Source organism: Silene latifolia, chromosome 5, assembly GCF_048544455.1.
Source record: "Silene latifolia isolate original U9 population chromosome 5, ASM4854445v1, whole genome shotgun sequence".
In the NCBI taxonomy this organism is placed as follows: domain Eukaryota; kingdom Viridiplantae; phylum Streptophyta; class Magnoliopsida; order Caryophyllales; family Caryophyllaceae; genus Silene; species Silene latifolia.
Window position 1 is genome coordinate 43,509,573 of NC_133530.1, and position 72,089 is coordinate 43,581,661.

Consider the following 72,089-nt stretch of genomic DNA (forward strand, 5'->3'; position numbering starts at 1 on the left):
AAAATGTTAGCTGCATCTATCCCCAATGAGTTCAGGCAAGTCTGCATGTGTAAGGGATTTGGAACAACCCTGACCGGACCTGCTCTACAATGGTACATCAACCTGCCAACTGGGAGCATCCATTCTTTTGCCAATCTGATCAACAACTTCAACCAGCAGTTTGCAAGCAGCAAGGAGTTGGAGAAGCGGTCCAGTGATTTTTACAGGATTACACAGAAGCCAAAGGAGACTCTCAGGGTATTCCTCGCCAGGTTCAACAAGGAGAAAGTATCTATTCCCAGGTGTGACATTGGAACAGGAGTGGAGGCATTAAGGCAGGGGTTACTACCTCACTGTGACCTATACAATGAACTCACTAAGTATCCCTGCCATACCTTCGAAGATGTTCAGGCTAAGACCCTTGCATATATCAGGCTGGAAGAAGACAAAAGTTACAAAGTCGGATCATCCAGTGGACCAAAGGACTATGAAAAGAGCAATAGGAAGAGCAACAAAGGAAACAATTACAGACCTACTCCGTATTCCAGGCCAGACCATTCAGAAGTCAACCTGGCACATGAGTATCAAGGTAAGGCTAAAGTTTTCCCGCCTATTTCTGAACATAAATTCAGTGTTGATATTGTAGGATTGATCCAAAGGCTTGACAACATGGGATCAGTAGTCAGATGGCCTAGGAAGGTGGAAAATCCCAACCCTAGGAGAGACAACTCCAAGTGGTGCGAATTCCACATGGACATTGGACATACAACGGACGATTGCATCACCCTGAGAAAAGAAGTGGCCTACTTGTTGAAATCCGGATATCTAAAGGACCTGATCAGGACGAAAGGCAGAAATGCAGACCAGAGCAAAGAGAACCAGGAGCATAAATAGGACCGCAACCTTCCTCCATCACCCCCAATCTATGAATTAAAATTCATATCCGGTGGATCGAAATTTGTGGCTTTGACGGTTCATCAAAGAAAAAGATAGCCAGGAGGCCAAGGACTACATCACCTTGCAAACCGGATCATGTCCCGACAATCACTTTCAGTGATTGTGACATGGTAGGGATTCTTGATGTTCATCATGATGGCCTGGTAATTTCTATGCAGATTGGAATCGCTACAGTAAGGAGGATCCTAGTAGATGGAGGCAGCTCGGTGAACCTGATCATGCTTGACGTACTAAAAGCCATGAATATTGGTGAATATCAAATCACCAAGAAATCCAGTATTTTGGTAGGGTTCAGTGGAGAAACAAAAAGCACATTAGGAGAAATTCATCTTCCAACTTATGTCGAAGGAATCTCATCCTATGAGAAATTTGGAGTCCTGGATTGCTTGTCGTCCTACAATGCAATCTTGGGCAGGCCCTGGATCTATAATGTTAAAGCCGTACCATCAACCTACCATCAATGTATCAAGGTACCAGCGGATTGGGGCATAGCCACAATCAAAGGAGAACACAAGACAGCCCAAGAATGCTATACAGCGGCCCTGAAGCCTTCCAAGGCAGGTAAGTCTCTTGCATAGCAATTACCGTACCCTGTCAGGAGCACTTATGTGGCACCATCTAGGATGGAAACAGATCAGGTAATCCTAGACCCTGAGTACCCTGACAGGTATGTTCTAGTAGGGTCTGACGCCCCAGACTGTGTCAGGCCAGAACTGGTAAAATTCCTTAAGAATAAATCATCTTGGTTTGCTTGGTCCCATTTTGATATGACTGGAATTAGTGCTAATATAATTACACATAAACTTAACATTGATCAATCTTTTAAGCCTGTGTAACAGAAAAGACGAAAATTTGCACCTGAAAGAAATGCAATAATCAACGAGGAAGTGAAAAAACTTCTGGATATGGGAATGATCAGGGAAGTAATGTACCATGAATGGTTAGCTAACGTGGTTGTGGTGCAGAAAAAGAATGGTAAATGGAGAGTTTGTGTAGATTACACTGACCTGAACAAAGCTTGCCCTAAGGATCTGTTTCCCCTGCCATATAATGATGCCATGGTAGATGCCACAGCAGGGCATGAGATGCTAACATTCATGGATGCCTCCAGTGGATTCAATCAAATAAAAATGCACCCTGCTGACCAGGAGAGTACTGCATTTAGGCATATACTATTACACAACCATGCCTTTCGGCCTGAAGAATGCAGGGGCAACGTACCAGCGCCTGGTCAACATGATGTTTAAGGATCAAATAGGTGATATCCTGGAAGTATATATAGACGATATGGTAGTAAAATCTAAAAATGCTGAAGATCATGTGAAGCATTTGGAAATAGCATTCCAAATATTGGAAAAATACAACTTGAAAATCAACCCTGCAAAGTGCCACTTCGCAGTCTCTGCAGGTAAGTTCCTTGGTTACATGGTGACAAAAATAGGCGTAGAGGCCAGTCCAGAACAGATAAAAGCTATCCTGGAATTTCAGTCACCTAAGTCTGTCAAGAATATTCAGAAATTGACAGGCCGGGTAGCTGCCTTGAACCGGTTCATATCAAGATCCTCTGAAAGGTGTAAAATATTTTACAACCTGCTCAGAAAAAATAAACATTTCCATTGGATGGATGAGCATGAAGAAGCCTTTCAAGACTTAAAATCATACATATGATCTCCACCTTTACTGGCTAAACCAGAGAAAGGAGAACCCCCTGTCAGTATACCTATCTGTCACTGACACGGCAGTAAGTGCAGTCCTGGTAAAGGAACAAGAAGGCCAGCAACATCCTGTCTATTATGTAAGTAAAAGCCTGCTAGATGCTGAAATGAGGTATGGATTACTTGAAAAATATGTTTTAGCTTTAATTATGTCATATGCTAAATTGCGTCCTTATTTTGAGTGTCACACCATCATAGTCAGGACCAACTCACCCATAAAATCTGTCATACGCAAGCCTGAATTGTCAGGTAGGATGGCCAAGTGGTCGATTCGGCTCATTTCAGACATATGATTTTACCTTTGAACCCGTGACAGCGATTACATCACGAGACCTTAGCGGATTTTGTGGGTCGATTTCACCCTAACCTAGAACCCGACTGAAAAAAGAAGTTAACCAATTAGAAAATAAAACCTCATACCAAGAATGGACTTTGTTCATAGATGGGGCATCCAATGCCGAGAGGGACGGGGTTAGGGTTAGTACTAAAATCACCACAAGGAGACATGATAGCTCAGCCGTAAGTGTGAGTTCAAAGCTACCAATAATGAAGCGAGAATATGAAGCCCCGATAGCGACCCTAAAGGTATGTCTAGGCATCGGCGTTCAGAACTTAAAAGTAAAAACAGAGTCACTTTTAATTGCTAATCAAATAAAGGTAATTTACACGACAAAGGATGCAAAAATGATTTCATATTTAGAGTATGCAAAAACCCTTACCGCTAAATTTGCTTTATTTGACATAGATCAAATACCAAGAGACACGAATACCCAGTGATGCTTTAGCTTGACCTAGGTTCAAATTTTACCCCTGAGTTTTTCGACAAAATACCAATTGTTCATTTATTAGAGTCAACTATCGGAAAACGAACAAGTCAACAACCTGTCAATCAAGATAATAATTCTTGGACCAAACCTTATTATGATTGGTTCCTCCAAGGAATATTACCTCAGGGAAGGCATGAAGCAAGGGATTTTAAAATCAGAGCTTCAACCTATTCTATTATCAATAACACTTTATTTAAGAGATCGCAGGCTGGACCATATTTGAGATGCTTAGAGCCTGATGAATCTAAACAAGTACTCCAAGAAATACACGATGGACATTATGGCAACCATAAAGGAGGAAAGAGCCTAGCAAGTAAAATACTCAGGACAGGCTATTACTGGCCTATATTGAGGGCTGACTTCTTGGAATACTGTTCAAAATGTTAAGCCTACCAAATCCATGCACCAATAATACATCAGCCGTCTGAACTTCTTCACTCAATTTCTGCACCCTGGCCATTTATGAAATGGGGCATGGATATTGTAGGGAAACTGCCCGTAGCTCCAAGACAGAAAGTATTCATGTTGGCTATGAGTCTAGAGATGGCAACGGATCCTGGACCCTATCCAGATCCGCGGATCTGGACCCTGATGGATAGGAACATGGATCCTAATTTTTCGGACCCCGTAGATATGGGTTGGATATGGATCCACTTATTTGAAAATGGATCTGGATATGGATCTGGAAAATTTGGATCCGCCGGATATGGGTCGGATATGGATCCAATGTTGATGTGGCGGATATGGATCTGGATCCTATCGAACCCTACCCAGATCCGGTCCATTGTCATCCCTACTAACACTACACAAACATAGTACACAAGTTGTAAGTTAGAGATGGCAACGGATCCTGGACCCTATCCAGATCCGCGGATCCGGACCCTGATAGGTAGGATGTGGATCCTAATTTTTCGGACCCCGTAGATATGGTTGGATATGGATCCACTTATTTGAAAATGGATCTGGATATGGATCTGGATCTGGAAAATTTGGATCCACCGGATATGGGTCGGATATGGATCCAACGTTGGTGTGGCGGATATGGATCTGGATCCTATTGGACCCTACCCAGATCCGGTCCATTGCCATCCCTAGCTATGACTGACTATTTCTCCAAATGGATCGAGGCTGATTCTTTCAGGCGGGTAACTGAAAAGGAGGTGATATCTTTCATCAGAACGAATATTATTTGCAGATATGGTGTCCCATCAGAGATAGTGTGTGATAACGGGACCCAATTTGTGGGGAAAAAGACTAAAGCATTCTGCCAAGAGTGGAATATCAACCTGGTCACATCCACCCCCGGATATCCAAAAGCTAATGCCAGGCTGAATCTAGCAACAAAGTAGTTATAAGCTGCTTAAAGAAGAAACTGAAGAGAAGACGAGGCAGATGGGCTGAAGAACTTCCATTAGTGCTATAGGCAGACAGGACAACTCAAAAGACATCAGCAGGCCAAACACCCTATTCTTTGGTGTATGGCTGTGAAGCTGTCATCCCTGCAGAAGTTTGGGTGCCAACATCAAGATATAGCCTGAACAATGTCGAAGCAAACAGCAGCCTGATGCAAGATAACCTAGTCCTGACGGAAGAACTAAGAGACGCTGCTAAAATCAGGATGGCGTCATAACAACAAGCAGTAGCCAGAACTTACAACAAAAATGTCAGGATTAGAATCTTCAGGGAAGGAGACCTTGTCCTACTAAAAGTTTTTCCAAATAAAAAAGAAAAATCAGCAGACAAGCTAGCCCCTACGTGGGAAGGCCCTTACTTAATTGACTCAATCGTCAGACAAGGAGCATACAGGCTCCAAACATTAGAAGGAGAAATGATCCCAAGATCTTGGAATGTAACACATTTAAAATTATTCCATATATAAACTCTATGTCAGACCTAAATCAAGTAAAAACTATATCCTTACTATCAGTGTTTCAACCTCACGTGCTATTTGAAAAATTACGTGTCCTATGTGCAATCCATGTCTATATATGCAACTAACCCAATCTCTCTTATTTTACTTAAATCCTGAACAATTATACATGATAAACGTTTATATGCATAAATATTCAGGGTTGAGGCCTACTCTACTGTACATTAGACCTCTTATTTACATATTTTTAAAATCTTTTGCACTTCACTGTGCCTAACGAAGTTGGTAACCATCACCGGATACGGTAAATAACAGGACCAATCAGGCATGAAATAATTGCCTGACCTGACAGATTTGCTGCACACATCTACAAGCGGCTGGACGCAGCAAAACGGTGCAATGGTGTTTTATCCCGACCATCAGTCTAAATGCCCTCTTGACAGGCCGAATACCAAGCCCTCTATTCAGGCAGGGGACATAAGCCCTCCGGACAGGCCAGTTTTCCCACCCCTTCAACCACTATGGCAGAAACTATATGTGGCTGAATGACTTACGATGGCTTTAATCGCAAGACAGGATAACAGGTTCAAAAAAATTTAAGAGATTGACAGGACTGGAGAAACAAGGTTCACAGGTTTAAAGAAAATCAAAAGCAACAAAGCATCAGCAAATAAGTAAAATGGGCCAAGAAAGGCCACTACCGTCATATTAATAAAGCCCTTACCCCCTGGGGCAAAGGCGCCAAAATAATTGTCAAGGCCAGGAATAACCTCCCTAACCTACCAAAAACAAGAAGATAAAGATTGTTTTTCCAGGGATATCCCCCCTGGATGGGCCAATACCATCAAAGAAAATATAAAATTACTGCTCCCCTTTGGAGACAGCAACAACACTTCCACTTTTAGCTTGATGATGTGACCATAATTAGCGCATATTTAGCCCCCGAATTAGCCTTGTTCCCATGCTTTTTAGTGCATATTTGGGTCATTTATTGTCTTTAGTTCTTTGTTTTGCATATTCTTTGAGATTTTGATCCCTTGGTAGGAAAGGAGTGCAAATCTTGCATTTTCATGGCAAAACGAGACTAAATTGATCGAATTCAATGACCAAGCATCATGGAGAGACAAGATTAGAAGGCCTTTGTACATATTATAGTAGATGGGCAAATGACGAGAAAGGATCCTTGAGTCCCCAAGGAAATTCCCAAGGATTTTATGAAGAAAAGGGAAGAAAAGAAGAAGAAATATTGCTGAGCTACAATCCGAGCGGATTGTCTTGAATCCGTCCGTCCCCAGCACGAGAATCCGTGCGTCTTCTGCCAAAGACGCCCGGGTTAGCAGCCACGGAGAATCCGCCGGATTCCCGAAGACGCCCCGTCTTCCCCTTCCGAGAATCCGCCCGTCCCGACTCCAATACGCACGGATTCCAAAGATCAAAGAAATTTTGTCTTCTCCAAGCTACAAAGAAAGAAGCCCTTCCTTCGAAAAATACCGGCTCCTCCCTGCTCAATCTAAAAAGTGTAATTACTAGTTTAGCCCTTAGTTAACCCTAATGCATCCACCTAATTTCCACTATAAATACCCCATTAGTCTAATTAGAAGAGTATGTTCTTCTTATCAATTATTAGTGTAGTTAATATCAATCAAATCTCTCTTTAGTTTTGTAATAAACAATTAATCAAGTTTTAATACAAGTTTTATTTCCTTAATCTCTCTTTTGTTCATCCTTTATTTTGGGTAATTGAAGATTATTTGGGTTATTATTGGGAGATTGACAACCTCTCAATCAAGCATCAAGTACTTCTTTTATTCTTTGCTTTATTATTGGAATCATTAGTAGGTATAATTCTCTTAATCCCTTTTTAATTATTGTTAATTACTTTCATTTATTCATCATGTTTCATTTTGTTGGTATGATTGACAACCTTGCTAGCATGATCAACATGATAATGAGTGAGTAGTCACCTAGCTAGGGTTAATGGGTAATTAGGGGAAACCAACATGGGGAATGATTCATGCTTAAATTAATATGCTTTCATGGTTTATTTGCTTGCTTGTTTTGATCTCAACTCATGCACATGTTATGTTTGATGAAATGTGAGCCTATGAATCCTTGCATTTTTTTACCCATCACCTATCTTTTCAATGAGACTTGTAAGACATAAACCAACTCGAGTCTCATTAGACCATGCATGTTGTTGAGTAGGGAAGATTAAGTCGACTTGTAGGTGTTGTACAATCTAATCGATTCGGCTCCGGGACCCAAACTTTCCTAGGATTGTAAGATATAACCCAACTCAATCCATCATAACAATAATTGCTTGCTTATAATTTGAGAACATGTTTGTATGATCAATTCCCATGATTCCCCTATGACCCCATGACACCCTAGTGCTTTTTATCAATTGTTTACACCCCTTTTAATTCATCTTGCTTATTTTGTTTCATTGCTATTTTAGTTTAGTGACCTTCTACATCAACCCAAATTGTGACACCCCTAAGACACCACTAGTTTCAATAGAAATCTCATCTCAATTCCCGTCCCTTGGGATCCGACCTTTACTTGCCTCTTTACTAATTGTAGAGGTGTTTGTGAAGCTATAAATTGTGTTTTGATTGGACGTGACCCAACGACATCATACCATATCATCACGACCACATCACTTGATCATCCTCAGCATCAACATCCTGCTCCCCTGGATAGTCGACCTCCTGTTCATTGCCCATATTATGCAGGTCAGGATACTTAAAAGCAGCAAAGGCCATCTCAACTTCAAGGTTCCAGTTTTCCCTGGCCTCCACAGGCTCCGACATAGCAGCCACCTTCCCCTTAATATAGAAATACAGAGAAGCGTCATCAAGCTTGAACTTCAAGTCATCCCTCTCCAGGGTAAGCTCCTCATTCCTATCCAATGCCTCCTGCAGAAGCTGCTTACTCGAGCTAGACTCAGCCTTAGCAGCATCCCTCTCAGCCTGCACCTTCGCCAAATTAGCAGCCCCTGTAGCCAGATCAGCTCGAGCAAAATCCAGTTCAGACTTCAGCTTATCATAATCAGATCTCATAAGATCAATCCTGGCCACCAAAGAAGTAGCCTGATAAGCATTATGGAGACAAGCTGCAGCACCCTGAATAGAAACAGGAAAAATAATAATAAAAACCTCTAAATAAAAGATATATACATATTACAAAAAATAATAATAAAAAATGTTATATCTCTCTCACAGCAGCCAAGACACCTGCCAAAAGGCTGACAGCATGATCTACTGAAGCAACCGCATGAGTAGCAGTCTCAATAGGATCAAGGGTGAGCATAACATCTGATTTGGAAGTGGCATAATCACTAATTTTTACCCTGACAGCCTCCAAATTATCCACCCTGACTCGCACTTCTCTGACTGGGGCAGACAGATCAACTTCCTCCACTTTCCTCTTCTGGGTTGCTGAACTTGTTTTAGCAGGGGCAACAGGAGCAGCAGAAACCTTGGAAGTGGCAGGAAACTCAGTTAAATCAACGACAGGCCCAGTATCGCCACCTCCCTGGGAACTCTCCTCCTTGACCTTGGCTAGCATGGCAGAAAGGTCGGCCATACCAAATCTGGCAGGGCGAGTGGATGATCTAGTGGCTATAACACGAGACACTATATTAGCAATAAAGAGATACTATCATGAAAAAGCCAAAATAGAAAGAAAAGCAAAACCAAAACCAAAAAGAGAACAAAATAGACTTACTGCCTGAAGTAGAAGCACTGGCAACTTTTGAAGGTTTTGGCACTCTAGTAGCACCTTCAGTCTTCAGGCAACGAGGAAGATGACCAGCCCCACAACAGAGAGGCCAAGTCCTCTCCAATTGAGGAATTCCAAGGAAAGAAGAAATACTTGCAGTGGGATACTCAATTTCATTTGACCAATCATCAACTACGAACAAAAAGAGGTAAAAATTATTTAAACCTATTTATTTTCTTTAAAACTAACAAATAAACATGCAGGATAAAAGGAAAATACAGGGTACTCACCACCAACACATGCATCATAGTTCAAGTACGCCAGATCAGGACCCACAGAGTTGGTCCTGATGAACATGTACCCAGCAGCCCAATTCTTGTCATGTCCGCTATCCAGATTGCTGAGAAGAGGAGTAGTAGAAGGCCTGACCTTGAAAGTAATACGGCCAAGACTGTTGGTCTTGACAGCATAACAAGCCTTCAAGTCCTTCAAGGAGAAGGAAATATTGTGTTTTTTTGCAGAGATGTTCAACGGAGTAGACTACCTTCCACACCATAGGCATCAGTTGATAGGAAGGCACACCAATTTCTTTGATAACATCCACCATAAGTGGAGAGAAAAGAAGCTTGTAACCAGCCCTGAAGGCCCGGTCATAGATACAGAACCAGCCAGGACATGCCTAGTCAGCCCTGACAGGAGAATTTTCAGGGATCCAGACTTCGGAATCAACAGGAATGATTCCCTTATCCTTCAGGACTTTTTCAAATTCGGGTTTCAGACGGTTTGGAAGAGACTGATCATCTTTTAAAGCTTTTGTGGGTTTAAACTCGAATTCTCTATGAAAAATTGAAATCATTTCAAGAGGGGGATCAATTGATTTTTCAACCGCAAGAGGTTGAGCAGTAGAAGACGCTGGTAAATTTTCAGAAGTGGTTTCTTCAGGATTTGGAACGAATGGAGTTCCAGGAGACATTACTCCCCTGGAAGATTTCTTTTTTGCAACCATTTTTTGAAGGCTTGTTGAAGGTGTATTGATGATTGAAAAAATCTGGAAATTAAAAGAACTTGGAGATGAAGATTATTAGAAAAGAATGATCGGATTTTGGTGGAGTTCAATTCAATGAAGTAAAGAGTATTTATACTTTGTAAATCTAGGGTTTTCAACCGCAACTTGCAGAGTAATTATTGAAAAAATTGCAGTAATTGCAACACGCGTTAACAAACCGCCAGTTAGCCATTACAGGATCCAATCAGTCATAATCCAGCCGTTGTAAGCAGTTTTCCAAAGTTAGAAGTTATCTCCTTATTTCTGGCCTGACCCAGCGAAGATAAGGGACAATTGTTAGGCTTGGAAATCCGCAAATACTTCAGGATGACATTCTACCCTGGCCTGACTATCAGGGTGTCAGGACGTCAAGCCACCAAGTTACAAGAAGACAGGCGCCAGCCGTGGAGAGGACAACGGTCAAAATATAAGGATGATATTTGACCAATTCAATGATTATATTGTTACTAATATTCAGGTAATAATTAGAGCATTAATGGAGAAGATTTAGCAATAAAGGACAGCAATTAAGGGAGAAATAATGAGCATTAAACCGGGCAATTAAGGCGGAATATTCAGCATTAAGTACGGGATTATGCAGCCGTTCAGCATGACTATATAAGAAGCACTTAGAGATCATTTGAAAGACACAACACAATACTCTAGCAATACTCCCATACAATATTCAAGCTATATTATAGTCATATGTGCAAAATACTCAATATTATAGTGAAATCCTCTCTTGGCTTGGTGCCTGTGGTTTTTTCCCATTTAAGGGTTTTCCACGTACAAATTCCTTGTCTCATCATTGTTTATTTACCTTACTTTACTTTTCTAGTTTCGTACCCTGCCCTACATACTCACGGATACGTTTGAGCTAGTTAACCATGCCTAGACCTACACTCATCTGATTTCGCCTTGCGCAAAATCCATACAAAACATATATACATATGGGTCAAATTTGGGTAATGTCAAGGAATTATATTGGTTAACATGAGACAAGGTTTGCATTATGATTCGTAAGTAATGTCAATATGGAATTATATATATCGGTTTGTGGGACAGGAAAGTTGTTTGATGGTGAACTTCGGGGACGAAGTTCCTTTTAAGAAGGGAAGAGTAATGTCGCGTAGAAAATGACGTAATTGTAACAATTTTATAGTATTTTCATGACATGTTAAAGTATTTAACATGGTTATTTGGGTAATCTTGTAATGGTTATTGTGCAATCAAGTAGTAGGTTGTAATTGTTGAATAGAATGGCATGTTATTGTACCTTATTTCCAATTAAGTGTTCACTATGTTGTCATGAGAATTGGATGAGAGTAGCAATAGTAGAGTCGTTGTTAGTAGAATTGTGTTGTGTGGTTAAAGTAGTAGAGTGGAATGAATAATGTGTTGTTGTGAATCAGTAGTAGGACCGTTGTTTTGAGTATTTGTAATTGACAATTGTTGGCAAGTAATTGATGAAGGAATATTCTGATAGTTGCGTTGGTTTACACTTGAGTAATATTATGTAGTAAGTACAAGTGATAGTCGAGTTAGTCGTTCTTGTGGACAATGTGTGTTCGGTGATTCAAAAGGAAGTTGGTGATTCGCTGGGAGTCGTGATGTGTATTATGTGCTAAGGTAGGTGATGACGATGTTTGATGAACATACATAGGGGGGATGGTATTCTTAAACGATAGTGTTGACCTGTGTCGGGTAAACGGTGGTGTTGACCTGGATCTCTTTGTCTCATGTCATGGGGAGGATGAGTCGAACTTCGGGGACGAAGTTCTTTTTAAGGGGGAAGACTATAATACCCATCCTTTTAGGGACCCGTGGACCGACGTTGACCGACCTTAGACACCTATCGTGACCTTCGAAAACCCCAAGAGTGATGACTTGTGACGTGGTAAGCTTTGGTTTCTGTGGTACTCGATCTAGCTGAGGCTACTCGATCGAGTAGCTTGGCAGCTCGATCGAGTAGGGGTCACTCGATCGAGTAAGTTAGTTACTCGATCGAGTAACGAGGTTGCAGCGGGGAATTATAAATCGATAAACGTGAAACCCCAAATCATTTCCTCACTTCTTCTTCCTAAACCTAGATGTCGTCACCTTCCTTCTCCTTCACCATAATCCTTTCTCTTGAGGCCCTTGAGGATGCTTACACCATGGGGATGTGATGCTTGAGTCGGGTAGCGGTCTTGACGTCGGATTACTATGTATAGGTATGCTATTGTCATCATTCATCGTTGTCATTGTTTTCAGTTAGGTTAGTAGGGATAGTGATAGATGGTTGTACTGTTGGTATAGGTGATTTGCTTGGTTGATTGGTATCGTTTGGTTGGACGCGGGATCGCTGCGGTTCGCTAAAGGTAGGTTCGCCTACTCAGTACTGTTGATTTTCTAGAGAGTATGTTTATGTTGTTTGGTTGGTTTAGTGTCAGAATTCATGATTGATTGTGGTAGTTGGTTGGACTTGCGTTGTTTTGATAATCGTTGTTGTTATACAGCTGATTGTGATTATTTGTCTATGGTTCTCGAGGTGCACCCTCGGCTGAGTGGAGTCACTTGCGGGAGTGGCTTCACGCCCTTGATCCGCCTTCTGTGGAACCCGCTATAGAAGGGATGTGCACATTAATGGACATGGGTTTATCGCTCGGAAAAATGAGCGGGGCTTAGGTGGGAACGGCTGCGGTCCCCCCCACTGGCAGGACTGGTCCGGTGGACAGTCAGTGATGGTGGTTGTTTGGAGGAGATGTGGGGTGTGTGTTGTTGTATCTGTATTGTGTCTGTTTTGTATGTTCATTACTTGATTCATCGAACTTGTGTGGTTTTGTTTTGTTGTTTGTTTTTATTTGTCCGTCGTAATCCACTATGGTGAGCAAATCGGTCTTAGCGAGGTTGTCGTTTGGATCATAGTGGGTGCTTGGAGGGACGATTCTATCACGAGTCACGACAGAAGTAGTTCACATAGTAGATAGTGGTTTTGAGTTGTATCTTTTCGTATTGTTTGTTGTTAGTAATCACTTGTAATATAACTTAATTGTTCTTTTATCGACATTTGATTATTACTGTCCTCGGGCAACCGAGATGATAACGCCCTTATATGCTAGGGAAAGTCTTGTTAAGGCTCCGTGGTATATGGGGGTGTTACAAAAATCTCGCCGGAAAATCAATATACCACCAATATCTCATCAATAATTCACTGTCAATAGAAATTTCTCACAAGAGAAAAAACTCAAATTTGATACATTTCTTGTACAAGAATACAATTTTACATACACTGATGCACATTATATATATTTGCACGTATACTTATACTTTTTTGCACCTTAGTAAAACTACCTTCGTTGCTGCTATGGTCATCCATCCATCCTACTTTTCTACTATACTGAGTATACTCTAGTAAAGTTTTATTGTGAAGTTCCATGTCTAAATATTCTCCTTAAGCTAAATCTATGGTTTTTCATATTTTTCAAATTATTAGTGGAGAGTCCTACATATGAACGTGAATTCATAAACTCGTATGTACAATACGGAGAATATAGTTAGGATTATTTAAAGCTGGTAAACCAAATCAACCAAGCAAATTAATTTCATTTTGACTTGGGATGCTATATTAAACAATCGATTAATCGGTAAGATGTTTATGAATTACATAATTTTGAGTTAAGTGTCTCAATCATTACAAAGCAGTGATGGTATTTAATAGCAATTTACCGATTCAACATGGACAAACTGCAATATATGGACTTTCCGGCGATATTTTCACCGGAAAAAAATGTGGGGTTTAATTTCACTTAAGAAGAGAGTTAAAGGGGTAAATTGCTACAAAGTAAAGTTAAGGGGTTTAATTTCACTATCAAGCAAAGTTAAGGGGGTTATCTACCACTTTTCCGTGTTATATAGTGCTTTGTTTTTTTAAATTTTTTTTACTAATAAATGACTTGGTGATGTGGATGTGGGTTGTGTAAATAATTGAAAATTTTGATGTGGCATAAGGATAGATGATTATTTTTTATTTTTATTATTATATATAAATACCTTTATATATTTTCTTATATTTTTTAGGTGTTAAATAACTACTATTAAATTATTTATTGTGCTAAATTAATTAAGGTACACTAATAATCTTACAAAGTTAATATGTTAATGAGTGTGAGGATCACAAAAAAAACCCTAGAGAGTGATAGCCATGCACGCATAGAAAGTACGTGCCGCCATTGATTTCTGTTCCCATGGCCAGAAAATCAAATCTGCAGAGACAACATGAGATGACAATGAGAGGGAGGAGTATCCCTGCCACGACTAATGTGGAGAGTTTGGAGGAAACAAGTGAGGAAAGCTCGGAACCAATAAACCCTAGTAATATACAAACTGGTCCTAATGTTGAAGATGAGGGGAAGACAAGGAGTATTCATGACGTTGTCGGTATACCAGAATTGGTAGTGGAGACGGATAATGAGACTGAAGAAGAAGACATATGTGAAAGTGAGAATGAGGAAGAGAATGAAACTGAAGAACATGGGAGTGATAGCCAGGAGGAAGTTCCAGAAATAGAGACTGTAGAGATGTTGCAAATTGAACAGGATGATGTTGCAGAGGAGATTGAATATTGGAATCAGGCCGTAATATGCTTTATCTTAGGGGCCAATCCGCCGTGGGAGGTAATTGAGGGCTTCATAAGACGAATATGGACAAAGTTTAACATTGACAAAATATCATTCATACCTAATGGAGTGTTCCTGGTTCGGTTTAAGACGATGGAAATGAAAGAAAAGGTCCTCGCTTCTGGACACTATCTTTTTGACAATAAGGCTATGATTGTTAAGGCATGGGAGAGGGACTTGGAGATGAAAAAAGAAGATGTGAAATGTGTGCCTGGGTGGATTAGACTGCACAATTTTCCTCTGACGTTTTGGGAAAAGGGTTTACCTAAAATCACAGGCATTGTGGGCAAATATGTCAAGAGTGATACAAAGAATCGAGGAGAGAACCATATTAGGATTTGCAAGAGTGATGGTGGAACTGGTTGTGGACCAGAAGCTGCCATCCAAAATATCTTTTAAAGATAAAAGATGGGCAGTGATACAAGTTGAGGTTGAATATGAATGGAAGCCAGTAAAATGCAAGAAGTGTCAAGGGATGTGGCATGAAAAAGAGCAATGTAGGAGAAGCATAAATATGATGGAGAAGGCTATTGTCAAGCAAGTCTGGAGACCAGTCGTGCACATTGATAAGACTAAGAACACAATTCAAGCAGAATAAGTGGTCCAAATCAAATCTGTGCCCTCACCAACGAGAGTGCTACATACACCAGTCAAGAGGCTAGTTCTACTGAGTAGGGGAGGTAGGTCACAACAAGTAGCAAAGGATGGATACAGCAGGGAATCTTTTGGAGCACACTCTTATAAGGAGATACTCAATTCCCCTGGGATAGCAGATGCTGTGGAATATGGTAATGATAATCCATCTAAATTATCTTATAGATAGTTTAGGATTTTGGAATGTGAGAGGTATGAATAGAGTAGGAAAACAAAAAGCTATTAATTTCTTCTTACAAAATAAAGGTGTTGGGTTAATTGGTTTATTAGAAGCAAAAATAAAGTGTACAGTTTTTCATAAGGTTGTTAACAGCTTCAATAATTGGTGTATTTCTACTAATAGTGGATATCATAATGGGGGGAGAATGTGGATCCTATGGCAGCCTAAGTCTTTTAGGGTTCATTTACTGGAATACAATGCTCAATTTATTCACATGAAGGTTGAATCTTTGGTGAGTAGGGATACCTTTTTCCTGACTATGGTGTATGCATTCAATGGTGTGAATGATAGAGTCCCTCTATGGGGGCATCTGAGAAGAATAACAGGGACTATTGTAGGACCATGGGCCATAGCAGAAGATTTTAACTGTGTCTTATTTGCAACTGAGAGAGTTGGGGCCAATGTTCCCTCCACTGAGATGGAACCTTTCAGGGATTGTGTAGTAGACTGTGGTGTACTGGATATTGCTGCAACTGGATCCTTGTTCACTTGGAAAAACAAACAGAAGCCTGAGGAGAGGATATATAGCAGATTGGATAGAGTTCTGGTCAACAAAGCCTGGTGTGATCATCTACCTGACTTGTATGCTCATTTCCTTCCCGAGGGGATGTATGACCATACTCCATGCATAGTGAGCAGCTCTAAGCAGATTCAGGGGAAACGTAGCTTCAAGTATTTTAACATGTGGGGAGGTTCTAAAGATTTTGTACCCATTATGAGAAGCAATTGGCAAGTTAGTGTGTCTGGGACCCCTATGTTCAAACTGGTGAAAAAATTGAAACTTCTGAAACCTACCCTAAGACAACTGAATAGGGAGAAGTATAGTGATATTGAAAATACAACTAATGTCAAGCAGAAACAGGTGGAGGAACTCCTGACAGGCTAATCGTATACCTACCAAAAATAACCAACTGGTCTCTAACTAATATAGCTAGGGAAGTCGGGATCGTATCCACAGGGAGGCAAGATATCTATTAAAGGTCTGTCTATTAGGTCACAAAACGAGGGTTTGATTATTGATTTCTAAACTAATAAAAGATTAAGGGAAAGAGGAATTAAACAAGAGCAATAAAGATAGAAAATACGATAAAGATGATCAAATAAGAGAAAGCATGCCAGGATTTCGGTTCACCATGGTAGTCTATCGACTCAGCTGCAAATAGCCTAGACAATCTACTGTGAGAAGGATACAGGTTATCGGTCCGTTTCGTATTCACAAATAAATAGATGTGGTCGTTGGTCACGGTCGAATCAAAACACAATTTATAGCTTAACAAGCAACTCTACAATTAGTAAACAGGCAAGTAAAGGTCGGATCCCAAGGGACGGGAGTTGAAATGAGATTTCTATTGTAACTAGTGGTGTCTAAGGGGTGTCACGAATTGGGTTGATGTAGAAGGTTACTAAACTAGAATAACAATGAAAATAAACAAGCAAGATGAATTAAAGGGGTGTAAACAATTGATTAAAGGCACTAGGGTGTCATGGGATCATAGGGGAATCATGGGATATGATCATACAAACATGTTCTCAAATTATAAGCAAGCAATTATTGTTGTGATGGATTGAGTTGGGTTATATCTTACAATCCTAGGAAAGTTTGGGTCCCGGAGCCGAATCGATTAGATTGTACAACACCTACAAGTCGACTTAATCTTCCCTACTCAACAACATGCATGGTCTAATGAGACTCGAGTTGGGTTATGTCTTACAAGTCTCATTGAAAAGATAGGAGATGATAGTAAATGCAAGGATTCATAGGCTTAGCATTTCATCAAATATAACATGTGCATGAGTTGAGATCAAAACAAGCAAGCAAATAAGATATGGAAGCATATTAATTTAAGCATGAATCATTCCCCATGTTGGTTTCCCTAATCACCCATTAACCCTAGCTAAGAGACTACTCACTCATTATCATGTTGATCATGCTAGCAAGGTTGTCAATCATACCAACAATATGAAACATGATGAATAAATGAAAGTAATTAACAATAATTAAAAAGGGATTAAGAGATTATACCTACTAATGATTCCAATAATAAAGCAAGAATAATAGAAGTACTTGAATGCTAGATTGAGAGGTTGTCAATCTCCCAATAATAACCCAAATAATCTTCAATTACCCAAAATAAAGGATGAACAAAAGAGAGATTAAAGAACTAAAACTTGGATTAAAACTTGATTAATACTTGATTACAATATTGAAGAGAGATTTGATTGATATTAACTACACTAATTATTGATAAGAAGAACATGCTCCTCTAATTAGACTAATGGGGTATTTATAGTGAAAATTAGGGAGGATGCATTAGGGTTAACTAAGGGCTAAACTAGTAATTACACTTTTTAAGTTGAGCAAGGAGAAGCCGGTATTTTTGGAGAGAAGGGCTTCTCTTTTCGTAGCTTGAAGAAGACAACCCGCGCTGTGAAGGAATCCGGGCGGATTAAGGTCGGGACGGCCGGATTTGGTCGGTGGAATCCGAGCGGATTCTGGGGAATCCGGGCGGATTGCTGAGGGGGAATCCGAGCGGATTCCAGCTGGGACGCTCGGATTGTGCAAGGGCAGGACGGGCGGATTGTTGACAATCCGCTCGGATTGTCGATCGTGGTAACTCCTTCTTTTCTTCCTTTTCTTCATAAATTCCTTGGGGATTTCCTTGGGGACTCAAGGATCTTTTCTCAACATTGCTCTTCTACTATGATATGTACAAAGGCCTTCTAATCTTGTCCCTCCTTGATGCTTGGTCATTGAATTTGATCAATTTAGTCTTGTTTTGCCACGAAAATGCAAGATTCTTACTCCTTTCCTACCAAGGGATCAAAATCTCAAAGAATATGCAAAACAAAGAACTAAAGATAAGAAATGACCCAAATAAGCACTAAAAAGCATGGAAACAAGGGTAATTCGGGGGCTAAATATGCGCCAATTATGGTCACATCAATATCCCCAAACCGAACCTTTGCTCGTCCCGAGTAAAGAGGTGACAAAGACTAGGACCAATACTAACCTATCCTAATAATATAGCCGATATGAGACAATTAGCGGGTCTCACTCCGCCCCTTCAACTCACAACAAGACAACCATGAGGTAGGATGCCTTCTTGCAAGGCAAGGTGGGTCTTGCCAAAATGGCGACACATCCAAACATTAAGCACACAAAAACACGTAATGGATGCATCTACAAAAAGAATAGCCACTCCCTCATCAAGTGGCGGAAATTATCTACAAGGGAAGCAATTCAAGGGTACACAATCCTTCATAGATGCAATTTGTTCAAACTACTAGGCCTAGAAGGATACCAATAAATCACCTCCAAGTTGTGTCAAGCTAGGGTACCTTTGTCCTCAATCGTTAAATGCTTTTGTCAAGAGTAGGCTCCCTATGGTGTTAGAAACACTGGAGGATCGCGGAATTCCCCTTCTTGCCTAGACAAGAAGAAGGGTCGTCCCCTCTCTACCATGCACAAAAATGGATATGATGGATAAAGGGATCAATAGATGTTTGAGTTTCATTTTGGGAGTTTGCTTTTGTTTTTGTTTTTCCCCCCAATTTCTTGTGGCATTTGACATTTGAGAACACTTTCTTTGCCATTTCTTTTTTGATTTTTGGCATTTCAATACTTGACAACTTTTTGCATTTCTTTTTGAATATTTTCAAAGTCACCCCAATTAGTAACGAGGGTGCCTTGTATTTGAAGCTTAGGAGTCTATTTTTGCTCCTCTTTTCTTTTGATGCATTTTTGCAAACTTTCTTTCACTTTTCATTTCATTGAACTCAAATTGATTTCTTTTTGTGCCCATTCCCTTTGATGACAAAAATGTGGTAGAACATGGATGATGGATGGATGGATGCATGGTTTTAAGGGTCACCTTGGAATAAACGGTAGCCAAGGAGTTATCACACCACAAGGTACTCTTGACTCGGCCTTAAACCATGGGTCAAAGGATACTAGCATGACACATCCTAGGGTGTTTTACAAGTATTCTAACAAGCAAAGTCTTAAGAATAAAAAGCATCTACTAGGGCCTATATACACTTGTCAAGCTTCCTAAGTAGACGGTTTCGCAAAATTTTTCTAACATGCAACTACATGCCATGATGCAACTAACATATAAACATCCTAATGCATATGATTCTACCAACTAATATGACATATAATCTAAGTGCAAGTCCTAAGTTCACATTGTTATACCGCATCAATCAAAATAAAGCCACATAGTCATTAACATAAAGAGGAAAAAGGAGATTGGAAAGATCATACCATGCGGTCTTCAATATCCTCATGTCTCGGATGTGGCGTAGTCAATCAATGTGAACAAGGATAAAACAAACACAATATATACAAGACAATATATACAAAGGAAATGAACTTGTTTTTGGGTTTTCAATTTTTTTCAATTTCAATTTTTATGATTTTTGAAATTTTTCAATTTTTATGGGTTTTTGAATAAGAGTTAAATGTTAGAATTCCCATCCCCACACTAATATGGGCATTGTCCTCAATGGCCAAAATGATGGAAATTATGCAAAGATGATGCATGATTTCTATACTAAATGCAATTCTATACTAAGCTATACTACATGATGCATGGTTTTTGTTATGACGGAGAGGATAATTTAGATTACCTCCCGTTGTGTATGCATTAACTTCCCCAAACCGAGTGAGACACTATTGCTAATGTTCAAGGATGGGTATAGTTCATGCGCACACTATGCTATGCATGAAACTAGTTTGTCATTTTGGATTTTACAAATGGGAACAATAAGAACACCTCAATGGTACCGAGGTGTGAGTCCTTTGATGTTGCTAGGACTAAACCAACAATGATCAAAATGAAATAAAATACAAAGAGATATAGACAAACCATGGGAGTGTAGGAGTCTCCAAGGCTTGCTAGTCTTCCATCATGCTATCATCATCATCTTCACCATTTCTTTCTTCTTCCATTGCTTCTTCCTCAATATTATCATCAACTTCTTCATCATTTCCAACAACCTCATTATCTCCCACCACGTCCCTAGATGCACCCGGAAATAAGACTTCTCTATCCGCCCAACTAGGCAAAGGACAAGATGGATCAAGGAGTCCTTGCCTAGCTAGATGTAGGAGGGGTGGATATTGAGCCAAATACGCATTTTTCCGATCTTCATGGGCTTGCTTGTGCATTGCTTGCATGAGAAGAGTCACATAATCTTTCCCAATTTCAATTCCTTCCGGCTTAAACTCTTCATACTCAAAGGGGTAAGGTGGTATGATAATGGAAGAGGAGGGGGTTTCAAGATCACCCTTTTGTTGTTGAATGATATACTCGGCTTCTTCGGAAAGGGGAAGTAGGTAATTGGTCCGGTGGACGCTTAGGCGACAAATCTTTGAGGGCAAGGTAAACGATCTAGCTTCACTAGTTAGCCATCCATATTTAGTGTCAAGGGGGTTATAGGCAACCCACTTGAACTTGTGAATCATAATGTGCATATCAATAAGATGGCCACCTTCCTTTGCTTTGTACTTCTTATCCTTATTGAAATTAGGATCAAAGTGCTTAGCTAGGACCGTGACTAGCCCGCCATTGACAATAACGGTCGTGCCCTTCTTCCCATTATCAACATTAAGCCATCTATCAACCAATAGCCTCAAAGAATTGTAAGGCTTGGTGTGAATTCTTCCGATATTCAAAGCCGATTCAAGGAGAATAAAATCGAGTCTTGTGAAATGATTGGTGTCTTTCCTAGCAATTATGGTATTTCCCACCACCTTGTGCCATACTCTTATGCCCGGATGATGGACCAAAAGAGCACGACACGCATGAAAATCCTCAAATTTCTTCCCGGAGATTGCCTCCCAAAGAGGTTCGGGGTCATACTTTCCATAACTCTTGAAATAACTTTCCTCATCACTAAGACCCAAAATTTCACCCAATTCCTTAAAGGTAATGCGTCTACTAACATTAGCTAGACGAAACTCGATATTTTCCCTATTCTCAACTTTGGTGACTTTCAAGGAACTTAAAAATTCCAAGACAAGGGAGGGGTATGTCAATTCCTTTGTTTCAAACAATTTCTCCAACCCCATGGCTTTGAAAAAGGCTTTTGTTTGTTCAAGAACACCCAATTTTTCCAAGGCATCTTTACATATGAATTTGGTGGATTGAATAGACTTCATAGCAAACTTGACAAAGGTATTTCTATGGGTATCGGAAATAAAAGTTACCTCCGGATAATGCAAAAGTTGATTAATTACCGGAGTAGAGGATGTTGATGGTCCCATAGAAGGTTGTTGTTGTTGTTGTTGCACTTCCAAGTTTGGTGTTGCCACCACCATAGCCAAAGCTTTCTTTGTTTGAAGAGCCTTTTGCCTTTGTGAGAGTGCCTTAGCCTTTGGTGCCTTTGTTGCCTTTGTTGCACCCTTAGTCCTTGCCATTGATGAGCTTAACCAAGAAAAGAATGAAAAATCTTCAATTTGTAGGATGCCCAAATCGATTTTAAGGTGAAAGGCTTTGCCTTTATTAAAACAAAAATCGACTCAAAGGTTGAAGATTTTGTTCTTGGTTTTGATTTTTGTTGAAGATGGAGTGATTAATTTGTTGTTGGAAGGGTGGTTTGATTTGTTTTTGTTGAATGTTGTTGAGGGTTTTTGTTTTTATGATGGAGAGGATGAGGGTTTTGATGTTGTGGGTAGTGTTTATGAGTGAATGAATGAAGGTGGGAGGGGTTATAAAGAGGCCGAAATTTCAAAACTGCAGGGGCAATCCGTGCGGATTAGGCACAATCCGTGCGGATTCTGCTTCTTCAATATTTGCAAAAGCTCGCCTAAAGACGGGCGGATTTGGTACAATCCGCTCGGATTTGCTGAACACGGGACGGGCGGATTTCTTCAAAGACGGACGGATTTCAGTCCAGAGATTTTTGCTTGTTTTCTTCAGCTGCAAAGACGGGCGTCTTTTTTACAGGACGGACGGATTCTTCAAGACGGACGGATTTTTGGGAATCCGCTCGGATTCTTTAACAGTCAGGAAAATTTCAAATTTCAGTTCAGTTCAGGACGGGCGTCTTTTCTGCAGGACGCTCGGATTGCATAAGACGGGCGGATTTCTGGAAATCCGCTCGGATTCTTCCCCTATGTACACGGATTCTGTTCCACCCGTGCACATCGCATTCCCTTTTTCATTCTTCCATTCTTTCTTTCAAGGCTTGTGTTCTTCATTGTGGGGGCACTACGAAGGCATGGATAGCCTATGCAATTGCCATCCCCACACTAAGGTAAAGCACTACACATTAATTGAAGTCGTTAGTCCCTCCCTCACTTCTCTCTTACATGACAATTATTTTGATCAAAGTAAATAAAAATCCAAAAATGACAAAAATGCAATACAAGAATTGAAATGTAAGTTAGGGAGTTAGAAATATTTACAAGTGGTGGTTTAGGGAGGACTCCACCAAACTCTCATTCTTGATGAGATGTCAAGGGGGCATGTTCAAGGTGTTGTTGATGTTGCTCAACACCTTGAAAAAGTAATCAAAAGCTTGTTCATTATTATGGTAGAGGTCCTCAATAGACCGTGGCCCTTGTTGTTGATCATGATCGATGGCATGCCCAATGTAGGGATTAAAAATCCCTTCAAACTCGTCGTCCCAAAGACCACAAACTTCATTGAGTTGATCATTGAAAATCTCTTGCTTAGATGGAGACAACTCTCCCAATTTCTTCTCTTGGCCAATGAGGCCATCCTCTTCTTCCTTGGTTGATTTTGATGAGCTTTGCAAGCTCTCCTTGTCACAATTCACTTGCTCTTTGAATGGAGTATCTTCAATTTTCTTCCTCCATTGGAGTTCCGATTTCTTCCTTTCATCTTTTCGGCTATAATGATCAATCATGAAACATGGCTCATGCAAACGAGGAGCTCTCATGGTCTTGTCAAGATTAAAGGTTATGCTTTCATCTCCCACTTCTAGAGTGAGCTCTCCATGTTTCACATCAATCACCGCACCCGCGGTGTGTAGGAAAGGTCTTCCTAGGATGATTGGAATGTTGGAATCTTCCTCCATATCAACAATGACAAAGTCCACCGGGATGAAAAACTTCCCAATTCGCACGGGGACATCTTCCCATATCCCTAATGGTGTCTTCATCGATCTATCGGCCATTTGAAGTGTGATGTTGGTGCATTTAAGCTCTCCCATTCCCAACCTTTTACTTACCGAGTACGGCATGACACTCACACTAGCCCCTAGATCACATAAGGCTTTGTTGATTGTCGTGTCGCCAATGGTACACGGTATTGAGAAGCTTCCCGGATCCTTTAACTTTGGAGGTGAACTCCCTTGATGTATTGCACTACTCACCTTAGTGAAGGCGATAGTCTCAAGTTTCCGGATCGACTTCTTCTTTGTGAGGATATCTTTCATGTATTTTGCATAGGCCGGAACGTGGTTGATTAACTCCGTGAAAGGAATTGAGACTTCTAAATTCTTCACAATTTTCATGAACTTTCCAAGTTGATCATCAAATTTGGGTTTGGCTTGACGACTTGGAAAAGGAAGTCTAATCACAATGGGCTCCTTCTCTTTGGCCTTGTCTTCATTTTTCTTTGAACTTTCTTCTTTTGATGATTCTCCATCTTTGGAGTTTTGCACAATTTCTTCCTTTTCACTAGCTTCCACAACTTCATCCTCAACTTGCTTCTTCGGTGCTTCATACCTTGTACCACTTCTCAAGTGAATGGCACTAACCGTTTCATGTCTAGGGGGATTACTTTGAGGTGGTAATTGCCCCTTTTGTCTTTGTGAGCTTGAAGATGCTAGTTGAGTCAATTGTGTTTCCAACATCTTGGTGTGAGCTAGAATGTTGTTGATGGTGGTTTCTTTTGCTTGGCTATCTTTTTGCATTTGGGTGAAAAATTCTTGTTGATTCTTTTGCATTTGGAGGACCGCTTTTTGGACATCAAAACCTTGGTCATTTTGGTGATTGTATGGATTTTGATTTTGGTAACCTTGGTTTTGATTGTAAAAGGGTCTTTGATTTTGGTTTCTCATGGGTGGTGGAGTGTATGTTGTTTGAGGGTTTTGAACATTTTGGCTCTTGTATGAGAGATTTGGATGGAACTTGGTGTTTTCATTGTAAAAATTTGAATAAGGGGTACCACTTTTGTAAGCTTGGAAAGCATTAACTTGTTCGGTTGTTCCCCTACACTCACTTGGGTCATGACCCAAAGTTCCACAATTCTCACATATCCCACTTGGGATTGATGAGGAGGCCGTCATGGCATTGACATGATGCTTCGATGATTTTGAGTTTTCCTCAAGTCTAGCCATAGCTTGTTCAAACTTCAAGTTGATTGTGTCAATGTGAGCACTAAGTTGAGCACCCAATTGAGTAACGGAGTCCACTTCATGCTTTCCTCCTCTAGTAGCCTTGCGAGGTCTACTATATTGTGAGTTATGGACCGCCATTTCCTCAATCTTGTTCCATGTTTGATTGTCATCAACTTCGGTGAACATTCCATTTGATCCCATATTGAGAATGTTCCTAGAATCTTCATATAAACCATTCCAAAATTGTTGCACCAAAAACCATTCGCTAAGTCCATGGTGAGGACATGAGCGACAAACTCCCTTGAACCGCTCCCAAGCTTCATACAAAGACTCTTCATCCCTTTGCTTAAAACCCGTAATTTGAGCTCTTAGCATGTTGGTCTTTTCCGGTGGGTAGAATTTTTGTAGAAAGCTAGAGCCAACTTCTTCCAAGAATCTATTCCAAGGGTGGCCTTATCAAGGCCCTTCAACCATTGCTTTGCGGTGCCGATTAAGGAAAAAGGAAATAAGACCCATCTAATTTGGTCTTGAGTCACGCCCGTTTGAGAGATAGCATCACAATAATCGCAAAAAGGTTTCCATATGAGAATGAGGGTCCTCACTAGGCATTCCCCCGAATTGGCTCCTCTCAACTAGTTGGATGAAGGCGGACTTGGCAATAAAATTTCCGGTGAGATGTTGCGGTGTAGGAGTACCATTTGGTAGATTCTCCTCGGTGGGTATGAGTGTGACGAGAATTTTGGCATTGTAGGTGGATTTTGTGGGGTATTGTGTAATGGGTTTTCTTCTCCTTCTATTGCGAAAGGATTGACAAACTCACTAGTGGGTTGAACAACTTCACCAACACCTCTCAAATTCCTCCTAACAAGTCTCCTATTGTTCGTCAAGGTTCTTTCGATTTCACGGTCAAAAGGTAACAAATCACTTTGTAACCTTCTAGACATGCAAAATATCAAACAACTCAAAAACAATTAGAACAAACCTTGAGGATTTTTACTTCCTCAAGGCGAAGAAAGACACAACTAATAACAAAAAGGAAATCTAAATCAAACAAACACCGTCCCCGGCAACGGCGCCATTTTTGATCGGTCCGTTTCGTATTCACAAATAAATAGATGTGGTCGTTGGTCACGGTCGAATCAAAACACAATTTATAGCTTAACAAGCAACTCTACAATTAGTAAAGAGGCAAGTAAAGGTCGGATCCCAAGGGACGGGAGTTGAAATGAGATTTCTATTGTAACTAGTGGTGTCTAAGGGGTGTCACGAATTGGGTTGATGTAGAAGGTTACTAAACTAGAATAACAATGAAAATAAACAAGCAAGATGAATTAAAGGGGTGTAAACAATTGATTAAAGGCACTAGGGTGTCATGGGATCATAGGGGAATCATGGGATATGATCATACAAACATGTTCTCAAATTATAAGCAAGCAATTATTGTTGTGATGGATTGAGTTGGGTTATATCTTACAATCCTAGGAAAGTTTGGGTCCCGGAGCCGAATCGATTAGATTGTACAACACCTACAAGTCGACTTAATCTTCCCTACTCAACAACATGCATGGTCTAATGAGACTCGAGTTGGGTTATGTCTTACAAGTCTCATTGAAAAGATAGGAGATGATAGTAAATGCAAGGATTCATAGGCTTAGCATTTCATCAAATATAACATGTGCATGAGTTGAGATCAAAACAAGCAAGCAAATAAGATATGGAAGCATATTAATTTAAGCATGAATCATTCTCCATGTTGGTTTCCCCTAATCACCCATTAACCCTAGCTAAGAGACTACTCACTCATTATCATGTTGATCATGCTAGCAAGGTTGTCAATCATACCAACAATATGAAACATGATGAATAAATGAAAGTAATTAACAATAATTAAAAAGGGATTAAGAGATTATACCTACTAATGATTCCAATAATAAAGCAAGAATAATAGAAGTACTTGAATGCTAGATTGAGAGGTTGTCAATCTCCCAATAATAACCCAAATAATCTTCAATTACCCAAAATAAAGGATGAACAAAAGAGAGATTAAAGAACTAAAACTTGGATTAAAACTTGATTAATACTTGATTACAATATTGAAGAGAGATTTGATTGATATTAACTACACTAATTATTGATAAGAAGAACATGCTCCTCTAATTAGACTAATGGGGTATTTATAGTGAAAATTAGGGAGGATGCATTAGGGTTAACTAAGGGCTAAACTAGCAATTACACTTTTTAAGTTGAGCAAGGAGAAGCCGGTATTTTTGGAGAGAAGGGCTTCTCTTTTCGTAGCTTGAAGAAGACAACCCGCGCTGTGAAGGAATCCGGGCGGATTAAGGTCGGGACGGCCGGATTTGGTCGGTGGAATCCGAGCGGATTCTGGGGAATCCGGGCGGATTGTTGAGGGGAATCCGAGCGGATTCCAGCTGGGACGCTCGGATTGTGCAAGGGCAGGACGGGCGGATTGTTGACAATCCGCTCGGATTGTCAGTCAGCGTGGTAACTCCTTCTTTTCTTCCCTTTTCTTCATAAATTCCTTGGGGATTTCCTTGGGGACTCAAGGATCTTTTCTCAACATTGCTCTTCTACTATGATATGTACAAAGGCCTTCTAATCTTGTCCCTCCTTGATGCTTGGTCATTGAATTTGATCAATTTAGTCTTGTTTTGCCACGAAAATGCAAGATTCTTACTCCTTTCCTACCAAGGGATCAAAATCTCAAAGAATATGCAAAACAAAGAACTAAAGATAAGAAATGACCCAAATAAGCACTAAAAAGCATGGAAACAAGGGTAATTCGGGGGCTAAATATGCGCCAATTATGGTCACATCAACAGGAAAGGTCCTTCCGGTCCACTTTCTATCCTATAATTCCACTAATTTAACTTCCGTCCTCATTAAGGTAGTCTACTGTTCATAGCAGGTCTATTTAATCCAATCTTCCGATCCAGGAGTAAAATTAATCAGATTAAAGGTAACTTAGAAGCGTGCACTCAACTAAGTTGATATTACAGTTAAATTGCTATGGGACAGATTCTCACAAATAAATCGTCTAGTCTATTCGCTACATCGTCACAATCCTACTGAGGATTCCCTAATCCCGACATTAAAGGAATTAGCTACTCATAATATTAATGATGTCAACAATAATAATATAAAGTGTACTAATCGAAAACATTATGAAATAACAATGATTAAGCATGAACTAAATTAGGGCAGAATTAATTAAGAGGAAACAAGGATTAAAGCAAACACAAATAATAAGATTAAGATTAAGAGAAGAATGATTACAATCAAAAGAATTCCGGCGTGAAGATCAATCCAATATCCAAGCAAGAGATTAAAGGAAAGGAGGAAGAGTTTTACAGTAGAAAGTATGAAAGAGAGATTAGAGTGTTTTCTCGATCCCGAGACGTCCTAATGACCTAATTAACAAATGCTTAAATAGGAAAATTAAAGGTTTAACGAAATAACACCAACACGGGTCACTTAAGCCCGCCTAAGACTAAAACCTCTCGATCGAGTGGATTCAAACCACTCGATCGAGGTCTTCTCCAGCTTTTCCTCTCGATCGAGCAAATAAAGCTCTCGATCGAGGAACTCCAGTATTCAGCATTTCGATCGAGTAAACAAAAGTACTCGATCGACCTCTCGTGTCAGCTAATCCACTCGATCGAACACTAGAACCCTTCGATCGAGTGCTTTTCCTCCAAGACAGCTTCTAACTCGTCATTGACCGCTTCCTTGACCATCCTTCACGCACTCCAAGGCATATCACTTGCTCTAACATTCCTGTCTCCTCATTATGCATGCTAAATAGGACGAATAGAGTACGGTTCCACCACCTTAAGGTTCATTTCTGCAAATCAGACAAAACAAACCAAAGTAGCCAATTCGGGGCATTTTGCAATACATAACAGTACAAAAATGCATAGAAATACGTGAAATATAAGACTAAAAAGGCTATATAAAATGCACGTATCAACTCCAAGCTCAGCTTGGGAGGGATCCTTCTGATTTGCAGTTAATAACTGATGAGTATGAAGCAGCACGACAGCTGAAAGAACTCAGTACAGCTAGGGACAGTTTCCTATCCCAGAAAGCTAAGCACAAATGGGTAAAGGATGAGGATTCCAATAGTGCTTTCTTTCATGGCCTGCTCAAGCAAAGAAAACATGGGAATAAGGTTCTCAGGGTGGAAGATATACATGGGAAAGTATGTGATTCCCCTTAACAAATTCAGAGTGCCTTCGTAGGATATTATAGACAATTACGTGGGACCAGTCACACCACAAAGAAGGTTCACAAGAGCATAATTGATTAGGGACCTAGCTGCAGTCCTGAGGATTGTGCTAGATTTCTAAGACCAGTCAGTGGGAAAGAGGTTAGAGATGTTATGTTCAGTATACCAGATATCAAGTCACCTGGACCAGATGGGTATACCAGTAAGTTCTTTAAGGATGCTTGGGGGGAGATAGGGGGATATATGATTGCTGCAGTCCAGAATTTCTTCTAGCAGAGAAGGTTGCTAGTTCAAATCAATGCCACAAATCTAACCCTGATTCCTAAATGTGATAGGCCTCAAAATGTCACTCAATTTCGTTATATTGCGTGCTGCAATGTTGTGTACAAGGTCATATCAAAGCTTATGTGTGCTAGACTTGCTGAAGTGCTACCCAATATTGTGGATCAGAATCAAGGAGCCTTCATTCAGAACAGGAGTATTCAGGAGAATATCTTGATTTGTCAGAACTTAATAAGGTTATATGAAAGGCCCAATGCTTCATCCAGATGCCTCTTTAAAATTGACTTGTAAAAAGCCTATGATACTGTGGAATAGACTTTTGTGGAGCAGCTTTTGAGAATGCTTAAATTTCCACCTGAATTCCAAAGTATGGTAATGCAATGTATTACCACTGCTTCATTTTCCGTATCTATCAATGGAAAAATGTTTGGATACTTCCATAGAAAGAGAGGGCTCAGACAAGGAGATCCCTTATCACCACTTATTTTTACCCTTTGTATGGAGTATTTAGCAAGAACATTGAGTATGTTGCAGCTAAGTATGATTTCAACTACCATCCCATGTGTAAACAACAAAGGCTAGCCTGCCTTATGTTTGCTGATGATGTGCTCATGTTCAGCAAATGAGATACTAAGTCTATGATGCTTCTGTTACAATCCTTCTCAACTTTCTTTAAAGCATCTGGCTTGAGGATTAGTGCTGCTAAGTCCCATGCATATTTCAGAGGGGTACCAGATCAGATCAAACAAGGCATTCTAATGGTGTCATGATTTGCTGAAGGAGTTCTCCCTTTTAAGTATCTGGGAATGCTTATACAAACTACTAGACACAAAAAAGTGGATTGTGCTTGCCTGATTGAGAAGATATGTGGCAGGATCCATAGTTATGGTGCAAGTAAATTCTCATATGTTGGGAGACATGTCTTGGTGAAATCAGTACTTAACACTCTGCATTCCTACTGGGCCTCTATGTTCATCATACCTAAGGGCATCATCAAGAGCACTAAAGCCATTTGCAGGAATTTTCTATGGGAGAATGGTACGGAATACAGAAGGGTACCTCTTGTGGCTTGGGATAAAATCTGCAGGCCTAAGGAAGAGGGGGGGCTTAGGGATCAAAGATTAGGAGGTGTGGAATAAGGCCATGGTTGGACGACTGGTAGCTTGGATTGCTGAGAATATCTGGGTTCACTGGGTGCATCAGAATCATCTCAAAGGGAGGGAATGGATGAAGTATACCCCTTCTGCTAACTCAAGCTGGGTCTAGAGGAGGAGTGCAAAGTCAAGCCGGATATTGCTCATGGGTTTGTGGATGAGGACTAGGTGGTATAACCGACTGGTGTACACCCCTACATGGTGCTATGAATGGCTCAGGGAAGTCAGGCCACCAGTTCCATGGAGTAAGGTGGTCTGGAATGCTTGGGCAGTTCCTAAACATCAGTTCTTGGGGTGGTTAGTGGTTCATAGGGCCCTCAATACAGTTGATAAACTTGTTTAATATGGAATGGAGGTAGATGACAAATGCTTGCTGTGTGGTCAGTTAGAGGAGTGTTTATCTCATTTGTTTTTTTATTGCTAGTATAACAGGAGGGTGATCCTGGCTATGCAGCAGAATACTGGTTACCAGTTCCCTTTGCATCATGGTCTTACTTGGTGTACCAACAAGGGAGGCTCTACTGTCCAGAAAGGAGTTCAAGCAGCACTGCTCCTGGGTGCTTTCTATTATATCTGGTATCAAAGAAACAGATGCAGAGTTGACAATGTATTGATGCGACTAGACAAGATTGCAGAACAGGTTATTAAGGGTGTGAAAATCAGAATTAGAGGCCGTGATAATTTGAATATGAATGTGAATGACTTGGACTGGCTGAGTCAGATAAACTTATGTAATTAGAGGAATTCTATGCTTGTAATTTTTCCCTCGTTATGATATATATATACTACTCAAATTTTACCAAAAAAAAGTTAATATGTTAAATTAATTAAGTATAGTAGTAATTATTGATAATGACATGGAATAAAATTAAATATTTTTAACAATTATTGATAATGACATGGAATAAAATTAAATGTTTTTACCAAACCTTTTAACTATATAGTATAGATAGATAGTTTATAAGAGAGAAACCAAAACAATTAAAAGATGAGAGTGACGGCCCGGTACAATATGTGTTGTTTCAGCAATTTTAGTAACTAAACATCATCTGAACCATGTTTAACATCTTATTTGATTTACAGTATCTATTTGATTAGGGCATGTTGCTCGGATGTTGATCAATTAGTTGGGTTACTCATGAATTTGTTGATTGTATTTCCACATGTGTGTCATGAATTATTAGACTCATTGAAGATATTTTTTTAAAAAAAAATTCACATGCTATTAGTAGTATTAATCAAAATAACAACTTTTATGTATTTCAAGACTATATCTCTTTAAATGAATCAACTAATTGTTCGAACAAATCAATACGATAAAATAATAAAGCTAAAACAGATAAACAAATGAATTTCACGAGTTAGCTAAACAGATAAACTCGTAAATTTTACGGGTCACAAACCTAATTATGGGAATTAATTTACGTAATTTATTTTCGCAGTACACATTTTACTTATTTCAGTACTTTTTACCCACTTTTTTCCATTTGCATACCCTTAACTAAAAATCAACCCTATTCTCTCTCTTACCAATTCTCTCCCCTTAGTAACTCTTTAAACCCTCAATTTAAACAAATTCCTTCGATGATCGATGATAATTTGTATGTACAACGAGTTTGTAATTCGTTAATTTCATAACTATGAATCAAATTTATTATTTTCTTTCAATTTGTTGGACATTTCTTTGATTTACGGCTTATTATAATTAAAATTATTGCACATGGGTCGTTTGATGGTGGTGGCCTTGGTGGGATGGCGGTGTGGGTGGCAGACGGTACAAGAAAAGTGGTGTAGGCGGAGGGTGCCGACGACCTAGGGAGGCGTGGGTTTCGAGGTGGGAAAAGGAGGGTCGTGGCTGTGAGTTATGAAAAGGTGGTTGGAGGAGAAGAATGTGGGAGGGGAAAGGGACGCTTGTAGTCGTCGTCGGTTGTCGGCAGTGGGAAGGGGAAGGGATGGTCGTCTGCGCCTAAGGGTGGTCAAGAGCGGCGGTGGGGGTGGTCAACGGTGGCGAATGGTGGTGTGGCTTTCTATTGAGTTTTTTTTTTTAAGATGTAGTACACTATGTATTTGAAAAATGAGGGAAGAAATGAGAGGGGTAAAATTGTCAAATGTGTACTATAATAAGTAAAATACGTACTGTGAAAATCAACACCCTTAATTTATATCTAGTCATATCAAAGGAAATCACCCCTTTATTCACAAACTAGATTTTGTGCCCGTGCGCTGCACGGGTTATAATATTGGTTTACCTCTAATTATTATGGTAAGTATGGTTTCTTCGATGCATACGGGTAACCTAATATAGTCTTGAATATTTGAGCTTCCAAAACGTTGTTGGGGTCCTTTATTAATTAAAAAGGACTTGGCTACACACTTACTTGAAACACTTACTTGCACGAGTTTCCTTTATTGTCTTGATTTATCAATTGTACAATAGTGTTATTATTGTATATTTTTGTTTAATTATAATTATTAACATGCCATAAAAGAATGGATCGTACTTTAATTTAAATATACCAACTATATTATTATCAACAAAATTTGTGAAAATACGCCCCTTTATCAAACACAAATTAATTACACTATTGTGTCCTTCCCAAACTGAATCCTTTAATTTTTCTATCAATTTTCTCACAACTTTTTGGTTGGTATTTGAACCATAAAATACCAGTTGCGTCGAGTCCAATTTCATGCACCTGAAAATACGAAGGAAAACAATTAGCGATAATTAATATGCAAGAAATTATACAAAAGCAATAGAATAAAAAAAACACATAATAATAATAATAGACATAAAATAAAATGGGGAAGGAAAGCCATATTTGTTGTTGCTTTTTAGATAGAGTTTGTTTTTTAAACAATATCTGATAAATAAATATAAAATTTTGGGGGATAATTTACATATTAATATATCTGTTTTAATTTCTATCTTATTTAAATTTTGGGGGATAATTTATATCTCATTCAAGTAAAGTAGTCGTTCAAATTATGCATTAAGCCTTAAATATGATTAAAATTCTCTAAATTCCCTTAAACAAATGGGGCCATGCATAATAAAAGGTTGTTTTGATCAGATTGAGGTATCTTATTTCAAAACCTTGAGGTGCACCAATCTCCTGGTGATTAGAAATAACCCATAAATCTCTCTTTTATTTCACTCGGTCTTAGAGGTTTAGTCGAGCTACAACTTTAATAAAGAGCTAGGTAAGTACGGCATTCATCAATTAATAATTTTATTAGTTTATAGTCTTGTATTTCGTTTTCATGTGAAGTTGCTCTATTAAGATTTTGGCTTTTGATTATGATGGACGACTAAATGTAGTTTGTGTTTGTAAGGAGTGTCAAGATTAATGATCCATATATTGCATCATAAATTCTCGTAAAAATAGCTACTGCCATGTTTCATTAGATTTAAAAACATATATTTCCTTCGTCTCGGCCCGATCAATAGTTTACATTTTTCTTTCTTTGGTGTTTCAGTTAATAGTTTACATTTAATAATATTAAAAGTAATTTCCCTCACTTTGTACCTTAGTCTTTATGTATTAAGCATAGCTCGTGATTCGTGAAAATATAGAAGCCCCATTGCAATTCATTTTCCGGTACTTCAATTCAATCTAAAGCCGGCTTGTCTGCAAGCCAAATTGAAAACATACCATATCCTTTATTTTTACACGAAACTCACATTCAAATGTCTTTCCGTAGGCTAAATTAAACAATTTACCATATCCGTCATCGGCACAACTTATAGACTGTGCTAATATGGCGTGGGTTGAAAATCTCATTACTTTGATAACCTGAACACACACAAAAACATATCATGCATTAGTAACAATAATGAATAGATAATGACAATTTGAAATACTCGTCAGGCACTAAATGCAAATTAAACCTAATAAATATGGAAACTAACAATCTAAATTTTGTAAAGCTAATACGGAAATTGGATCATAAAAAACAAAGAAGCATATGGTTTGTAAACTGAAATAATTAAAACTAAGGAATTTGAAGATGAATTACCTTTTTTTCACAAAACAAATCCATCAAACCCGTAGAAGTGAAGATTTAAACAATAATCTATGTCGGATGGCTTGTCCTTGTCACTTACTTGGTTCTTCATGTTGTAGATGTAAGTTTCGAGGCTGTTTCTAGCGCCGGCTCTCTCCTTGACCTTCTTGTCTTCCTCTGCAAACTACTTGACCTCCCTGACCATTCTCTCAATCTCTTCATGGCTAAGACGACCCTTGTCATTGCCCATTGGTGATGCTCATTTCATATTTTCTTGAGGCTTTGTTTCAATATGCTAAGAATACTGTTGGCATTAACCTCAAAGGTGACCTCAATCTGAGGTGTTCGCCTAGCAGCTAGGCCAATTCCGGTCCGGTCTTTCAATATGTGTGAAGGAATTGGAGGGTCAGTTGTAGAATTGCAGTCCATGTAACACACAATTAGGTCTTTAAGTGATAAGTATTTTCTGATGTTTATCGGTTTGTTTATATATACTTTTTGTAATTAGTGTTTTAATTCTAAACAAATTCTGCGAAAGGGGTCTTTTGCTAGTATGTAATTCTTATTATTATTTAATTAATAATATCATATGAGGTAATTTTTTATCTTTTCTATTTTTAAATACACATTATTTATTAAAAAAAACAAAAGTAAATTATTATCCTTGACTATTATTTATTTATTTAACGTGTTTCATTAAAGTTGGAGTCTCTAGAATTGCCTGAAAAAAGCCTCTTTTATATATATACTATATAGATTGAAAGTCTTCATTCAATCTATATTTATAAAAAAAAATTAAAAATTGTCGCTTGTAATTTTGTAAAGCTCAAAATGTCTTCGATTAGGAGAAAGAGGGCGGCTGTTTTGGATTGCTTGAGCCATTCTTTCTCGTTCATGTTTTCTTTCCTTCAGTTATTCTTAAATTACAGGGTGAAGATACATTTTAGTACCATTTTTCTGGGTAAAAGTCTTTGATTGTGTCTCCATATCTCCAGCTTGGTAAATATTTCTGGGTAAAAGTCTTTGATTATGTCTCAGATACATTTTTGCATCTTAATTGCATGTCAAGTAATTTTAATTATCCTCTGATTTTGTAAACATATTAGGAATTATTGGGTGTTTGTTACTGGTAGCATTTCGTTTGTGTTGAATTCATCAATAGTATACTATTTCAATTGAGAATCCATGTGATTTTTAAACAGGTTTATAAGTTGATAAATGTTTGGGTGTTTTTTAATGATGCATTCATTGACTGTTTTTTTTTTTGCTCAACTGAGAATTGTTGGGATTTGTAGTTATTGAGAAGGATGCTATTTTAGCCAGAGTTAGCAGGTTGACTATTCTTCGTAGCATAATCTAACGACTTTACTTTCCCGTAAAGAGGTACCTTGCCGTTTGGGACGATACACTTATACGCACTTAACCATGGTCACTGTTTTTTTTTTTTTTTTTTTTGACGAGGGAACCCTACCTTCCGTACTTGACTCCAGAAACCCCGGGTATATCGTGATAAGCGATAATACCGCAAATCACATATACCAAAGAAGCCCACTGAGTGGCGATACGCTTCAAAGTCTAAAAACCATGACCATGATTACTGTTCACGTGGCTGTTTCGGATTAAAACAGGAAAGCCTAAAATACTTCGTCTTATAATTTCGTACTTCCTCCATGCCGGAGCCCGGAACAACGCCCCTATGATGTTGAAGCTTATCAGATATCAGATTTGCCAATTAATTCCTACAAAATAAATTGAGATACAATCTACAAGTTGTCTTGTTTCATTTATGAAATGAGTTGGAGTATTTTCATATTACCTTTTTGAAAAAGTTTGGAAAATGAAGTTTGTCTCATTTATACAACTTTCGTACCTTTATTACTAGATCGATTATTTATCATGTTTCACGTTTCACGTTTCTTTTTCCACTTTTTTTGTTTCTTTCGTTTTTTAATTTATGTAACTGTGCGACTATTGGATTGACGTGCGTTGACGTTTTCAAAGGACCATGTTAGCCGACCACAAGTTATTTTCGTATTTTGGCTTTATTGCAGCTTGCTGTTGCTTTTAAAAAAGTTTCAACTGTTATTTGTTGTGAGAAAAATTGGTGACAGATTAACAGTCGATATCATTTGACCACAAACTTCAAATAAGGAGAATATAAATGGGATGAAAGAGTATAACTTATAAGTTAGAACCCTTACTACAATATTTCTTAGGGTGCGAGAGAGTTTTGGTTAAAAAAAGGGCTTGACTATGTTTAACCTTTTCTGGTTTTATATAAACAACAAGGACAGTATTGCCAGTATCGACTGGTTTTGGGCGCATTCATGATTCATGAGTACCTCAGTGAATTTGTGAACTAGCTTACTTGACATCTAGAGGGCAGGTGAACTGCAATACTGCATTTCTCTTTATTTTAGGTAAGTTGTCATGTGATTTATAGTGATTGGGAAGGATGTTTGGGTTTTGCTGATCAGAGATGAGTTTGGAAAGATTGGTCTTAGAGCTGCTGTAACCCTGTAACAGATTCTCATTTTTAGGATGTTCTATATCATCATGTCATGTGCTGTTCAACGATTTGTAAAAGTTACTCTTAGTTCTTTTGATTAAAAATGACCTTCGAAAATGACTGCAAGAGCTTGTATTTTTGTGTGGGTTTTGTCTTAGTTGTCGATAATCCCCAAAGAAACTAAAAAAGAATAAAGTTTATACAATGTTTTCCTCCAAAATCACCTATGGTCTAATAAGGAAACAAAAGAATTTATAATTATTACAATTTTCTTCATTTTAGTAAGTAAAGAAATGAGAATTGATACATGTGATACCTTAGAAAAGCATAAAAAATATAGTAATCATTTTATATGAATAGTTTTTTGACCGTAACACTCTTAAGTGTTTATTAAAAGAATCACTTGGTTATATGAATGAAAAAGTGAAAATATTATTTTAGTCGTTTGTAAATCATCTTTGTAGATGTGTGGTATACTGTTTTTACCTCTTTTCGTTATAAGATAGGTACACCAATTAATTACCGAGTACATTTTACATCTAACTTAATTGTATTATTAATATCATAAATTAATTGCATGTGATGATATAGTATTGTTTTTAATATAATAATAATAATAAGTTAAGACAAAAATAACTTAAAGTGTCTTCTGATTGTAGCAAACTATCTTTTTGTACATCTTACTACTCCGTATTATTATATTTAGTAGATTTTAACATTCAATTAAAAGTACTCGAGGACGTCTCCATATAGAAAAAAAATCTAAAAAATACCGTGCTTTAGTACGGGATCTACACTAGTATTGTATTAATATGAAGCTTAAGCTATTTTATGCTTCCCAAAGCTTGAAATTGTTTTTTTTTTTTTTTTTTTTTTTTTTTTTTTTTTTTTTTCCTTTTTTATTCTTGTTCTTCTATACAAGTGTGCTCTTTGAAATTTTAGAGCTTAAATTAACTCATCCCGCAAGTTGATGTGTTTTACTCAGCTTTTAAATTGGCTTTGTTGATTTCCTGAGATTCGGGCCTTCTGGGTTTATTACTCGTACTTATTAGTCCTTAGGCTGATTACATAAAACATACAGGAAGAAAATAAATTTTTATCACGCGCTTAAAAGTTAACCATTTCTTGTTGATACTTTGTTCATTTTGTTTAGTAGAAGATATTTTTCTCTTGCAGATTCTGGAAGTCACAGTTGTGTAATATTTAATCTTCAACAAGAGTGACTTGATCTGGTCAGAAGAATCTAGCTGGTGTAGAAAAAGTAATATTGCTATTTTGTGGACAGTTGATTAGTTGGCTGCCTCCAAAATTGTTCCTGTTGATTTATGGATGAAGATGAACACCCGTCCTGCTTTGCGCCCTACTCGTCACCGCATCCAGATTTGACTAATCCCTTAGAAAACTTTCCAAAATCTCCAAACCCTTCCGTGGTGTCTTCATCGAGAGAGATGATTGTGGGTCCCCATATGTATGTTAACCCTATGGTTTCTCATGTTGGGACCTCTCTTGATGATTCACTTTATGTGTCTGGATTTCCAACTGATGTGCAGTTGCCCTCATTCTCTCTTCTTGAAAGGGAACCACAAAAGTCACCGTTCACTTCTCAGAATTCAGGAGGTACAGCACATTTTCACAGTGCTTTTGTAGATATTCAGCCAGATGTTATGGATTTCCAAAAAGATGATGATAATTCATGGAGCACTGGCCAACTTCAGGATTTAATGGATTTCGCTGAAGCCATGCCACTTTCTAATGGTGAAGTGAGAAATAATGTGGAGGTCATGTCAAATTACAACCATAGTAAGAGAAGCAATTGGCAGGAGCTTACAGAGGCGGGGTTATACATTGATTCGACTAAGCAGAGGACACAAGAACTTCATGAAGCTAATGCAGCGTCCGCTTCTCAATCTAATAAAGCTCGCATGCGTTGGACACCGGAACTTCATGAAGCCTTTGTTGATGCTGTCAATCAGCTTGGTGGTAGTGAAAGTATGTTTCCCTTCTGCTATTAGTCTATTTTTCTGTTTACAGACTGTTGTGTTACTCCGACTCTCCGTCACGGTGTCGTGTCTGACACGTGTCGGACACGGTTATTTTGGGTGAATTTTCCTATTTTGTGGTCTAAATTGAAGTGTCGAAGTGTCGTGTCGTGTCGGACACTGACACGTGTCTGACACACGACACGGCAGTTAAGTGAAGTGTCGGAGTAACATAGACAAACTGTAGAAACTAGAATCTAGTTGAAGTTACTCCTATATTAGTGTCTAGAAACTAGAATGCAATTGCAGGCTTTTGAGGCTAGGTTGCTGAGCCTTGCTGTCTTCAGTGGGGTAGTCCAGGTTGGTTTGTGCTTGTAACCAATTTTTCGTTTTTGCTCATCAAACCTAATTGATCCAAAATATTTGAATGTCAACTGAAATTTGCAGTTTAAATGGTTGCGCTTCTTTTTATTGTGATTTCTGAAATAGAAATAATTCGACGCAATTTTTTACGCAATTTTGTTAACAACGTTATTAGGCTGCATACATGAGAGTTGAGACCCCCTACTTGCCATTTATGTTGTCGTTGTCATACCATTCAATTGTATTACTATGAATTTTTTAGCCTAAGCATCTAAAACTTTCCGGACTGCGTTCAAATTATTCAAGTTTTTCGACGCCAATCCTAGACTGTTTATCTGCTTTTAGTATACTGATCACATGTCCTATGCTCCTGTCCACCTCTACTTTGACCTCTGATTTGTATTTCAGGAGCTACTCCCAAAGGTGTCGTAAGGCTCATGAATGTCGAAGGCCTAACCATCTACCATGTGAAAAGCCACCTACAGGTATAAATTTTAGTTGCTCCTATGACCGGGTGCCCTTCGTGTTTCAAAATTGGCTAAGCTCAGGATTTTGTGTGCCTTCATTTTCAGAAATATAGAACTGCAAGGGTCAGATCGAATTCGTCAGAAGGTATCTTTGATGTTTTTCTCTTTTGTTCGTCTGGCCTTCCAATTTATTATTCCCTACATACCTTTTATATTTTCTCACTTTGATTTTGGTAGTCTATAAAAGTTGCCATTTTTCAAAGAATAAAATAAAATTAGGAAAACAGTTTGGCTTGACAAATCAAACTAGACTAATTTGATATTGCACGTTTATATATTTTGAGAAATTAATGGTCTAAGTTAATTACGAAACACCTCTCTCATCCATTGCTCCTCTTGTTCCATTTGATATCTGTCCCCCTGTTCTCATTTTGATTTTTCGGAGGTGGTGGAGGCTGTGCCATTACTGTATTCACGTGTGCAAAATGTGAAATGCAGCGAAGAGGGTACAAACTAATTTTTCGGTCTCTTTATAATTTTGAATAGGGCCCCCAAAACCTCACGGGCGACCCTAATTGTTGTATTGTTGTATCCATTAAGAGCTATATGTATCCCCCTTTAAGTGACCCACATTTGGTGTTATTCCGCAGGAGATAAAACTAGCACCCTTGAGCAGGTGTCTGCGGTGGACTTGAAAACGTAAGCTCTAATTATTTGCTAAATAATTTTCATTTTCTTTCACGAGCTCTTGTCGTATCTTTTTGTAGGGTGTGTGATTACAGTGTAGCCAGATTTTCAAAAGCGAATGATTTCTTTTGTACGATTTTTAAGCTGAAACTTCAGAAATTGTGTACTGATTTGCGACATATGTCTATGTTATGGACTTATGGATATAGGAGTGTCACGATAACTGAGGCTCTGCGCATGCAAATGAAAGTTCAGAAGCAGTTACATGAGCAACTAGAGGTATATAAAATACTCCCTGATCGCTTTTCTATATTTATACACCCTCCACCCTGAATTTTGTCCGTATTTGAATTTCTTAGCTTTCTATTTATTATCCTTTGGGTAGGGGATTATGTTGGAATGAAGCAAAATGACTCGCAAAATTGGTTGTGCTTCTTTTCATGGTGAAGTACTAGTTACTCAATGCAGTTTTGACACAATTATCATTTTGGGTCATTCGGAAACAACCTCTTTGTGTTGCTAACACGAGAGTAAAGGTTCCATACATCTGATTCCCCCACCTCCCCACCTAGCAAATTACGGGTGCCCTTGAGGCACTGGGGTGATGTATTTGAATTTGGTGGTCAACTTAGAACAATTAGTTTGTTCAGTATGGGGATATAATATGTGAAATTTGTTATATTTAATTTATCAAAACATTTATTCAAATTAATTTTAGAACAGTTATTAACATTTTAATTTAAAGTAAAAAAATATTGGTCAAAGTCAACACCTTTTGACTATTAATATTGGTCAAAATATTGGTCTTGCTATGTTCTTGCATTCGTATATTAAAAAATTGATAGATAGTCTTAACAATTTGATTTGGGGTTAAGCTAACATGAGTTATCATTTGAAATTGCTAATGACAAGTGAACTAAAGAAAAGAAAAATAGAAGAAAATGAAAACACGATAAATAGTCAATAATCTTAGGGACTTGCTAAATCCCGCACACTATTTTACTTAATCCCGCACATTTATTTCCGTTATGTCAAGTGTGCCCCTCTCATTTCTCAACCGGTGAGAGAAACAAGAGAGAGAAAAAAAAGGAAAAATAGAAAGAAACCCCCAAGTACCCAAATCCCAACCTCCGACAACTCCTCCCCCACTACCCTCCTAGGGCCGTCGACCACCCCTCCACAGCCCCTTCCTCGCGTCGATCATTCCTCCACAATCCTGCCCCCGCCAACCACCACTCCTTGCTGCGATACCCGCGTCAACCAACCTCATCCCGCGCCTATAACCTGCATCTATCAACCACAAAACTCGACGACACGTGCCTGACACTACCACTCGACGCCGCCCCCTCCGACCATCCTACTCCGGCCTTACGACCCCACAACCATCCCTACAAACCAACTCAAACGAAACCCTAATTGTTGTTAAAACAGCCCGGGAAGGGATGAGGGTGGCCGACGGTTTGTGATATGATTCTAACTCGAGATGGGTGGTCGACGGCGTAGGGTGGTCGTCGAGGTTGGGATATGGGTGGTCGGGCCTGGGAATGGGTGGTCGGGGGACGGAGGATGGTGAGGAGTAGGAGGGTTTTTGTTTATTTTTTATTTTTTTTAATTTATATTTTATAAAAGGGTAATAACGGAATAAGAGTGGAAAATGTGTGGGATCTAGTAAAAGGATGTGCGGGATTTAGCAATTACGTAATCTTAATGATTTTTCTAAAATGTGCCATAAGGGCACATGTTAATAATCTTAATATGATAAGATTAACAATATATTCTCAGTAATTATGGTAACAATGAGTTTATAGTTAAATATCTCATGAGAATATGGTCAATCTTACCATATTAAGGTTATAACATGTGCCCTTAGGACACATTTTAGAAAAACCCCTATAATAAAGGCTTAAAGCTAAGAAAGTTATTTTAAAAAGGCCAATTTGCATACTACTACCTATTAAAGTCTGAAATTTTCAAAATACTACCTAATAAGTCTATTTCTGCAAAATACCACCCAAAACACTACAACTAAATATATTATACTACTTTTTTGACGGAAAGTGCGAATTTGGTACTAATAAGTTGCCGGAGTATGTAAAATGACAACTCTACCCTTAACACACTCCCCCCAATTACCCACCTCACACTCTCACATTTGTCACTCAACCTCTCTAATCTAATCATAACTCCTCTCAACAATAACAACAACAACAACAACATCAGAGCCTTAATCCCAAAATGATTTGGGTCGGCTGACATGAATCATCTTTTTGAACCGTCCATGGGTGAACGCACGCCTCAAAATGCGAATAAAAAAGGGAAGATGAAAAACAAAAAGGAAGAACGAAAATGTAATGGAAAGTCAAGGTGAACTTAGGGGTTTTAAAATCGAATTCCGTCTTTCTTTCATAAAAACTTAAAATTTAAATCGAGGGAAAAAAATTAAAACGATTTTTAAAAACCGAAATAGAGTTAAGGATCCGAAATGAACCAGGTGAAATCTATAAGAAAGTGGTTGGTGAAAAAGTGTAATAAAGGGGAGAAAAATAAATAAATAAATTTCTTTAAATTAAATTGTTCCGGGTGTGATTACGGAGCAGTGTTGTTACCACGTAAGCTTGTAGAATGATGACTTTGCTTGACTCTTCCTTTCGGCCTCTCCTGAAACAATGAACAAACTGAGGGCTCGGCTTGGTACCGAGCGAACTCACTCCGACGCTCAAGTCAGTAAACTTAAAAGGGATTAAGTTGTGTGTAACTTGACAAAGTATATTGTAGAGAGATAAAGGAGTTTATACCAGATTAGTGTGTTTAACTGATTATTTTCGGATCTTTTTCTCGTTGAGAGAAGTGGAGTATTTATAGACTTTCACCTTTTGTCACGTAGTGGCCAAGTGGCCAAGTGGCAGAGCAGGTGGAAAGACTGTTCTACCCTCGGCCGATGGACCCATGGCAGGCCGGCCGAGGGGTCTTGGATATGAGTACGCGGATATGTATCCCGGTTGGCTAGTTGTCCTAGCGGGACCCAGTGACAGCCGACAGTCAGACGGCTAGGCTGTCTAATACGTTGACTTGCTGTGGATATCTTTGACCTTGCTCAATATGTTGACTCGGTCAGCGGGTGCAGAATATGCCCCATCAATTTGCCCCCAGCGTAGTCTATGTCGTGGTATGGACCTTCGATGAGTGTTGAGCGTATCCTGCGCAAGTTAATTTTTCTTCTCCGGCTACTTCTTCCTCGGCTTGGTTCTGCTCAGGCCGTATCATATCATATCCCCCCTCCACATGGATGTGTAATGGACATCAGATGTGGAAAAGAAGATGGCCCTGGCTGAGACCGGGGTTGAGAGTGCCGGAGCTTTTGAATGCCCCCGGCCGGTGCTGCCAAGCTTGGTTGAACAGCGGGCCGTTTGGCAAGTAGATACCAAAGATCGTGTTTGAAGAAGATACGTCGATTGGCATTCTGTCAAGGAGCGTGTTGAAGAAGTTTTGTAACTGTTTGTCGATTGACATTCCATGGCTGCATGCTTGACACGTGGATCGGCGTTGATTGGTTGACGCTTCATGGGCTTTGCCCCGATTGGTCGGATTGAGTGGGCTTTGCTCTATAAATAGGGCAGTTACCCCCTCATTTTGGCCTTCCAAATTTCATTTCTCAAAAAATTTCCTCTTGTTTAGTTTTTCTTTCGCAGAGTTCCTTTCTCTTTCTAATTTCTCGAAGCGTTACTCGGTGTAACATTTCCTTCCAAGGTAATCAAACAAATTCTTCAATCTTTTTCCTTGTTAAATATTCGTTGTCATGTCTTCTGCTGATGCCGGACCTAGTAATCTTGCGCCGGGGGGCTCCCCGTCGCGTCTTGATGAAGAGGAGGCACTGGCCGCCATCCCGATAAGGTCCGGGGGCCCTAGGTCTCCTTCTCCTGAAGTTGATCCAAAATTTTTGGTGAGTTTCGAGGAGGATGATGATGATGAAGGGACCCATTCTGAGGGTACTGATGATGAGGCGACCCCTTCTGCCGTAGAGAGGCCGCTTGTTTTGCATCACGGCGACGCCTGTAAGATCGGCCCTGATCGTGCTTGGACCAACAAGTTCGCCGGTTGTTCGGGTTCCGAATTTTTCGAACATCATTTTTCCTTCGGCAGGGAGTATAGGATTGTTATTCCTAAAGAGGGTCTTGCCGTCTGTTGCCCTCCCCCGGGTTGTATCGGCGTATACATGAGGCATCTGGAGTATGGGCTCCGGTTTCCTCCGAATGCATACGTTGCTGCCATAATTAAAGCAATGAACGTCGCTGTGGCACAGCTGCATCCGTTGGCTATTAGGACGATTGTTGGCTTTGTGTGGCTATGCCGATTTAAGGGGAGGCCCCAACGGTGAACCTATTCCGCCGGCTTCATCACCTTCGATCGAATGTCCAAGGTGGCAAGGGTGGTATAGCATACTGAGCCGAGCCGGGTTATACCTCCGTCTCTAAGCTTACTTCCCGCAAGGATTTGGAAGGTGCGGTGGGTATATGTTGAGGTTCCGGGGATTATCCACCGCCCGGTCCTTCCAAAGCGCGTCAATTTGCGGTGTGAGAGTCGGGGGGAGCGTGAGAAATATGTCTCCCGGAATAAGCTTAAGATGGACGCCATTAGGGTCCATCTCAATGAGGACGAAAGGCGGGCAATGAAGCTGTTTGAGGCTGAGAAGGATGGGACGCTGAAGGGATGGATGCCCCCTGTGAGATCATTCTTCGGGATGAGCCGCTTCGCCACGTCGGCCTCATACCGGCCCTCGAAACGGGGGTGAGTGGGGTCGGTGTGAGGCCCATCTCTCGCTTTTAATGTTTCATTTTTTGAACTTTGATTTATTTCTTTCGTTTAACTTTTGCCTCGTTTCTTTTTACTGCACCGTTTTGGCCCGGATCATGCGGATATCCTCCGAGAGGATGGGACTTGACAAGGACAAGAAAGTTGTTGATTTGCATCCTAAGGCCCAGACACGTGATCGCACCGGCGCCAAACGACCTCATGGATCGCCAGTTGAAGGCCCTAGATGTGACGGCGGCCCGGGCGAAGGTTGCCGATGAAAGTGCCGCGCCGTAAACCAAAGGCAATATCTATGGCGGCGACGGCGTCAACTTCGGCTCCGTCTTCGATCCCTGTGGTCCAAAAGGAGAAGGTGGTGGTCGTCGACATTACCGATGAGGAGATCACCGTTGCCGAGGAATCTCCTCTTTTACGTAAGAGAAAAGAGACAGCGTCTCTGCTGCCGCTGCCATCACATCGAGGTCGGCAAAGAAATGGGTCCTCCAACCAAGAAGGCAAGGCAAAGCAAAGCCTGGCATGATCTAACCCGTGGCTCGATTTAGCCGGTTCATTAGGCGTTCGATGACGGGCTCTCGGCATGTCAATGAATGTTGACATGGATGCTTTGTCCGAATTTTTTGTAGATCAACCGCCGTCTCACCGGTCCCCTCGAACGGCGTATTGAGAAGCGACTGCGCAGACGGGTGATAAAGATGCCGCCGTCGTCTCCTCCTCCCCGAAGCCTTCCCGCCCGCATTAGGAAGATCTTTGGCGAAGTGGCCGACATGGCGGTGCTCATATTATGGAGCAAGAAAAGGTCATGGCCGAAGTCGCCCTACGCCTGAGCGGCTCGAGCTTCGAGCTCGGCCGCGAAGAAGGAAGCCGAGAGGGCCAAGGTCGAGGCCGAAAAGGCGGTCCTTCTTTGAGCGAAAACTTAGGGGGACGCCGAAAAGGCGGTCCTTCGAGAGAGTCAAGGTTGAGGTGCGGAGGCCGATGCCGCTAAGTCTGCTGGAGGAGCGTGATGAGCTTAAGGTCGCTTCGATTTCTTTGTTGAGAAGAGGGAGGAATGGAAGTCCTCGTATACGGCCCGGGCGAAGGCGCATCGGAACACGAGGGCTATCATCGCCCGAGGGAGTTGGACATTGAGACGCTCCAAAGCGTCATCCTCCCTAACATGTGCGCCCAATACCGGGACCTGGCCGAAGATGCCGTGTGGAAGTGATCGGAGAGCTCTTTCGAAGGCTCCTTCCCGTGGCAAAAATTTGACGAGTGTTTGATGATAAGCTCGATGCTAAGGCGAAGGCCGCGGAGGCGAAGGCCGCGGAGGAGGCAAAGGTGAAGAAGGAGAAAGAGAGAGGTCATGAGAAGGCGCCCCATGCCGAAAAGGTGAAGGCGGCCGGGGAGGAAGCCGAGAGGACAAAGGCAATTGGTCAAGCCGCCAAGTCGCCACTCGGGTCGCCCACCAAAGATGATCTTCTTGATGTCGCCGGTGGCGAGCAAAGAATGTGCATAGGGAGACGGGCGGTCGTCACCGGGTTCACCCTAAGCATCTCGGATAGCCACTGCTCGGGGCCAATTATTAAGCCTTTCCTCCCTGCCATCTTTTGGCACTTCATGTCTTATGTCTGTACCCTTTTGCTGTACCATTCTCCTTTTTTGATCTTTGGTAGGTAGTGTTTAGGCTATCCCTATGGGGACGGCCGTCGACTTCTTTCCTTGTATTACCTGTGAACATTTTTAATAAGAGTTGGTTTATTTTGCCTCCGGCTTGGCCGAGGTCTTTATCTCATTTTCATCTGAGTTGTCTTCTTACGTTATTAATTGAGCGCTTCTTTTCTGTTTCCACCATCGGCCTAGCCGGGGCAGTTAGAATGCGTAACTCAACTGTACTTAACGTTTTTAAACATGTTGGCGTGTCGGTCGCTTCCTCCACCGCCCGAGGCGGCCAGATTCGCTATCCCAACCACCGTTGTGAACATGTTAGCGTATCGGTCGTTGTGTCCCCGTCACTCTCGGTCTGGCCGAGGCAATTGGGGTTTACGGCGGCAACGTCGTATCTGTAGACGTGTTGATCGCTTCCTCTTTCACTCCCGGTCTGGCCGAGGCGTCCGATTTGCGTTTCTCAACCGTACTTATACGTTCCTAAGCATGTTGATAACTGTTGTGGGGCAAGTCGCGTTTCCCTCGTCACTCCCGGCTTTGGCCGAGGCAACTGAGTTTACGTTTTGACTGCTGTTGTAAATATCTTGGTATGACTATGGGAGGGACACTTCATTTTGATAGAAAACTCGGAACATTCTTCCTTAGATATAATCAAGCATTGGGGTGCCCACAACGGTCTCGGACACCTCCGCCGCTATACGAAGTATTTTCTAAGATTGTCGGTGTTCCAGTGGCTCATTAGAGGCACTCCCTCCATGTCTGTCACCCCAGTATGTCCCCGCCTCATTTCTTCAACCACTTTGTAGGGTCCTTCCCGGTTGGCCGTCATTTTACCATGGATGTTTCCTTTGTTGGTGGCGGCCGACTTTCTTAGGACTAGATCTCCTACTCTTAAGTCTCTTTTGTGGACCCTACGGTTGTATGCTCTTCTCATTCGATTTTGATATACAACCAAGTTAAGCCGTGCCGTGTCTCGCTTTCTTCGACAGTGTCTAGGGAGACTCTAAGGCCTTTCTCATTTTCGACTGGGTCAAAGGTTTGCCTTCTGAATGTCGGCACCGATGCTTCAATTGGCAGGACGGCTTCAGACCCATAGACTAGGTGGAATGGACTGTACCCCGTTGCTTCTTTCTCCGTGGTTCTAAGGGACCATAGGACGCCGGGTAGTTCATCAGCCCACCTTCCCTTTAGATCTTCAACTTTCTTTTTCAGCCCGTTTAGGATTGTTTTATTAGCCGCCTCCGCCCCGCCGTGCTCTGAGGGTGGCAGACGGAGGAGTATGCAAACTTGATACCGAGCTCTTCTAGCCAGTTCATCACCATGTCACTCCAAAACTCTCGGCCGTGGTCAAATACCATGACTTGGGGTAACCCAAAACGAGTTATAATATTCTCCCAGATTACCTTTCTTACGGTCGCCGTGGTCTTGGCAGGTACCGCGACAGCTTCAACCCATTTGGTGAAGTAATCAACGGTGACGATTAGGTACTTTCTTCCTCCGGAGGCCGTTGGAAATGGCCCCAATAAATCCATCCCCCACTGTGCAAAAGGAAGGGGACTAAGCACCGGTTGCAGGTCTCGGGAAGGTGCATGTATCACCGGAGCATGCATCTGACAATTTTTACACTTCTTGGTCTTAGCTCTGGAATCATCAAGCATGGTGGGCCAGAAGTAGCCGGCTCGGAGAGCTTTGTGGGCTAGTGTTCTTGCCCCCATGTGATGTCCACAGATACCTTCGTGAATCTCTCACAAGATGAGCTCTGCGTCGGTACCGGGCCGACACATTTCAAAAGTGGTCTTATCACGGACCTTCTGTATAGTTCTCCTTCGAACACCAAGTACCTTGCGGCGATCCTTTTTATCTTCTGGGAGAGACTGCGATCCTCCGGTAACTCATTTGTAAGTTTGAATTTCATTATCGGAGTCATCCAAGTCGTCTCGGCTTCTATGTCGCCCACCATGCCGACGGTCTCAGTGATGCTTTTAGCATTCCTGATATCTACCAACACGGTTCGACTGACATTCTTGATGCTTGAACTGGCAAGTTTTGAGAGAACATCGGCTCGGTTGTTCTCAGACCTGGGGACGCATTGGATTTGGAAAGATTTCAATTTAGCGGTGTCAGCTTTTACCCTTTCCAGGTATCTTACCATCCCGTCGTCCCGAGCCTCATACTCTCCTCTGATTTGGTTAGTAACCAATAGTGAGTCTGTCTTCAACACAATGTGTTCTCGCTCCGGCAGACTCTAGCTACTCGACTCCGATTATCACCGCCTCGTATTCGGATTCGTTGTTTGAGGCCGAGAAGGTAAATTTCAAGGCGTACTCAAACTCGTCCCCGTTTGGGCCGATGATAAGGATGCCGCTCGAGTCTGTTCGTCGTGGAGGACCCGTCGGTGTATACTTCCCATACTCCGGGGTTTGGTTCTTCTTGATATGTGCACTCGGCCAGAAGTCGCAAGTGCCGCCCCTTTATCGAGGGCCTCGGCTTGTATTGAATGCCGGCCGGGATAGCTCTCTTACCGCCCATTTGATGAGCTGCCGGATTGTTCAAATTTTTCCAATGCTTTCTCCAATGGTTGGTCGGTTAAGACCGTCACGGGATGTGCGTCGAAGTAAGGTTTCAATTTCCTTGCGGCAACGACGACAAAGAAAGGCCGCTTTTTCAATCGTGGGTAATTTCTTTCGGCGGGCAACAATGTATGGCCGACAAAGTAGATTGGGTGTTCTTTGTTTGTCTTCTTCTCTCGATGATCACGGCAGATCGACCGTGGCCGAGGTAATCGCTATTATATATATATAGCGTCTCCCCAAAGATCGGCCCGGACGGGGTCGGGAGAGTTTGAAGATGAGCTTTCAATTGCACGAAAGCCGTGCTCGTTCCTCCCCCAGTGAAGTCTTTATTCCCCTTCAACACTTTGAAGAATGGGGTGCTCTTGTCGGCCGATCGAGAGATAAACGGCGAGAGCCGCCATCCCTTGTCAACATCATAACCTCTTTTCGATTTCTCGGCTCCGTAGGTCCAAAGATTGCTTGGACTTTCTCTCGGATTGGCATCAATTCCCCCGGCGCCGACAAGCACGCCGAGGAACTTACCCGGACACCGAAGTTGCATTTCATTGGGTTAAGTTTCATCTTGTATTTCCTTAGTGAACAAAATGTTTCGCTCAAGTCGGCCAAGTGCTCATTGTCGGACTTGCTTTTTACAATAGCATCGTCGACGTAAGCCTCGATGTTTCGCCCTTTTTGATCTTGAAATACTTTGTTCACCAGCCTAGTGTAAGTTGCGCCGGCGTTTTTCAAACCGAACGGCATCATTTTATACATGTATGTGCCGTGTATGGTGATGAATGCGCACTTAGGCATGTCTTCTTCGCCATGAATACCGATGGTACCCGAGAAGGCGTCGAGAGTGCTCAAGATAGTGTAGCCGCCGTTGCGTCTATTAAACTATCTATTCGAGGCAAGGGATAACAATCTTTAGGGCATGCTTTATTAAGATTTGTAAAATCAACACACATCCTCCACCCCCATGATGACTTCTTCACCATTACAACATTTGCTAGCCACTCAGGGTAAGTACAAGGCATGATAAAGCCTCGCTCTAATAATTTGTCTACCTCGGTCTTGATGGCCTCATCTTTCTCTACGAGGAGTTCCTCATCTTCGCTTGACGGGCGAGCGTTGGAGAGCACGTTCACCTTGTGAACGATCACCTCTCGGCCACGCCCGGCATCTCGGCGGGCCGAGTACGCGAAGACGTCTTTGTTCTTCCTCGCCAGGTCCAGGAGGTCGGCTCAAGCTGTGGCTCGGTGCCGACACCGGCGATTACGGTGCGTCCCGGGTCAATTTCTATTTGTTCGGTCTCGGCCCCCTCGACCATGCTGACGTTGTTGGTGCTCATCGGATCACCCTCCGTCTTAAGGATGGGCTCTTCCCCTTCTCTCGATTTCCTTGCCACTTTGAGGGATTGCATGTTACACCCCTGCGCGATACTTGACATTGACAACTTCGTCTCTCTCGTCCTTTGAGACGAGCTTTTGTGCCTCCCCCCGGTCCGAGACATACATCAATGTCAAGGCCCGGATGGACATTACAGCGTCGGCCTCGCTCAGAGTAACCCGACCTATCAGAACATTGTAGGCGGACGAACCATCAATGACCACGAACTCAGATAAAACATTCTTGGCCGCATCGTCTTGGCCGAACATCACCTAAGCAACCTAATTGATCCTGGGGGTACCGGTAGGCCCCGAGAAGTTGTATAGTGGGTTGGTGCGGGGGCTCAGTCCTCAATCTTGCACCGAGATTGAGGAAGCATTCCCGAACATGATGTTTGTGTAGGCGCCCGTATCAATTAGGCACCTCTTAACCAAGTGGTTGGATATGTCCAGGTGGACTACCGGTCGGGTCATTTGTGAGGGGCTACGACTCCTTCGTAGTCTTTCCTTCCGATGGTTATATCGGGGACGGTGGAAGCGGGGATCGCTGTGGTGGGCACAAAGTTGATGGCTTGGTAAAGCTCATTTAGGTGCCGTTTGTGCCCATTAGCTGACCCTCCGTTCTCGTCTCCTCCGGTAACCACCGGATCACTCCCATCCTCCTGAATACCGATTTCCTATTCGCCCCCGTCGGAGCTCGTTTCCGGGTCCCGCCTACGTACTTGCCGAGGGCCCCCTTTCGGATCAGCTCCTCGATGGCATTCTTCAGATGCCGACAGTTGTCGGTCTTATGGCCGGGCTGGCCGTGGTAATCGCAAAATTGGCTTGGGTCGCCTTCCGCCCTCGTCTTGGGGGGTCTTGCCCACTTCTGCCCTTCATTCTTGCTCAGGGCATAGACCTCGGCCGGTGATTTGACCAGGGGGGTGAGACCGTGATACCTCTTCTGGGTGTATGGTCCCGAACTCCCCCGGCGCCCGCCGAGCTCATTTCTGTTAGATCTTTCGGCCGTGACCTATTCATGTCACGGCGACCTTCATCAGTATTCTCCCGGCGGCTCCTCCTTTCCTGGTGCCCAGCTTCACTGTGGCCTACCCAGGTCTTGTGGTAATCCTCCACCTTTACGGCTTGGTCCGCCATCCTTCTGGCGGAGTCCAGGTTGAGGGCCTCGCACTTGATCAGCTCATTTTTGAGCTCGCCTTTCGGGAGGCCTTTCATCAGTGCCAAGGCCGCCAGTTCGGTGTTCAGCTCGCGGATCTGCTGAGGTTTTGCATCGAACCTCTTCACATATCTCCGTAGAGACTCGTCCTCCCCCTGTCGGATAGTGAGGAGATCCGATGTCTCCACGGCCCTCCTCTTGTTGCAGGCGTACTGGGCTATGAAGTTATCCCTTAGGTCGACGTAGCAGTATACCGAACCGTTAGGCATCCCTTGTACCAACTCCGGGGCCATCCCATGCGGGGTTGTTGGGAAGACTCGCACCATACCTCATGTTTGCTCCCATACCGACATGTAAGACTCGAAAGCCTCGGCGTGGTCGGTTGGGTCACTGTCCCCTTTGTATGATATGAACGGCAGCTTCAGTTTGGTCGGCACGGAGACGTCGAGGACATAGGCACTGAGGGGCTGTCTGACCACGTGTCGAATGACACGTGGCGATCGGCTCCTCGCAATCCTAGTCCGGCTTCTCTCCCCGTGGCGGGAAGGGCTTCTTGTTGTCCGACTTTGGAGAGTCGGACTTCTTTCTTCGTTTCTTCGGGGGTGGCCTCGTTCTTTGTGGTGGCGACGCCTGTCCTCCCGTAAGTGGGAGAAGGACTGGTCCGCCACTAGCACCACGGGCACCGGCGTCCTAGTATGCGGGGCTCCTTCTATTGCCGGACAAGTTGTTCGGGGTCACTTTACGGGCCCTGTTCACCTGTGGGTGTCTTTGCGAATCACCGCTCGTTGCGGCGGGGGTGATCGGCGTATTACCCATCAGGTCCAAGAGTAGCTTCAGTTTTGCTGAATCGACCACATGTCCCATGATAGTGACTTGGCCGACAGGCAGCGGTGTTTCTGGTATTATCGGCATCCCGTACGCCGGTTGAATTACTCGGCCGGTGGGGGACTGCCCGATCTCAGAATTAGGGACGGTGTCATCCTGGTAGAATGCAGTTTCGTCGCTCACTATTACTTCTTGTTGCTTTGACATCTTCTTAGCTTGTTAGGTGGGTTTTGTTTTTTTTTTTTTTGTAAGGGATTTGACTAGCTTTTAGTATGGCTTTCCCACGAGGACGGCGCCAATTGTTAGGGTGTGATTATTGGGCAGTGATGTTGTTACCACGTAAGCTTGTAGAATGATGACTTTGCTTGACTCTTCCTTTCGGCCTCTCCTGAAACAATGAACAAACTGAGGGCTCGGCTTGGTACCGAGCGAACTCACTCCGACGCTCAAGTCAGTAAACTTAAAAGGGATTAAGTTGTGTGTAACTTGGCAAAGTATATTGTAGAGAGATAAGGGAGTTTATACCAGATTAGTGTGTTTAACTGATTATTTTCGGATCTTTTTCTCGTTGAGAGAAGTGGAGTATTTATAGACTTTCACCTTTTGTTACGTAGTGGCCAAGTGGCCAAGTGGCGGAAGCGGTGGAAAGATCGTTCTACCCTCGGCCGATGGACCCATGGCAGGCCCGCCGAGGGGTCTTGGATATGAGTACGCGGATATGTATCCCGACTGGCTAGTTGTCTAAGCGGGACCCAGTGACAAAGCCGCCAATTTCAGCCAGACGGCCATTTGTCTAATATGTTGACTTGCTGTGGATATCTTTGACCTTGCTCAATATGTTGACTCGGTCAGCGGGTGCAGAATATGCCCCATCATAAATTAAAAAAAAAAAACACTAAATCTGTCAAAAAAACATCAAATACTAAAAATCCACATGTATCCTTTCCCTCCATTGTGCCCTCTCCGTCACCATACTCTCCCCAAGCCCCAGAACTCTCATATCGTGCTCTATCACTCGTGCTCTATCATAACTCCCAATGTTGTCAGGATCGTGATTTTACTTTGGATCGATGGGGAAGGTAGGATCGAGTCGGTAGAATCGGATCGTAGAATCGCAAGATTCTACAAACTCACTAAATATAATTTTTTATTTGGTGAAAACATATAATTGAAAATCAAAACACTTATTTATTAATATTTATTATTCATAAAATATTTGTAATTAATGATTTTAGTATCATTATATGAACAACTTACACGAAATTTGGGTTTTACTGTGTCATTATATAAAAATATATATTAATTTTTTATTTTATTATGGAATCGGATCGTAAAATCGTAGGATCGTATTATGATCTCATCTCTAGAAATTTTCAAACTAATAGGATCGTAAGATTCTACAACTATGATAGAATCCTAGGATCCAGGATCGGTCAAGCATTTTTGTATCGTAAAATCGTAGAATCGTTGGATCGAATCGCGATTCTGACAACAATGATAACTCCTGTCATAGTACTGTAAACCACAATCATGTCAATGTGAGTGAGAGTTTCTTGAAGACATCAAATTTCAGATCTACTACAACAAAACCCAGAAAAATAAAAAAAAATGTAACCGGTTAATTGTTGAGAACGGAACAGAATAATGGTAGAGAAGAGAGAGACTAATTAATGGAGACAAGAGTCAAGTTTAAGAGAGAGAAAACTTACCTTTAATGGAGGAGGGAAAAGATGGGTTGAAGAAGAAGATGATAATGGAGGGAGGTTATGGTTTTGAATACTTATGTTGAATTAAGAAAGGGCAATATGGGTATAAAGTAATTGCAAAAAAAAAAAAAAATTGGAACAAAGCCAATCTTACCTGAGATTGGTACAATTAGTTGTGTTTTCCATCGAGTAGGTAGTAAACGGAGTATATTTGCGGTATTGTAGGTAGTAGTTTGCAGATTAAAGCATAATATGTAGTAAAATAAAAATTTCGAACTTTAATAGGTAGTATTTTGCCATTTTTCTTAAAAATTATTGCATTTTGAGGCTGAGAACCTGGTGTGTCTTACAACAGTCTGGTTTTGCTTCGTTCTGACTGACCTGTTCTGTTTAGATACAACGAAAACTACAGTTAAAAATTGAAGAACAGGGGAAGTACCTCTTACAAATGCTCAAGAGTCAAAACAAAGCAAAGAAGGACAAGCCAAATCCCGTCGTGTTCAAAGCTGACGGGCCCTTTTCTTCAGATTTCAAGCCTACCGCCTCTGATCTTGACCGTTTACAAGTAGGGGCAGTCCCAAGCACCTCTAGCCAAGGGCGAGGACCTTCACATGGCTCAAAAGGAAAGCAGAAGGTACTTGAGAGCTCTATAGGTGCTAATCAACAACTTGAAAATGCCGATAGTGCCCCTCGGTCCATGAAGCGTGCGAGAACGGAGGATTCACTTCAATAACCGGTGTGGTTGTATTAGGCGGCTTCTTTGTGACATGGATATTAATGTCCAAGATGAGCACGGGGACACCTTCTTGATAAATCTCTTGTTTATATGAATTACAGTGTAATTAATTCCTACAGTAGATTTATTTTCTTAATTAGGATACTAATTTGTGAGAAATATTGTCAACACTTTATTAAGAGTTTAGATGCATAAGCTGTGGAACTTTGTTACAACTTGTTGCTCTTCGAAGGGTTGAAGGTTCTTCTTGACATTTTAGTACGAATATCAATCAATCAATCTATATATTAATCTTCTAAGTCCATTGACACATGGCAGTTTATATTTCAAGCTTCAATGACGTGGCAAATTTCTAGCTCCTAAATATCAAAATGGAAAATAAATGTGATTATATATGGCAATATTATATATGGTAATATAATATTTTATTCATTAATTATGCCAACCAACTACCAATAATTAACGAACACCATCGTCACAACTACAAACCAACAATCGACGACCAACACAGACCATATACAACCACCCCATCGATGACAACCACCACTACTACTACTACTACGCTGAGGCGATCATCTCTAATCCAATAGCGACAGCTACCACCACCGCCAATTATTAACCAACAGCTTCCTGTGACCACCGTCAACCATAACGACCCGCAGATGACCCACAACCCTTATACAATCACTTATTGACATGTATAGTACAACCTACAGTCACCCACCATCGTCCGATGATCGCCTACTATCCGGCCCAACCTAACGCCCCAATTTGGCTGGAAAGATGACGGGTTCGTTCGGTATTATAGTCATGGTGAAATGGTGAAGGAAGGGTGACTAAGAATGGCTGAAGGGAATAAGGAGGATATGTGAATGTGTGATGAGATGATGGACTCAACGAAATGATGGAAAAGACGAAGGTTTAAAGATATTGATCTCTTTCTTTTATACGAGTAATTTTTAATTCCCTTATTTAATTAATTTTCTTTTTTCCCTTAATCAACTAATAAAGTTCAACTAATTTTCTTTTTTCAAAACATTTGTATATATCATATGTCAAAACAGATCTGTGTATTCCACGGGTTTAAAAAGGTCAAATTGGGATAATAATTAGTAAAACTAATATTATCATTTGATTTGTTAATGAGAATTTTTTTACGTAAAACTAATAGTATTTCATGCGTAATTCAACCGTAGAATCGTCTTTTCAAATGGAATCATAAATAATAGAGTTACTAAAAAAAAGTTATCTTAAAAAATAATAGACCGTTTGTACTTCTATTTTTTTTTAAGAATTTTTATATTTTTAGAATAGTTTGATGTATCAAGGTCTATGTTACTATGACGCTTCACTTAGTTGTCGTATAGTGCATCCGATACATATTTTTTCGGATACACACGACACTTAGGATAGACTATTCATTTTAGACACAAAAACTTAACACTTAGCAGAAAATAGTCGTATCCGATACTCCGACTCCGTGTCATGTCCGATACGTGCAAACGAGTCCGAGTAACGTAGATCAAGTATAATAATCAAACGCGTAATAACTTTCAAAAAATAATATGTTATTAAAAAAGATTAAATAGACAAAATGAACAAGAAATGGACTTATAGACCTATCAAACGGGCGGGTCAGAATACGGGTTGAGTCGGATACCGACTTGGTCAAATATATACTGGGTCTTGGGTTAGGTCAGGATCAGAATACGGGTCAAATAAAAGTTTATAACGTCGTTTATTTCACCATTTTCAGCAAAAAAACATACCTTTTAAAAGTAAATCATATTTAATTTTAATAATATAATTATATTAATTACATATCGTAATTATATCAAAAGATTATAAAAATAAAGTTATTTTATTATTAAATGATATAAAAATTATATAACATTGATTTTAAAATTAGTTTACGGTCAAGATTTACGGGTCCTAGACCCTGAAAAACTGGGTCGATCTGCATGGGTTGGGTCAAGTTACGGGTCAAATCGGATTTACGGGTCGGGGCAAGCTTTGACAGGTTTAAATGGCTAATGTAATAACCATTCCCACATACCATTCATGACAAGTATTATATTTTAAATAAATTGTACGGATTATAATATAATATTTAATAGGGGTATTTTCTTAAACTCATAAATTATACTCCCTCCATTCAACTCCACTTTACATGTTTGCTTTATCACGTTTGCCAACGCGACTTTTACGCGGTAAATATCTTTCGCTACGTATTTGCAAAAATTATAAAAGTTAGATATTTTTAATGTACTCTTAAAGACGAATCAAATAAGATCCCACATGAATATATTTTAACTTATGTATCAAGAGAAAATTGAAGTTAAATGTCCGCTTGTGAATAGTGGGCGAAAAAGAAAACTCGAAAGTGGAGTTGAATGGAGGTAGTAACTATAGTATTAAATTTAAACAACAAATATTATATAACACATACCCAACCCTAATTCGTTGTTATTACTTTTCCAATGATTGTTTGTATAAATCATAACTACTAATTTTTGAAATTTATACAAACATGTTATTTATAAACAGATTAAATTGTAATCCCGTGAATTTCACGGGTTTAAAACTAGTGTGAGTTTAATCCTTGAAACTGTCAGATTAAAGGTTTAGGGATAATCTGTCCGAAACCAAAAAGCCAAGGCTATGATGAAAAAAAGGGTCGTCATACAACTACTCAACATGATTTGGGGTCGACTAACATGGAATTAACTCAATCGAGTGGCTTTGTCTACGAGATCACATAATCCCAAAAAAAGACAAATATCTTTAGTCCAACATCATGCTACTATTTTTTCTCAAAACTAACTTTACAGCTATTCATTATAGATTTATAGGCGCGTCTGTGATGTTAGTAGCTTAATAAAAGTAAAATTATTCTACTGATTACATTTTATACCTGTAAAAAAAACTAAGGGTGTGTTTGGATTGAGTGATTTGGAGGGAAAAGAAAGGAAGGGAGAGCAGGGGATTTAAAATCCCTTGTTTGGATAGAAATGAGGTTGAGGAAATGGAGGAAGAGATTTGGAGGATCCAATTTCCTCCTCCAGTTCCTAATCAAAATCTCTCCACATGAAAGCAAGATTTGGAGGAAATTATATCCAAACAACCACACTCCATTCCCCCTCCCCTTCCCTTCTCTCCCTTTCCCTTCCCTCCTTCCCCCTCCCCTCCCTTTCCCTCCACTTTTGCTATCCAAACACACCCTTAGGGTCCGTTTGGATACAATTTTAGGAGGGAAAGGGAGGGGAGGGGAGGGGGAGTGAGGGGAGGTGAAGGGAGGGGAGAGAAGGGGAGGGCAAATGGGATTTGGGTGTTTGGATAACAAAAATTATGAAGGGAAATGGAAGGGGAGGAAGGAGGGAGATGAAGAATGGATGGAGGATTGAAGGATGTTGGTGGTATAATTAGAGTCCAAATAATGTTTTCTTTCCAAATCTTGCCACCCTTGGAAAGATTATAATTTGTTCTATAGGGGGGAAAATAAGTCCTCTCATTTCTCTCCCTTTCCATTTCCTTTCTCCCATATTTTTTATCCAAACAAAGGAAATTAAATCCTCCCTTTCCCTTCCTCCTTCTCTCCATTCCTTCAATCCAAACGGACCTAAGGGTGTGTTGGGATTGAGTGATTTGAGAGAAAAGAAAGGAGGGGAGTAGGGATTTAAAATCCCTTATTGGATAAGAAATAAGGGTGGAAGGAAATGGAGGAGAGAGATTTGAAGGGATCCATTTTCCTCCTCCAAGCGCAAATCAAAATCTCTCCACAATAAAAGCAAGATTTGGAAGGAAATTGTATCCAAACACCCACTCCCCATTTGCCCTCCCCTTCCCTTACCTCCCTTTCTCTTCCCTCCTTCCCCCTCCCCTCCCTTTCCCTCCACTTTCGCTATCCAAACACACCCTAAGGGTTCGTTTGGATTGAAGGAGTTAGAGAGAAGAGGAGGGGAGGGAAAGGGAGGGATTTAATTTCCTTTGTTTGGATAAAAAATATGGGAGAAAGGAAATGGAAAGGGAGAGAAATGAGAGGACTTATTTTCCCCCCTATAGAACAAATTATAATCTTTCCAAGGGTGGCAAGATTTGGAAAGAAAACATTATTTGGACTCTAATTATACCACCAACATCCTTCAATCCTCCATCCATTTTTCATCTCCCTCCTTCCTCCCCTTCCATTTCCCTTCATAATTTTTGTTATCCAAACACCCACATCTCATTTGCTCTCCCCTTCTCTCCCCTCCCTTCACCTCCCCTCACTCCCCCTCCCCTCCCCTTCCCTCCTAAAATTGTATCCAAACGGACCCTAAGTGTCATGCTCCGGAAATGGGAGAAGTCTGAATACACGGATGAAACCGTAGTAGCGAAGCACCACTTGGGTTATTTTGACTTTCTCATCCAAATATTTAGTAGACATAATTTTAAGTAAATTAGTATAGGCGACACATGTGCAATGCAAGGCAGGGTTGGCAATCGAGTGAGTATTATGCGAAATCCACCCCCACCCCCATTCCGATGCACGACTAAATTCGCTGATAAGAGAACATGTAGTAATATTCACATTTCACAAACAGATACATACTCCATCTTAGTGTACGTCTAAGTTTTCGAAGAGAAAAAAAAAAAGATGTTAATTAATCAAAACTACAGGTGTAACAATTTGACAAATACAGAAGCCTGGGAAAATATTGATACATCACCAAGAAGCATTAATATGTTTCCTACACTAGTGCTGTCAAAATGAATACAAACACCAACCAATACATTTGTGGGAACAAACAAAAATCAGAAAAGGGAAAAAGTTAGAAAGGTGCATAAACTAATGAAACATGGATATTTCTTCTCAAGGATATCACATACCATAACAGCACAACAATACACGAACGCGACAAAGCGCATTGGGTCAACAAGCGCATGAGTGAGAGCATTTACCTTCACCTCGAAGTGGACCCACTAGTCTTGGGTTCGAAGTGGGTGGGCCCTGACTTGAAATATATCTTTCCTTTGAAGTTACTCTGCATTGTGATTCAAGTTATGTCTGGCGTCCCCATTTTTTGGCACAGTTGGTCTGCGATTCTTCTTGCTCTTAGCCTTCTTAGCTTTCATTCGACGTTTCTTCTCATTGGCATCGACCCAAGTATAGTCTGACGGTATACTGAAAGGATCCATGTCATCTCTATACCGGTGACTTTGGTTCTCACAGTCACTAGATAGCCCACCACGGCTCCCTTTCATCCACGAGATCCACGAGGTGGACCCTTCAGAATCTTTGGTCTTGGAGTCTTGGAAATGGGCTGGGCTTGAAAGTGGTGTGACAAACTCTTCAGTTGGCTGTAGCTCTTCAAACTTTGTGAAGGTGACCACAACTCTAATGGTTGGTACAATTGGGATGGCAACCTGAATAAAGGGAGGTTTACATACGGAATCGTAAGACAAATCTCAAATGCAGTTCAATAGTTCATCAAAACAGATAATCCTAACAACTGAGCACCAGAAAAAAGTTATCATTACTCTTTTTTTAAGGTCACCAATCTAGAGCAATAAGTCGTTCTTTTAAATTGACGTTACTGTTATTGAATGATGGTTCATTCATAATTTTCACTATCGCCACAGTACCAAATATTGGCCGTTGTACTACTATGTTACATATCAGCTGTTCATAAGAGATTTTCAGCCTACTTTGACAATATTTTCCCTTGTGTACAGGGCTGCCACAAGATAGCTGACATTTGACCAATAGGGCCAATATCACTTGAGTGATCGATAGAAAATTAAGACGTGACAAAACACGACATTTCAACACCCCATCGGTCCACCACATCATAGTATGCTCTAACGCGATTCATGATCAATCTGTGACTTAGTACCAGGACTTGGAAAGGGGTGGAATCAGAAAAAGGAAGGCACTTCACATCTAGATTCTCTACACAAAATACAATACTAAGGTGTTTGAAGAATTTCAAAAAACATTTAACACCAAGCTCTATCATGAATTCACGATGAATAGTTGACATATCATCACATTGTCACCAGCCAAATGCACATATATACGGACGGAGTTAGATTCCAAATAATCAATTTGTTAGGACTCGGCAATTTGGGGATAGGAATTTGTCTTATCGAAAGCAGGTCGCACCCACTACATATCTCAACGGGCATCTTACTTTTGTTAAGGCCTTCTTCTCAAATGTAGAAATCTCAACGGTGAAACTTTTTTGTTGCCAGCAACAAGAGAAAGCAGTTTTCCATATCCAACCGACCAACCTCTCCCCCCCTTTATCCCAACCCCCTTCATGATAAAAGACAGTTGGATTCTATCTTGCCAAGTTATATGATTGATAGCAGATATATGTTGTACATATCATCCAGTCTAATCTATAACCATTTCAACTAAACCAAACCAGCGAGGGAGATTATAGAAAGAGATGCAAAATGCATTTGAATTAAAACAAACCGGCAAAGTACATTGTTGATAGAGATGTGAAGTATACCAATTTCTAGGTCTTAAAGTGCGTTTTTTTGTTTTGTTTTGTTGTGTTGTAGTCTCAAACAATTAAAACTCGTTGGTTAAGAAATACACTTTTAATAAAGCGAGTACTTTTGGTAATATGGATCTCATTAAATGAGGGCATAAGCTACTTAAGCCTTGTACACAATCCACAGACTAATTAGTCGTTTGGTTGATCAAGGAACTTCAACTTCCTAGGAACTTGCAATTCATAGGAATTAAGTTCCATTATCTAGTTCGGGTGAATTTGGCAAAATTGTTTGGTTGCCCATGCAAGAATTAAATTCCACAGGAACTTCCAATGACCAAGGGGGGAGTAGGTAAGCCACTTCCCACATCATGTAGGCATTGGAAGTTCCTGGTAAGTTCCAATTCCTATATTCTCCCCAAAAAATGGCAACCAAACAACCTTGTTTTTTTAAAATCATGGGATTTTCTAATGCCTGTGTTTTTGAAGTGGTAACCAATCTACAATCAACCAGCTGACATAAAAGATATTCCGCGCCTAACGTTAGCTTACTTCTGGCAAGAGACCTACTCGAGTTTCATGCCTTAGCCGTTCAGTGCTCATTTTGACCAATGAAGCTAATGCATTACCCTCGGAATGGTGGGAAACAATTGCCCCCGATTATGAGGTATTTATTACTCTCTTTGTGTACTTGTACCCATCTCTCCAATACCTCCTATCATGGTTCAAAATCTTGGTATCGTATAACCAGTCCTTAATTGGCCATCGCGGACGGATGGAGGTTAATCTTGGTGATTTCTCGAGAGATATCTCATATCGGTAGAGTAAAAATCCGACAAAACTCGGCCAAGATTTTGAACCATGCCTCATATATTCTTTTGCATTTCCCTCATACCCTAAAGGCCTCAACAACAACTAGCCCCAACCTAATCAATCCCTTGCAAGGAGAAAGTTATCCCTACCTTCTCCTTTTAGTGCAAATACTTATCCCTCTTATCATATCAAATTTGACTACTATTAGTATGTAGGCTTTGTTTGGACGGATTCAGTGGGAAAGGGAGGAGTGACTAAAAGGAGGGATGTTATATACCTTGTTTGCATAGTAGGTTCGTTCAGAGGGAAATGAACGGACAAATTAATATCTTTCTAACATAGGAAGATTTTCAAGGAACCCTCCCTCGCCCTCCCTCCTCAACTTGTACCCAAATAAAGGGTTACTGCTTTTTGTTTTTTTCAACATCAACTCATAGGAAAGATTTGCCAGGAACCCCTCCCCCTCTTCTCTCCACACACACACACACACACCAGTAAAAAAAACTTGAATCCTAACAAAGGATTACTGCTGCTTTTTCTGAAGAAGATCAACTAACAACTTTTGAGAATCATAAGACCTTACAACCGATCGAAATTTTGGAATCATTTTCCCAAAACAGTCTATTTCCTTGCCATAAAACCCCTTGATCTGAACATCCAATGATAAAGATTAAATGCTTCAGCCGAAAGACTTCCAGTACCATAAAGAAGCCCTAGTAGACGTTCACTACTATACCCAAACACCTATATTTTTCAGATGATAAACCATAGGAAAATGGTTCTTGATTTCATATCAGAAATTCAGAAGCTATTTTCAAAACAGGTTTAGCAGTTACTTCTTCCGATCTTAAAGATTGAGCAGAAAGAAGCCAGACTATTGGGGACCTAAATATAGAGATTTTGCCCAAAATGGATATACTGGGAACAAAAATTTCCGACATAAAAGCTACGCATAGCAGAAATCATTCAGACAGAGTTAAAGCATGCAGTCCTTCAATGCAGCAATACAGCTAAAAAAAACTGAACCACAGTATTACCTTAACAGGAAATGTGCCAAGAGGTAGCTTAGTAGTTAGAAGCTCCCGAAGTCTTCTAACAGCCTTAACTTTGTTGGCTAATATATCTAGCAAAGGCAGCAGTTCCTCCGTCGTCAAAGGAAAATCTGGCGTTAACCACAAAACAGGTCTCAACCCCTTCTTGTATTCGCTCTCATGCTTAGTCTCACCCGAGGTCCCTTTCTTCTTATTCTTTTTACTACTTTTATCTTTCCCCTTCTTGGCATCATCCGTTTTCTCCTTTTGAACGTCTACCTGTTTATGGTTTCCGCCTTTAGGAGCAATCTTTGAAAACCAACTTTTCTTCTCTCTGCCATTACTACTGTTGTACTCAACATTTTCATGACAAACTGCATCACCTTGGTCATCACCGTCTCCAAAACCCTCGGAATTACCCATGTGTAAGGCGGAGTCTAACTGTTTTCTTTCTTCAGGAGTTAATATCTCATCAAAATCATCCTGTTCCACCCCATTAGCAAGCTTGTCGTCATTATCGGTAGCAAAGAGCTCCTCGTCGGTCATTGCACCAGGAACCCTCCTTGACTTGACACTAACCATTACATGAAGCATGTCATATACTTTAGCCTTCCAATTGCCAACCATCTCAGACCTCTCCTGCCTCCTCCAATTCAATTGCGAAATGAGTTCGGCCTGTGTAACATCAATCCCTGGTCTATACGTATTAGTCTGAAACATCATAGCTACTTCATGAGCAACTTCAGCTTCTGATGGTAGGGCACCTGCTCCTTCCAATGTGTTGGTGATTTCCTTCTCTTTATGAGCAAGGACAATCAAGGAGCCTTTAGGTAAGGACACATTACCATCTTCCGAAGTGTAACCTTCCCCAAGGAATAGAAATGTCTGATCCGACCTTTGAATACGAAAGCTGTCAAAGCCAGCAAGGGTCATATCAGCCCTGAGATTAGAGCCACGCTTCCAAATACGGTAAGTGTCGGATGGAGCAATCCGAGCAATGAAAGGAATAACAGAACTCTCAAAGTGAAATGATATCTCCATGTAGAAATCACGGATTCGAGAAGCGGAGGCGATAATACGAGGAAGCCTTCGGCACCATTTGGCCCAAGCAAGGGGTTGGTAATGTCTAGCAATAATCATAGCAATTTGTTCCTCTCTCGAACAGACAGCTTCTTGTAGAGCATTCCAACCGTTGTCATTCTGTAAACTCCAATCAGCACCAGCAGCCATTAAAAGCTCAGCTGATAGTGGATCCCTGAGGCGTACAGCAAGATGCAGAGGAGTCTCGCGGCCAGGAACATCACGTCGATCTACCATAGCCGAGAACTCATCCGCCTTTAACTCGGCAGCAACAGACTCCTCCTCATTAGTCACCTCACCCGCCTTGGCCAATTTAGGGAGTGATGCAATTATTCGCTTTAAACCCGCGTAATCTCGACGAACAACAGCCAAATGAACTGGACTGTGACCATACTTGGATAAATCCTCCATCTTTCTTTAGCACCAATTACAATATCTATATCAATATCAATCAAACAACTACTGCTTCCATTCTTTAGCACCAATTACAATAATATGAGCACAAAACTTGAACCAATCCACTAAAATTTTCAGGGGTTTTAATCAAATCAAGGACTCCCAAGAATATGAAGAGCACCCCATTTCAAAAACAGCCCTCCCAATATTCCTACAGTAAGTATCAGGTTCCAGTAAAATTGCTCAGAATTAACCAAATTCTACAAATGGGTTACAAAAATAAGCTGAAATCTGCAAATGAGTAGACAATAAATCGCAAATTAAACAATGAAAAGGCATACAACAGAAGAAATGTGGAAAAGCATCAAGATTTTAGCAGAAACAATCAAAACCAAAAAAGTTGCAAAGGAAAAATAGAGTGAAAGGCTGAGATGAGGTGAGTATATAGAAGCAGAAAAGAGAGAAAGAAAAAGAGAAGTGGGTATTGGTGTAACTGTGTAAGTAAAGGAAGTCGATAATACGGGAGTAGTAATTTAGTATTGGTCTGGAATCTGGATGGAGTGGATCTAGTGATCTCCAGTCTCCACATACTACACCTGACAACCATTCCCCTTTTTTCTCCCTTTTATTTTCTCAAACTCATTACTCTCACGTTTCGCTTAAACGCCTACTCATGCTCACAGACAGATCACAATCAACTCTTCCAACTACACACGGCAAATTGATTATTTGAGTACCATTCGGGTTAGGTTATTTTAGGGCTGATTATTAATATAGTTGGACAAATTATTAATTTGATACGCTTTTGCTCTCCAATTTACCGGGTAATTTGATATGAAGTTTTTGCCTTTAGTCGGATTATATCTAACAAGTGGTATCAGAACCACATCAATCAATCAATCAATCAATACTATATACTAAATCCAGAAACCAATGGACTTCAATGTAATTAAAGAAAGTTATACAAATTAATTATACTATATAGTTTTAAATCAATAGCACCGTGTGATGGACCCGATTAAGGGATCTCAATGCAAATATTATATAGTTTGGATTAAAATTAAATTATATAGAAGCTTGGTAATTTTCCTAAACATTTGTAAGAGACTAAAACATGGTCAATTTCCTTAAAATAAAATAATTAATTAAGATGGTCAATTTTCTTAAAATAAAATAATTAATTAACATAGTCAATTTCAAGGATACTAAAAGAAAGAAAAAAAAGAAGATGCTTGATAATTTTCCTAAATATTTAAAAGACTAGAAGATGGTCAATTTCCTTAAAATAAAATAATTAATTAGTATAAACATGCACACTTATGGTATTAATTATTATCATCATAAAATTATATATTAAATTTAAAATCTATGCAATTTTATTAAACTTTATAGTTTATTAGATGTATAGAGATGTTAATTATTTAACATACAAAAATATAATAAATAAGTTATAAATAATTCAAGTTAGATTCCATAATATATAATATCGCATAATTCTTTCGATTTGACTTAATGCATATATATAATATATTTATATAAATATATAAACCTCTTAAAATTTCATGCCTAAGTAGTAAAAGTAATTTCATCAGTAAAGAAAAGAATTGCAGTAACATTGGATATAGTTATATAATACTCCCTTGTCCCGGTCATTTGTTGTCCTTTTTCATTTTTGGGTGTCTCAGTCATTTGTTGTCCTTTCTATTTTAAGAATGAACTTGATGAGTAATTTAATCATTCTCATTCAATTTGTGCCACTTGTCATTTAGTTATTGGTCATCTCCTCTTTCCTTGGTCTTTGTGCCAAAACCAAAGGACAACAATTGACCGGGACGGAGGGAGTAGTAATCACTCATTTGAATAGTAAAAGTAACAATATTATCAGCGAGATTAGTGAAAGTGGTAGAAACAACAACGAGAGTCGTGAAATAATCAATATTAATGCCGCAATAGTGAAAGTAACAATAATTACGGTGTGAGTAGTGAAATTATCAATATTAATGCTAAAGAGGACAAGAACAATAATTACGGTGGTGATGGAGTGAAAGTAACAATGATTACGGCCAAGTAGTGAAATGTTATTACTATTGTTTCATTAATAAGAGTAAAATATTAATAGCTGGAGTAGTGAATTTATCTCAAAATTTATTTCAGCGTAATTTTAGAATATGTCATAGAAAAATATATTAATGATAAATTTATGGGTTATTCAAGTTTAAGTAATTTTATTTAATGAAAAAAAATTTAATGATAAGTAGAGGTAGCCCGGGCGAAGCCGGGCACCAATACTAGTACTATATATTAAATCCAGAAACCAAGGAAGTTCAATGTAATTAAAGAAAGTTGTACAAGTTAATTACACTATATAGTTTTAAATCACTAGCACTGTGTGATGGACCCGATTAAGAGATCTCAATGCAAATATTATATAGTTTGGGTTAAAATTAAATTATATAGAAGTTTGGTAATTTTCCTAAATATTTATAAGAGACTAAACATGGTCAATTTCCTTAAAATAAAATAATTAATTAAGATGGTCAATTTCCTTAAAATAAAATAATAAATTAAGATGATCAATTCCAAGGAGACTAAAAGAAAGAAAATGCTTGGTAATTTTCCTAAATATTTATAGAAGACTAGAAGATGGTCAATTTCCTTAAAAATAAAATAATTAATTAATATAAACATGCACACTTATGGTATGTTTGAACACTTTTGTTGATGATGACATATGCCTACTTTAATCTTGCCATAAGATGTTTCATTTCAAGATTAAGTCCAACCTCTCAAGAGATTATCAAGTGATTATGGTCGAAACGTGTTGAACAAGCTACCCAAGAATTGTGTTGTAATAAAGAGTCACTTATGTAAAGGTAAAAGAGTGTGGTACTGAGGCAACAGTAAGCAAGACTGTTGTTGAACAACGGTCTACTTACTAAGGCAACAGTCAGCTAGACCGTTGCTTTAACTCGTGTCACTTGGAAGAAGTTTTCAATTTTCAAAATGCTCATATTTCCAAATACAAACTTCTATTTTGAAATACTCATTTCTGATATTTAAATCTTGTGAGAGGTTATTGTTTAAAGAAAAGGATATTCAAATGGCATCTTTCAAAAGGTTTTAACTCAAAATGGCAATACATTTTATCATGGGTTTTGGAAAGAAGAACTTGTTTCTTTCCAAAATTGTTCCTCTAAAATGTCCTCACTTGGTTGTCAATCGTGCCTTGACTGATTTTCAAAGGCTCTTTAAAGATAATAACAAAGCTCCTTTTCTTCTTTAACCTTTGGAAAAATGCTCTCTTTTATGCAAACTTGGCTAAGTCAAAATTATTTGTTTTCTACCTTATGTCTTGACCTCTAAACCCTAGTTTGCTTCTCTATAAAAGGATCACTCCTCTCCTTCATTTTCTTAAGATTTTTTCCAGAGAATTTTCAAAGTGTTTTGCAAACTTGTTTTTAAGAACTCAAAGCTGTTTACTTCATTTGCAAAATGTTTCTAAGTCTTCCAGTGGCAACAGTCTTAACTACTGTTGCCTTAAGTGTCACATTCTCTTACCTAGAATCGATTGATCTATCAGTTGTCCTTATCAATTCTTTCATAGAATCAGTTTGAGGAAACTTGATCTTTGTAATCATTCTAGTAAGAGTCTTAAGTTTCTAGACGGAGTAGTCTTGAGACTTGTGTCGCAACCGGAGTAGGCTGTTGGTCCTTTTATTTGTAAGTGTCTAAGTAGTCGGAGTAGATCACTTAAACTTATTAATAAAAGAAGATTGGACGTAGGCCCTTAGGAGTTGGCCGAACCAATTCAAAAGCATCGTGTTAATCTTTGTTACTTTAATTTTCGCTGCATTTATATTACTCGATTGTTAATTCACATTTTATTTAACAATAGTCGCTGATACTGTTGCTTTAGGTCAGTAGCCTTCTCTTATAAGCTAAGACATACAAGCAACAGTCAGATCAACCGTTGCCTTACTGCAATCTTCTTAAACATTGTGATACACTCTTAATGAATCAATATTACTTGATGTATCCTTTTGTTCTTCACATTATCAATCAACTTGCTTTAATTCAATAATGACTAAGTTGAAATTTTTAAATAGTACCTAATTCAAACTCTTCAATTGCTATCAGAGCCTCGTGCTCTTGATCGAGGCTAACCGCCTTAGAGTTTGATTCTTGGGATATGGATTCCTCAAAACACTCCAAGATCCCGGTCTTTACCGGTGAGAATTTTGGGTGGTGGAAGCTCAAAATGGAGCACTATATCAAAAGTATAGATTATGAATGTTGGAAAATCATTGAGGACGGACCTCTTGTTATTGAGGAAACCGACATTATTACGGGTTCTACTAAAATCAAGGCCGAAAAAGATTACAATGAAAATGATTTTAAATTGGCCGAAAAGAACTCGAAAGCAATGTCGATTCTTCAACGATGTGTAGGAGACGCCGAAGTGAGTCGGATTTTCGGATGTCCTACGGCTAAATTAATTTGGGATTCCCTTGTTCTTGCCTATGAAGGGACGTCTCAAGTTAGAAAACATCGCATTGACCTTCTCATGCAACAATATGAGATGTTTCACATGTCAAAGGACGAGTCCATAAATAGTTTTTCATCTCGCTTTTCGTGTATTATAAATGAACTAAAAAGCCTAGGAAGAAATTTCGAGTCCGAGGACACCATTCGAAAAATTCTTCGTAGTCTTACCACTAAATGGCAACCTAAGGTTACCGCCATAGAGGAAGCCAAAGATCTATCCACTCTATCTCTTCATGAACTAATAGGATCACTAATGGCTCACGAGTTCAATCTCGATAAGCACTCTAGTGAATCCTCAAGGGGAAAGAGTCTTGCTTTAGCATCCTCTTCAATTGATGATGAGGATGAAGAAGAAGATGAGTTTGCTTTGTTCTCTAGGAACTTAGTTGGAATGGTGAATGGCCATGGACATAAAAAGTTCAACAATAACTACACGAAAAAACGCTATCCAAAGAAAAGACCCTCCACCACTATTGGATGCTTTAAATGTGGTGACAAATCACATCAAATTAAAGAATGTCCTAAGTGGGATGAGTTTAAGTCCAAAGATAAGCGAGATAAGGCTAAAAAGGACTACAAAAACCGAGTCATGTCCGCCATATGGGGAATGTCCGACTCCGAGGACGATGAAATCATCGAGGAGGAATTAGAGGCTAAAATGTGTCTTACAAGTCGTCTCAAGGACAAAGTCTCAAAACCTTCTAAAACCGAGCATCTTAGATGTCTTATGGCTCATCCCGACGATTCTGACTCCGATTCCGACAATGAGGTAAAACTTCTAAAGGCCAAAGCTAGGACTTACTCCAAAGACAAACTATGTAAGCTTCTTGACAAACTCTTTGATAAGTGGCGTTCACAAACTGAAAAGTTGGATCTCATGCAAAATGAAATAGAAGAAATTGCTCAAGAAAACTTTCATCTTAAAAGTGAACTTAAGGCAACAGACAGTGCGACTGTTGCCTCTGATGAGCTAAAAAGAGTAAACAAATTGAACAAGGAGTTGTCAAACAAACTAAAGTGTCTTAGGTCGAACCCAAATGATGTTTCTGATCTTGAGAATGTCAATACCACTCTGATTTTACAGATGTCCATGATAACTAAGGAACGTGATGAATTTCTAAATGAACAATCCATATCCAAAGGTGTAATTGATGAATTAGTTGATGAGATAGAAGAACTTAAAACAACAGTGTCTCAGACTGTTGCCTCTGACAATGTCAAGGAAGTGTCAAATGAACTAGTCACTAATTTAACTAAAGAGAATGAGTGTCTAAAAGTCAACTTAGATGCCTACAAAAGGGAGATTAGAATGCTTCATGAAAAATTTGTCAAATTTCAAAATGAATCTCCCGAATGTAGCTCATCTAGATCCAAAATTGTTCATTTAGATAGTTGCATATTGAGTCTTAAGCTTAATGTTCAACAAAAATCTGAAAGTTTCATGGAATTAAAATCCGAGTATGTTTTAATGAAGAAGGAGTTAGAAAATTCTAAAGAAAGGAACAAGTATCTCACCTTTAAAGTCGAGGAACTAAAAAGAGAACTTGTTGAGGCTAAGAATGTGTCTAAAAATTGGGATGGAAGTAAAAAAGTCTTAAATTTCCTCACTAATCAGTCCAAGAGATGTGATAAAACTGCCGGTCTTGGTTTCAAATGGAACAGTCAGTCCGACTGTTGCCTTAGAAAACCGGATCCAACTCAAACCGACTTTAGAAGAAGGAAATATGTTGGTCTTCTCGAGTACATCATTTGCAACTATTGTGGTAAAACCGATCATGTCTTTAATGCTTGTAAGAAAAGACATAGTGATATTAACAAAAACATTAAGGTTGTTAAACAAGTTTGGATTCGAAAAGATTTATTGCGAAATGTGAAGGATAAAAAGGGACCCAAATTTATTTGGGTTCCTAAACTCAAAGTCTAATCTTGTGTAGGGCTTGGTGAGAGGCAGCCACAATTGGTACTTGGATAGTGGATGTTCTCGTCATATGAAGGGAGATAGAAGCCAATTCCTCTCACTTGAAGCTTATGATGGTGGCAAGGTAACTTTTGGCGACGACAAGAAAGGTGAAATAATAGGCATGGAAAAGGTCGGTAAGTCATCGTTACTTTGTGTCGACAATGTGCGGCTTGTCAAAGGTTTGAAACATAATCTCCTTAGCATTTCTCAACTTTGTGATAAAGGTAATATTGTGGAATTTAGTGCTAATTTGTGTGTCAAAGATGTTTACTTAACCGACTTAAACACGTTACCCGGTCATACCATGTCAT

General features: G+C 40.1%; 3 protein-coding genes and 1 non-coding gene across 8 annotated transcripts; 3 read left to right on the forward strand and 1 right to left on the reverse strand.

Annotated features, from left to right (window-relative positions):
* Window positions 1-15,559: 15,559 nt before the first annotated feature.
* Window positions 15,560-31,381, forward strand: LOC141655305 (uncharacterized). The gene is made up of 6 exons (XM_074462391.1): window positions 15,560-16,510; window positions 28,988-29,179; window positions 29,288-29,408; window positions 29,657-29,724; window positions 29,804-29,860; window positions 31,067-31,381. The coding sequence occupies exons 1-6, from the start codon at window positions 15,560-15,562 to the stop codon at window positions 31,379-31,381; spliced, it is 1,704 nt and encodes a 567-aa protein (XP_074318492.1).
* On the forward strand, window positions 25,229-25,335 carry LOC141658042 (small nucleolar RNA R71). Its single transcript, XR_012548953.1, has one exon. It is a non-coding gene; the product is annotated as a small nucleolar RNA R71 (small nucleolar RNA).
* Window positions 31,382-35,409: 4,028 nt separating the features above from the next.
* LOC141657360 (protein PHOSPHATE STARVATION RESPONSE 2-like) lies at window positions 35,410-55,685 on the forward strand. Of its 5 annotated transcripts, none has more exons than XM_074464556.1 (7): window positions 35,410-35,649; window positions 38,336-39,148; window positions 39,910-39,986; window positions 40,074-40,113; window positions 40,619-40,667; window positions 40,865-40,934; window positions 55,127-55,685. In XM_074464556.1, the coding sequence occupies exons 2-7, from the start codon at window positions 38,485-38,487 to the stop codon at window positions 55,463-55,465; spliced, it is 1,239 nt and encodes a 412-aa protein (XP_074320657.1). In that variant the 5' UTR covers window positions 35,410-35,649; window positions 38,336-38,484; the 3' UTR covers window positions 55,466-55,685. The 5 variants fall into 5 exon arrangements, with proteins under 5 accessions (XP_074320657.1, XP_074320658.1, XP_074320660.1 ...); XM_074464557.1 differs by having other exon boundaries at window positions 35,424-35,663; XM_074464559.1 differs by having other exon boundaries at window positions 35,433-35,663; window positions 38,445-39,148.
* Window positions 55,686-60,364: 4,679 nt separating this feature from the next.
* LOC141657361 (uncharacterized) lies at window positions 60,365-65,426 on the reverse strand. The gene is made up of 2 exons (XM_074464561.1): window positions 63,804-65,426; window positions 60,365-60,874 (listed from the first exon to the last, which is right to left on the reverse strand). Exons 1-2 carry the CDS (start codon window positions 65,286-65,288, stop codon window positions 60,488-60,490), a joined length of 1,872 nt encoding a protein of 623 aa, XP_074320662.1. The 5' UTR covers window positions 65,289-65,426; the 3' UTR covers window positions 60,365-60,487.
* Between the last annotated feature and the right edge of the window lie 6,663 nt (window positions 65,427-72,089).

Coding starts and splice junctions, on each gene's coding strand:
- LOC141655305 (XM_074462391.1), top strand. CDS start 15,560: ATGGTAATGATAATCCATCTAAATTATCTTATAGATAGTTTAGGATTT. Junction 16,511..28,987: donor CTAATGTCAAGCAGAAACAG/GTGGAGGAACTC, acceptor TCTGATTTGCAG/TTAATAACTGATGAGTATGA. Junction 29,725..29,803: donor ATTTGTCAGAACTTAATAAG/GTTATATGAAAG, acceptor ACTGTGGAATAG/ACTTTTGTGGAGCAGCTTTT.
- LOC141657360 (XM_074464556.1), top strand. CDS start 38,485: ATGGATGAAGATGAACACCCGTCCTGCTTTGCGCCCTACTCGTCACCG. Junction 40,114..40,618: donor CAGATCGAATTCGTCAGAAG/GTATCTTTGATG, acceptor GTTATTCCGCAG/GAGATAAAACTAGCACCCTT. Junction 40,935..55,126: donor AGTTACATGAGCAACTAGAG/GTATATAAAATA, acceptor TGTTCTGTTTAG/ATACAACGAAAACTACAGTT.
- LOC141657361 (XM_074464561.1), bottom strand. CDS start 65,288: ATGGAGGATTTATCCAAGTATGGTCACAGTCCAGTTCATTTGGCTGTT. Junction 60,875..63,803: donor TTGGCACATTTCCTGTTAAG/GTAATACTGTGG, acceptor CCCTTTATTCAG/GTTGCCATCCCAATTGTACC.